A 71,218-nucleotide genomic window follows, 5' to 3' on the forward strand; every position below is an offset into this window, starting at 1 on the left:
AATAAACATTATGGTGGGCCCTACGAATGTTTTAACTACGAGTATTCTCCCACTGTTATTTGTGTTGTGGTCCGTTTAAGATTTTGATACGACTTATTTTTTGGATCATGCTCTAAAATGTTCTCTCCAAATGGATGAACGGTGTGGATATAATATATACATTATTATGGGCCCATATAACTTCATCTCCTTTGAACGGTTAGTGCAGCTTGAGCTCGAGAGGAACGTCAGCGCTAGTCTTCACACGACACGTACACGTACCAGCTATGTCGGTGGTGTGTGGTACACCAGCCAATCCGCTTCCTAGGCAAGTACCCGTGCCCTTCGGATTGGGCACTTATCTCACACGTGAATAATAGTTTGATGTGAGGTTGGAGCCGCTCGCCAGGTAATCCTGATGGTGTAGATTCCTTGCCTTAGGGAATTAGACCTATCTAATAATGAAATGAGCACATCCAATGATGTGCAGACCGTCCATCAATACTACCAGTAATTCATTCCGTGTGTGAGGCAAAGCATCAACAGAACGGAAGCCAACTTTAAGGATATCCCTGATGGCAGGCGCTGGTAGGACTCACTGTGATGTATATGTTTTATATCCATGCCATCCATCACTTTTGCCAGTTCGTTTCAGGTCATAAGCTAAAAAATGAAGCAGATCTAATACTCAAGTAAACCACACCATGGGAAAAAGTAGGAATTAGAGGCTCATAGTACGATTACTCCTTGGGGCCATAGTTTTTGGACCAAGACTATATTTGTGTTTTCCCTACATTCAGGTCCATGTGACCTTATGAACAGGTTGGATGGAAAATAAATATCATGGTGGGCCCTATAAAGTTTTTAATGGCAAGCATTCAACCACCTCTAAATCGTGTGTGGAGTGGTCCAGCTATATTTGATGGGCATGAGAGTGGTTCTGTAGAAAAGTAACAAACAGTCGGGAGAAAAAAAAGAATGGTCTACAACTTAATGTTCGTTCTTTCCCTGATTTAAAGTTACTTATCTCACCGGTCAAGCAAGCAGCAGCCATTAGTTGGTCAAACATGTGTATCTCATGCTGTACCATTTGTTCATGTAAACGGGTTTCATACGCTTTATTTTTTCTTAGCCTATGCTCAACGCTAGCTTTTTTCAAGGGTTTGAGTCTAGGTCAAGCAAGCGGCAGCCATCAATGGGTCAAACATGTGGTATCATTCCAATTTCATGTTGTATCTTTCCACTGTTTAGAGTCATTTATGGCAGCTGGTCAAGCAAGCAGCAGCTATCAGTAGGTACTTGTCAAGCATGTGGTACCAATTCATGCTTTCCACCGTATGTGGTGCCATTCAAATTTCATGCTTTCCATGTTTTTGAGTCATTTATGTCACCAGGCTAAGCAAATGGCTGCCATTAACAGGCACTGAAACAATTTAGTTTTTTTGCGACAAGTCAACTCGTCGCTAAAAACTCTAAACTCGTCGTTAAAAAACTTTTTACGACGAGTGTTGTTTGTCGCCAATCTTATTACAAATAAGGTATTACAAATTTTATTTAGTAATGAAAACAGCAACCCATCGCTAATAACTCAATTATTTACAACGACCTAAGAACTTGTCACAAAATATAACTAATTAGCGATAAGTTGATGCGTTACCATTACATAGCGATGTTTTTCTATTACTTTTTTTTTTTTTTTAACACACGCACACACACCACCACACACTCACGCCAAGGTGGGATTTCACCACCTGTGGGTACTCGAACCCTCGACCAGGTGTTGAAACTCTTAAGAGTCTACCACCGGAGTAAGAGTAAGGACCCAAGTTTCCCTGTTGCTTTTTTCATAATGCAATAACTTATAAGATAGGTGGGTCCTGTCGTCTGGAAGAACTACCAAAATTTTGAGGGTTTTTTTTTTCTCCGTTTTTTCCACAATTTGCGCAGAAAAAACAAAGGTGGAAGGTGGTTTGGAAAGTAGCTAGCCGAGCGGTACACACCCATAGGATAATGAGCGGCTATAATATATGTACCGTACACATGTATCAAGATAATTACAGATCATTGAAAAAGTCAAAAACTGAACTTGTCAGTGTCCAGAGGCGGTTGGATCATAGCATAGTGGCTGTGTGGTGGAAAGTGGAGGAAGGAAACAACTTCCTCCAACTAAACAAATACAAATGGAAAAGAGAAGTCGTTAAATCTAAAAAAAAACAAAAAAAACAAAAAACAAAAAAAACAAAAAAAAAAAAAAAAAAGCCAAATTTTATTTAGCCAAAAATTCTACAAATGCTGGTTTCCCAAAACATGCCTTCAGCTTTCCTATTTCTCAAATTATGTCTCCTATGCTACTAACAAAGAAAAAATCACATAGGTAACTCATTGCTATGTTTTCTTAAAAACGTAATCTAGAAAAAGGTGAATGAGTTAGAGAAAAAATCTATTCAAGTTTTTTGAGCATACAATTATTTTGCAGATTATAGCCCATCTGACAGATGAATCAACCTAATTATTAGGCTAGGGATCACTATAGTGGTGTCAGTTGAATAGATGGATTGGATCTTAGACCTATTGAACCATGCTGGAAATTGTGTGGCATATATATCGGTATCTTTTTTAATGGGCGTATGTTTAATTTAGATATTCTAGTGGCACAATGTGGCCCAAACGCTATGGGTCCAACCGTTCATCCATTGTTGCCAACTTACTTTAGGGTTTGAGGCTAAAATTGATGCAGACTCAAAGCTCAACTGGACCACACCATAGAAAATAGAAAGGACTAAAGATCCACAATTGGAAATTTATTGGGGGCCACAAAAAAAAATCACATTAAGTTTATATTTGTGTTTTCCTTCATCTAGGCCTTTGTGACCTTATGAACAAGTTGGATGGCAATTAAAACATCAAGGTGTGCCTTAGTAAGTTTTCAATGGCGGGTATTCAATCCCCACGATTTTCTGTGAAACACTTAAAAATGATCTTAAAAATGAATAAATGGTGTAAATATAACACATACACCACGTTGGAGCCACATAAGTTTTCCATGTCAGCCGCATAGTCCAGGATGGAAAGAAGAAATACATATATGACCAAACAGGAAATATGTATGCATTTTTAGGGTGCAAATAGTCTGTGTCTTCGACACAGGGAAATACTAGGCCGTCCCTTCGCATTGGTACCTATCATTGCTGAAGACACGAGCTCATAAAACACGCTGATTTCCTGTCTGCCAATTAGATTGAGTACTATTTAAACAACACAACTTTTAACGTGTGAAACCACTCTGGCCCCACCATGATTTATGCGTTAGATCCACACTGTCCATTAAAATTTTCTAATTATTCTAGAGCATGAACCCAAAAATGAGTCACATCCGAAGCTCAATTGGACCACACCACTGAACGAAGTGGGGATTGAACCAACAATTGTTGAAACCTCTCTAGGGCCATAAATGAAGTTTGTTTGCCATCAAACTTGTTCACAAGATCACACAGACTTGGATGAATGGAAAACACACATATATTAGCTTGATCAAAGCCTTATATGTGTGGCCCTAAAAAGTTTTCAATGGAAGGCGTCCAACTCTTAATGTTTCTAATGGTGTGATCCATTTGAGCTATGAATCTACCTTATTTCTTTATTCATATTCTAGAATGATCTAGATTTTTTTTAAAAAAAAAAAAAAGAAAAAAGAAAAAAAGTACCGACAGTATAAGGTTGAGAAATACATGATCATAAGGGTTACATAAATTTCAAACCTTAAGAAATTTCTCTCATTGCACTGTCGTGCAGCACATTCAAGGAAGAGAAGTAGAAAATTGAACGTGTGTGGAACTTTCATGGGGCCCATTATGATGTATGTGTAAAATCTACTCTATTCATCCATTTTTCCATATCATTTTAGGGTATGAGACCAAAAATGAGGTAGATTCAAATAGACCACACTTAAGGAAACAAGGAAACAATGGGAATTAGATGCCTATGGTAGAAAACTTTTTGAAGCTGCAGAAGGATCCAATCAAGTTGATATGTGTGGTTTCCTTTCATCTAGGTTTGTGTGACATTGTGAAGAGGTTGGATGCAAAATAAACCTTTCGGTGTACCATAGGAAGGTTTCAACATTAGTCGCTCAATCCCTATTGTTTTTTGTGATGTGTTCCATTTGAGCATTTCATGTGCCTCACTTTTCAGCTTGTGCTCAATAATGATTTGGAAAAATTGACACACATTGTAGATATAACACATAAATCATAGTGGGGTAGAGAAATTTCTTGCGTTTAAAAGCATGTTGTGTAGTAGGCACTCCAATGGGGAGAGAAAATCTGTGCATTTTCTGAGATGGGAGTTTCAAGATTGATCACCTTGAAATCGTTAGGTGCAACAATGACTTTTGAATTGAACTTATAGAGGAGATCCTCAAGTTCAAGAGTGAGGTTATCATTTCCCTCATCCTTGACCTCTTCTAAACCCATGAGTTCGAAGTCTAGTTATATGTTAAAGTCATAGATGTCGACTTCGGCTTCACGCAAATCTTTAGATGAGTTTGGCACTTTATTGCACGTGGTTTTTAAATTTTTTTCTGATTTTTGGGTTATTTATATATATATATATATATATATATATATATATATATATATATATATATATATAAAATGTTTTTGGTTTTTGTAGGCTTTCTACGATTTAGAGGTTTTATGGATTTTCTATTATTTTTAGCTTATGGGGATTTTCTATTATTTTTTGGTTTTAAAGATTCTTATTTTTTTTAGTTTTGAGAATTTTTATTGTTTTTTGAGTTTAAAAGGTACTTTATTTTTTTTAAAAGATTATTTGAATTTTTTGAGTTTTAAATTTATAGAACGTTGAGCAAACAGGCGTTTCAAACCAGCATTTCTCCTAGTCTTGCCCGGGGTTTGAATGTTTATTCACACGGGACAATTTTATAGACTAACACTATGAAAAGATTGACCAGCCGATTCAAATGTCCCGCGAAGTTTACTCAGTGGGTTTAGCTGGGTTTAACGCAATCCGATTCCAATTGTAATGAACTGACTTGGTGGGATTTTAATGGGCCACCCGCTGTCAGAGGCTAGATCCATGCAATCCACACTTGTAACTGGACCGGACACGCGAGTGATCTTGTGAAGGGGCCCTTAAGTGCACGTGCCAAAATGGCACACTTGTAAAAGATCTAAGCCTTCGGTTAGATAATTAAAAACATAAAGATGTTGACATGGGTTGTACCAAAAAATCAGGAAAATTTACTCCATAGGAAGGCTAGATTGATATAAGAAGCACAAACGGTTAGCAAAAGAACGGTAAACAAACATCACGTGATTGTACCATGCATGTGGCCGACCTGATGACATGGAACAATGAAATGGGGCGACGTCATCATTGTTGACCTCGTTACGTGGACTAATCAGCATACGATGCATGTAAACCTGAAATCCCTGTTCCTGTCAATGAGAGGATCCGGATTGGTTCTTGCGAGCTTCCTTGCAGTTGGCCTTTAAAAGGAGAAGAGAGCGTTCTGAGAAAAACTACTCCTGAGAAAGAGAGAAAGAAAAACAACTCCTGAGAGAGAAAGAGAGAGAGAGAGAAATGGAGATAAGTCTGTGGATAGTAGTTTCCATGGTGGTGGGAGTGATGTTCGTGGTGTCAGAAAAACTACGAAAGCCAAAATCAACAATGAAATTGCCTCCGGGGCCGCCTAAACTCCCGATAATTGGGAACCTGCACCAGAACCTGCTCCAGCTCGGCAGTGGTGGCGAGTTGATCTACGTCACCTTATTCAAATTGTCCCAGAAGTATGGCGGGATTATGACAGTATGGTTAGGCATGAAACCGACGATTGTGATAAGCAATCATGAGGGAGCTTGGGAGGTTCTTGTAAACAAGTCTGCCGACTATGCGTCGCGGATGCTCCCTTACATGTCTAAATATATCACTGCCAACTGGACAACGCTTTTCTCATCCGACCATGGCCCATACTGGCAATCCCTTCGTAAGGGTGTCCAGGGCTTTGCTATGAATCCATCATCCATCTCCAGCCAAACTCTCTCTCAAGAAAAAGAAGCCATTGCCATGACACAAAAAATCCAAGAACAAGCTGCTGTCAATGGCGGAATCGTCCACCCTATCGACAACATTCGACATAACACAATACGGGTAGTAGGCCGCCTTTGTTTCGGCCCTGATTTCAACAACGAAGCATTTGTTGTTGGCATAGACCCTTTTATTGATGATGTCATCAACATATCTGCTCTTGCCCGTTTTGCCGATGCCTTCCCCTTCATTCGCTACATCCCGGGCCTGCGGGGTCCATTCAGAAAAGTAGCTGAAATTCGTGATGGTATTGTGTCGGTGGTAAAACCAGAAATCACTCGCTACCAATCATCGAAATCACCATGCACCACTTGCTACATGCACTTCCTCCTCTCGAATGGCTACCCTATGGAAACTATCATCTTTACCCTATTCGAGATGTTCATGCTCTCCGTTGATAGCACATCCACTGCAACCGCTTGGGCTCTAGCGTTCCTTATACGAAACCCCGAAATCCAACAGAAGCTCTTTAAAGAAGTAAGCGGTGGAGACGAAAAGAGAGAGAGGGTGACCGTAGATCAAGTGAGTAAGATGCCATATCTTCAAGCTGTAATGAGTGAAGTGTTTCGTATGAAGCCGATCGCCCCGCTCGCCATCCCCCACAAGACGGTGAATGATACCACATTGACAGGTTTGAAGATCGACAAAGGTACTGCTGTTATAGTAAATATCTATGCTGTCCTCAACGATCCAAAGGTCTGGAATGAACCGGAGCGGTTCATGCCGGAGAGGTTCTTGAATGAAAATGCACGTAGTGCTGGCATGGCCATGGAACGGTCTTTTCTTCCGTTTGGGGCAGGTAGGCGAATTTGTGCAGGGATGGATCTGGGCAAGCTTCAGGTGGGCCTCACCCTGGCCAATCTGATTAACAGTTTTGAATGGCTTGCAGCTGATGGGGATGGCCCGGACATGACCGACGATTTTACTAGTCTTCTTAGAATGAAAGAGCCCCTCGTTGCACGAATCAAGCCTCGTACTAACCTTGGAGCCAGCCTCTTTTGAAAGCTTTGTGACCATGGATGCTAAGTATTCGCTCTCAACTGCACGTCGAAACTGTTACTTGCCTCAACATGGTAAGGAGGCACGTGTGTGCAAGATTGGAACCGTCCGTCAGTCTCTTCTCATTCTTTATATTTCTAATCAGATAGGCCCCATGCAAAAATTAAATAAATAAACGTTATATGTGATTTGATTTTATATTGTTCATGTCCACAGTGTCCTTGTGGACGCATAAATTACAAAACCTTCTTATATTACGAGATTTTGACTATTGGTCCGTACATGCTCTCTTCATGATTGAGTTCTCTCCGTTTTTGTTAATCGGCAATTACTTTTGCGTACTGTATTAAACCTACATTTTGCATGATATGTTGCTTGTTTGGCCGTTTGGCTATAGCAAAGTTCAATTTAAGTTATTTGTGTAAGGATAACAGAGTCAAGAAAGACCTTCAATCATCCACATGGATGGAAACTCAAAACTTGAGTCGACTCGATGTCCAACCTCACTCAACCAAGTCTTTATATATACATAATTTCTTTATATAAATCATTAAAAATTGATAAAGGTAAGTAAAACCGTGGTGGTTGCTGTTAAGGTGAATGAATTTACAAATTTAAAAAGTTTGGCCGGTTGAATGGGCGAGTGACTCCATTATTGAACACTTGATTAACGGGTTTTCGTTGAGTTACATTCATGCAGTGTTTACATTTCTCATTAGAGTGCGGATCCTCTGCCTCCCGGAGGCACGAACTCCCTGCCTCCAGCGTTTTCATTGGTCAACGTCAGTTTAAGTGCCACGTCATTAGATTTTTAAAATATATTAAAAAAGAGTGCGGATCCTCTGCTCCAGGAGGCAGGAGCTCCCTGCCTCCAGCGGTTTCATTGGTCAACGCCACTATAAGTGCCACGGCATTAGATTTTTTAAATATATTAAAAAAAACGTACATTTAATGAGAAGCATAACGGAGACGTTACCGGAAGCGGTCTGCATGCTGAATAACCCAACGGGTTAAGCGTATTGAGTAAAGTCTGTGGAGCCCACCGTCGTCATTCGTGCATTGTATCAACTCCATCCATCTCTTTTATCATCTAATTTTAGGGTTTTACAACAAAAATTCATTATATTCAAAGATCAAGTGGACCACACCACCTGAAACAGTGTGAATTGAATTCTACCGTTGAAAAGTTGTCGGGGGCCAACAGAAGTTTTATATCAAGATGATATTATTATTTTTTTTTTTCCATTCATCCATGTCTTTGTGATCTTATGAATAGTTTGGATGAAAAATAAACATCATTGGGGGCCTAGAAATATTTCAATGGTCCTTTGGTATGGTCTACTTGAGCTTTTTATATACTTCAGTTTTGGTCTCAACCCCTAAAATGATGGGAAATAAAAAAACATAGAGTTAAACCTAGCACGTCACATGAGCCATGCTCATGCGCCCAGACTCTTTATAAGTGGCATATTGTACTTACCTGAATCTATTCCTTGTACGTTATTGGACATACAACGGATGGGCCATAAAGAAAAATTCATGCAAAGCTGGGTGATCTAATAGCTAATATGTGGGCATCTTTTAGAGGGGCAAAATATAAGTACTGAACGGACAGACTTAAATCTAGGGATTTTTATCCCAAAATTCCTCGCACGTACTGATTTTCCGAAAAAGTACCTCGGTATTTACAAAAACATGCTTCTAAACCATTAGTGTATGTAAAAAGATTTATTTACCTTTATTCTTTAGAGTGGAGACATACATCCAAATTACCCAAAATTAAAAGGATTTGATCAAAGCTATTTTCAGCCCACACGAGTGTGGAACAAAGCTCTGTACATGCTACACATGTGGCGGCATGTTTAGTTTGGCAACGCAAACAACACAGTGGACGCAGATTGCATACTACCCGGGCCGCCCTGTCTATTCTGAGCTCCGGACAGGTTCGGCTGTTGTCGACACCGTTCATCCATTTTGCCATATCTTTTTATGCTATTAGCCTAAAAAAATGAAGCAGATCCAAGGCTCAAGTGGACCACACCATGCAAAGCAGTGGTGCCACTGACGCTCACCATTAAGACCTTCTTAGGGCCCACCGTGATGTTTATTTCCCTTGCTAGCTATGCAAAAGGTCAAACAGACCTGAATGACGGAAAAAGACAAATATCAGCTTGATTCAAAACTTCGGTGGCCCCAATAAGTTTTCAAAGGTAGGAATTTAATCCCCACCATATATGTGGTCCACTTGATCTTTGGATCTGCCTCATTTTTTGGCTCATAACATAAACTGATACCAAAAAATATATGGATAGTGTGGATAAATGCCACACACCCTGGTGATCCCTCAAAGCCCCTAGTTTGCAAAAGGCAGGGTAGAACCTAACCGAATGTGAGGTGCAAATTTGGTGGATCCCTGGATCCAACGAGATGGGTGGATCCCTAATTTTGGGGCCATCTTGATGTATTTGTCTATGCTATCCTTCCGTTTCTCTATATCATTTTAGGGCAAGAGTCTAAAAATGAAGCAATCCAAATCTAACGTGGACCACGATAAAAGAAATATGAAATCCTGGTGATTGCTACTAAAAACTTATCTTGTGGGCAACAAAAGTTTTGGATCAAACTGATATCTGTGTGGTCCCTTTGTTTAGCTCTTTGTGACCTTCTCATAGGTTGGATGGAAAGTAAAGAGTCCGGTGTCCTTCACATAGTTTTTATTGTTGAGAATTTAAACACCACTGTTTCCTGTGGTGTGGTCAACTTGAGATTTGGATCTACTGAATTTTTAGACTCATGCCTTAAAATGATCTGGAAAAATGAATGGACGGCGTGGATTTAGGACACATACATCAAGTTCTACTCACGATCAAAGATCCGCCCACCCTCAACGAAGGATGCACTCACCTCGGCGGATCCGGGGAATCCGCCAAAGCTGCGCTCCTCACTAGCGATGTGGACTGCGTCCTCTCCTATCACGACGCCTGGGCATTGTTGGGCCCACCTTAATATGTGTTCTATCCATGCTGTCCTTCCATTTTATCATAAAACCTTAAAGAATGATCCAAAAAACTAGGTAGATTTGAATAGGGGTGCACACGGTTCGGTTTGGTCCGGTTCTGGGGTGAAACCGGAACCGAATCATTCCTAACGGTTCTAAGAAATTCGGAACCAGAACTGGACCGTTGGCACCCTAGAACCAAATCGGAACCAAACCGTTAAAACCGGTTCGGTTCCACGGTTCTAGGCTTTTTATAATCCAGCCCAATTGCAAGCCCATGTCCATCCATGTTGTGGTCCATTTGATAAATGGTTTAGATATTGTATAAGGTGTGCAAAAATACATTTACGAAAATAATTGTTCTATAAAAAATAATTATAAGGTGTGCAAAAATACATCGGTTCAGTTCGAGGTTCGGTTCTACGGATCGGATCCACGGTTTGGTTCGACGGATCAGTTCACGGTTCGGTTCAGTTCTACATACCCACAAACCGAGAACCGAACCGATGTCACCGGTTCTTACGGATCGGTTCATGGTTCGGTTCAGTTCTACATACTCCCAAACCGAGAACCGAACCGATGTCACTAGTTTTTTGATTTTTGGAATCGGAACCGGAACCGGTGCACTCTAACATCGGACCAAACTGGACCATTTGGTCAGTTCCGGTCCAGTCCCACGGTTCTACTAGTTAAATGTGCACCCCTGGATTCGAAGGCATAAGTTGACCACACAAAGGTGATTGAACGACTACCATTAAAAACTTCTTGGGCACGCCGAAGCTTTGGGTAAACTGATATTTGTGATTTCGCTTCATCCAATATTGAGGTCCAATATTGAGGGAGGACTAACTTGATTATGGATTAGAACGTCCATATATGTGGTGTGTACATGCGTTTCATTGCACAGGCCGCTTAGCAAAACACTTATAATTTCTTTGTTTGATAGTTGTTTCGATTTCGCTGGCCATTATAGAAATAAGGGTAAATTGGTCCTTTTATTCTCATTATTAAGTTCGGAAGCATGCTTTCATAAATAAAAAAGCTAATGGAATCTTTTGATAAAATTAAGAACTGCGAGGAATTTTGGGATAAAAATCCCTTAAATCTAAAACATCCATATAAGAGAATGTTTCGAACTAATTGTAATTATACCCTAATTAAGGTAGGCAACACTGTAAAAACAGTGGTAATGAGAGGAGCACTACAAGAAAAGGGAGCTTTAGCCTCAGTTCAAAACTGTGGCTAAAAAGGTTAAAAACTAAGGCTAAAACCTTTGGCCTCAGTTTTAGCAACCGAAGCTAAAGCGACTTTTATAGTCTCGGTTCTTCAAGTGGAGCTAAAATAACCTTTTTAGCTTTAGTTTTCTCGAAATGAGGCTAAATCAAAATTTTAGCCTCCATTGTGTCCAATTGAAGCTAAATCCAAATTTTAACCTCAATTGCCTCCAATTGAAGATAAATCTATTTTTAACCCCGGTTCTCAACAACCAAGGCTAAGGCTTTTAACCACGGGAGTTGTAGTTTCAGTTTAGGCAACTGAGGCAAAACTGAGACTAAAGATGGATTTAGCCTTTATTGGCATCAACTAAGGCTAAATTCACTTTTAACATCAATTCTCAATAACTAAGGCTAAATCATTTATTTTAACTCATTCATAAACTTGTGCATAGTCAATCAGATCCACAACATTAGCTACAATATTTTAATGGGTTTTTCCGCTCAAATAAAACCCAAGAAAACCCAGAAAGAGTTCAATTCTCAATCAAATAGACTTGGAATCCCAATCCATAAAACATGAAAAAACATAAAGAAAAGAAAAGGAAAGAAGAAAAATAGAGATCGGTTTTTTCTCTCAGTCCAAGATACTTGAAATCTCAATACAAATAGAGAAACCATGGAAATAAGATGGACATCTCAACACAATCATGTTGCCTAAGATCTGATATTTTGGCAATGGATCTGTGCTCCCTACAACACCCTTCTGAATCATATAGCCCCAGAAATTAGAATGCCTGCTTTCTCAGGCAATTCAACATCCTCAACTTTACCTTCGATCACCTATAATGTAAAGAACAAAAACCCTCACAAAAATGAGAACAATGTAGCAACAAGGTGAGTTCGGCAAGGAACTCAAAAAAGTCAGGTATTAAGTTTAAACTGCAAAATAAAATCACACCGTAATCCGTTTTCTCAATGATGGATTCCCAGCAATAAGCCTGCGTGCATATTCTGCCATTTCAAATGCCTCCACCGCATAAACATGTTTAGCACCAGCCTGAGCAAAACAAGAGAGAGAGAGAGAGAGAGAGAGAGAGAGAGAGAGAGAGCAGACTACCAAAAGAAAAGAAAATACAACAAAAGAGAACGAAAAGGAACTAAAAGAAATAGCAGCTGTACAAAAACGGTCCCCTGGATAGTAAGACCCCCAACACGACCAGCTCATGGAGCCCAATTCCTAAACATGACGAGAACTCGAGAGAAAACACCAGCCGCAGTTCCAAACACTTAAACCATCAGGATGTCGACTTAAGAGAAATCAGCATACCATTGCAGAAACAAAGAAGAACTCCAAAAAAAATAAAAAATCATTACTATGGAAAAGAAAGGAGAAATCAGAGTCCAAGCCTTATCAACTCGCAGTCACGATATAGCCATGTGTTATAGAATTTAAAATGATCTATTTTACCTCACCAGCATGTCACCATTATCTGGAGCTGGATAAATTGGAGCCTTCTGTTCCAAGATACAACTGCTGGCCTACCATGCTCAAACCACAGCTAAAAGAACACATGGATGCATGGCCATTATCACTTAAGTAAGACTAGTGCAGAAGTAATGGAGTTCCAGGGTGCCCATAGCGATTCCATTTCCACTCAAAATTCTCTCAAAGAACGAAAAAGTACAGATATTATAACATAATGCAGTGAGGAAAAAACCATGACCTCAGTATTATGACCTTTGCATCTTATAACATAGTGAACTGCAAGGATCACCGGATCATTGTGCAAGGTATCCCATTCTTGAGCCACACACAGGAACGAAATTCATGTCCTGTACCAGGTTAGAAATCTCCCTGTTTAAAAATCCAAGAAACAGCAAGGCTTACCTCAACTGCAAAATTAAAGAAAATCCAATACAGCTTCTTCTCTTTGAGATCCAGTTTATGCATCTAATTTCACAATAAAAGCATTCTACACTTCACAAAAACTCAACACCCATGAAGAAATTGCTTTAAGAAAATAATAACAATAATAATCAAAATACAAACACCATTTCAAAGTAGAAAATAAATAAATGGAGAATGTCATTTGAAAAGCCATGAATACATCAGAATTACGCTCACCTGCATAAAAGTGGAATTGGATCTACTAATTTATCTTTCTTTCAAAATCACATCGTTAATGGATTTGCAGTCCATGCCACTCCTTCTCAAGTGAGTTGATATCTCTAAAAACCTTCAGCCCACATAAAAATGAAAGATGGATCTTCTGTTTGCTTGTTAGAATCTGTCTTGCTGGTCCCTAAATTATAACGTTTCCACTGATTCAGTATGAATTCTGTTTTGCCAATCAAATCCTGCATTGTAACTTGTTAGACTTGCACAGAATTAGCTTCAGGTTTTATTTTCTGACAATTAGCACAGACTTGACATGAATTTTTTGTCACAGTAGCAATCCTCTTATTACAGATTGATGAATGGAAAATGTAGGTGATGGGCAATTCAAAATGAAGTATAAATTGATACCAAAATATTTTTACTTCCAACTTCTACGTTTTTCTTTTTGGTTGTTGTTGAAGGGTTACTTTGAAATAGTAAATGCTAAAAAAGAACAAATTGAAAAAACAGAAGAAAATCGTCTAATTTGCATAAATAGAAAAGATCAATATTACCTTCCCATGATAATTCCTAAGATTAACATCAACGCCACCCTCAACCAATCGAGAAACAATCTAAAGGAAAAGGCCAACACAATCAGTTTAGAAAATCTACAAAGGCTCATGAATTTAATAACCAGTCGGGATCAAATGGGAAACAAAAAGTAAATGAATCACCTCGTAGTGGCCCTGCGCTGCAGAATAATGGAGAGGAGAATTACGAATGCTGAGAGTCGAGTACCTTGCAAGGCGAGGATTATATTCCAAGAGAGCCTTGGCTTCTTGAAGATCCCCGTCTCTCACAGCGGACACCAGGAACTCCCCCGACACAGAGCATCCAAAGGAATTATCCATCATAGTTAAAAATTCCATGATCTTTAAAACAAAGTAAAATTCCTGAGTTGACTTGGGTGAGTTACGCTTGTCAGCAAGTTTCCAAGAGTCTTGGCTCGAAATCTTCTCTAGCCGAGTTGACTTGGGTGAGTTTTGAGTCAAGCCACCAAGTTTTAGAATTATGGTATGCGCAGTGAGGCTTACTTAATGAATGGTTTAGATGTTCAACATACATAAGAAGAGGTGCTACACTATGGTTGGTAACATTTATAAAAGACTGAATTTTCATTTGCCATAATTTTAAAGCTAAGTGGCTCAATTTGAAACTCACACAACTTGATGTGACCAGGTCTACTCAGTCAAAGCTCTTTTGTTGCCTCAGCTATCCCTTGCTTGAAATACATTCCAAATTCCAATGACCTCATGGTGACCTCACTTTTCTTCAGTTGAGAGGGCTAAATTCACAGTCCAAATCCATCCCTGAAAGTTACACAAAAATTCAAAAATGAAAATTAATATACAATTCAAAGAAGAAAAAAAACACTAGCGAGATTGAATGAGCAAATGGCCTGAAAAAAGAAAAAAGGGTTTGGATAACAAATAAAAGAATGAATTCCACTAAACAATATCCAAAACAATATCCAAGTCATCTACCTGTTACTTTTGAGTAGATTGCAAAGTAGTGAAACTAATGTTTCATATGAGACTAATGAGTCTAACGTGTCATATGAGCTTTAGGTTAAGCTTTATTCTGTTCCACTGCTTGATAGAAATGCAGAGTCCAAGAATTTTATCATATGAGCTTTATTCACAATTTTATCACAAGCATTATAAGAAAGTCCAAGAATAATGTCTTTGGGTTTCAAATTGACGCTTCCATTATTCCCATTAAGCCCAATTCCATCGCTGCTATCAGCTTCCAAAGTATTGTCATGTCCGTTGACTCATAATAGTTCCAGAGTTGTCACTGTTAGCAATTGAAATCCTATCATGGTTAGAATTCAATACTGTTAACTGCCATTGGTCTTTTTCAGATGATTGACGGAAGAAAAAGATGCCATCATTAAAAGGCCAGGGTGTGGATCCAAAGAGGGTAAGTTTCGCATCGGCATACCTTTGAGCATGAAGGTTTCCTTTAAGATGATTGAGTAGCGTGGTTTCACCGTAACAGGGGGAGAGACACAACGTGCAAAAAAAGATGAACCGTTTCCCATTTTCCCTTAGCTCGACGTATGGATGCCCCTGATTCCGGATACTATGGAGCGTCACCTTGGCCATCTCTTCTTTCAGACTGCAACTGCCTGCCTTTCTCAACACCAATTCACTTCCTGCCGCCATTAAAACCTTTCCAACATATGTCCTTCAACTATCATTCAAGTAATATAAATCTTGAAACCTACTTTTTGCAAGAAAAGCCTTCTGTGAACCATATAAAACTTTAAAAGGCCTAGTTCCAGAAATCTGCAGCTTACAGAACTGCTTAATTCAATTTCCTAATCACCTCAGGAAATAGGAAAGATTGAAACCCAAACAGAAACCCCTTTTCACTACAACATATCAACCTAAAGCACCAAATTCCGCCAAAGGAACCATTAGATAAACCTAATTCCACAAATTTTTCATGTAAACCGCTCGATGGAGACTATATTGACGGAAATAAGCCCAGAAATCGTTCAAAATTCCAACAAACCCTTCTCATCCACCACACAAAACCCAGAAACCACAATTTTTTGAAAAAAAAAAAGGAAATCTCAGAAAACCCTAATTGTGCCAATCTGCCCTCAATTATGCAAATAACAAGAATACTTGAAACCCTTCAAAACCCATAGAAGCTCACAACGAACCCTAGACACCTCCATATCATTCAAAACAAAAACACCACAAAAAACCTTAATTCTATGAATCTGCCCTAAGAATACACCAATTACAACAGAAAGAACCCCGGAATCTGTTACAAATCGAGAAAAAAAAAACTTGAAAATCACCGAATCTGCTAAAATAACCTTCAGAAAGCCTGCAATTAACAATTCCGTAGCGAACTAGTACGAAAAATCGTCGAAAAGCATGGCATTCGTCTATCTCTGGCTTTAAACACGCCTCAATTGCAGGAAAATGCAAGATCTGAGAAGAAATCTGACATTTCCATGGCCATATCCACTCGGATGTATGGATAGAGAGATATGCTTCTAACCAAAACGAAATTGAAACGTCTCCCAAGGGCCTTATATGGGCGCCCATGCAGAGCGCCGCATTGCTGGACAGAGGTTGGCGAGAAGAACTTGATTGGCCCAGAGTTAGTTCAAGTGACTTTAGAGAAAGTCGACATTATCAGGCACCGACTTTTGACAGCACAGAGCAGACAAAAGTTACGCCCATTCGAGGCGGCGACCGCTAGAGTTCGAGGTTGGAGACCATATGTTCCTCAAAGTTTCCCCTATGAAGGGAGTCCTTTGGTTTGGTAAGAAATGGAAGCTTACGCCTCGATTCATTGGACCATTCCAGATACTTGATCGAGTTGGGGCAGTAGCGTACCGCCTTGCTTTGCCCACACCACTTACAGCGTGTATAACATGTTTCATGTTTCTATGCTGAAGAAATACGTTCCTGATCCTTCTCACATTATCAAATGGGAGCAGGTTCAGTTGAGCGAGGACGCTACATATATACTGCGACCGACGCATATCCTAGACAGGAAGGAGCAGGTATTGCGTAGCAAGGTCATTCCACTTGTGAAAATGCTGTGGACGCATCACACGGAAGAAGAGGCTACTTGGGAGACAGAAGCCGAGGTTCAAAAGAACTACCCTCAGATTCTTGAGGAGTATGAAAATGTACTAATTTTGAGGATGAAATTTTTCTTTAAGGGGGGTAGATTGTAACGTCTCGGAAAAACTCGTACAAAGACCCGAGTACCTCCTTAGGCAGAAATCACCCAGGACCAAAACCTTTTAGAAATTAGGTTAATGCTAGCAAGTGCTAAACTAGAGTGCTTATGAAATTAGCACTAATCACTTTAAATATGATTTGCAAGACCAAAAATGTGTAGAATCATTGACGCTACATTACTCTGAAATTTAGAATCCATCTCAAAACCCAGTTGCTCTTGGGAGCACACCGAAACTCTGTATCGGACCTGGACCGCATGTCAAAAGTCTGATTATCCCGAAACTATATAGTGATGACCGCATTACTAGACTTGACAACCCCCTCAGAAATCAAGTCTTAATTGTGTCTAGAACTGCACAACTTGAGCCCGGAGCGAAGAGTGTGAGAAACGTGAAAATATTTAGAAATAAAAATTCGAATTTAAGTAATCTAAGTCGTGTCGCTTGCGGGTCAAATATAAGGATTTAGACCGTCAGAATCTGACCCAAATACACCATCGGATCAGGAGAAATGTACCACCCATGTCGATGTACTTGTGGCCCTGATCGAGTGACCGTGATCATTGAACTGAAACTGGCCCGCCACGGCTGATTTATAAATCCAATCGGAACGAAAACTCAGCCTGACCTAGATCCATGGCCAGGGAGCTTAAGTCCGATTGCACGTGGAAAAGGGGCCACCAGAAGTGCTTCGTTGGACCGGAACGGTCCGTATTTGGATATAACCTAAGTATACCTTGGCCCTGGGGCCATTCCCATCAAACCTGGGCCTATATAAGGACCTTAAATCCTCTCCCTCTCACCCCATACGAATTTGATAAAACCCTAGGAGAGAGAGAAGAGAAAAGAGAAGGGAAAAGAGAGAAAGTGAGAGTGAGAGTTGGAGATTCTTCCTGGGATTCGATCTCGCTACTCTACGCACTCAACCGCCACTCATGTATCGCTATACAGGCGATTCCGATTTTGTTCTTAGGTAAAAAAACTTAACCCTTATCTATTTTAGGATTTTAGATAGTGTAAGTTATGAAATAGCTAACCTAATTTATGCTATAGGTTGTCAATCTGCCGTAGACAAAGACTTGGCTTTAAAACTGAGTTGTTACGAGTCTACCGGCGAAAAGTGCAAACTATAAACGTATAGGTTATGGTTTTCAAGGCTTTTAATGTCGGTTAATGGTTTATTACTGATGTGGGTGTAATTTCACATGCCAAATGCGATGTTTGTATCGCGTTTCTGATATATATGAACTATATTGAGTTTAGTGTATTCCATGTATATTTAGAAAGTATCGTATATGTATAGAATTTAAACGTGTGTTTGCCATGATTAATTGTCATATGTTTATGCTAGTTGTATGTGTAACAACTCCTTGGCGAAAGGATTTGCCCTAAGATGTGCTATCACTAACATACGTCATGTATGTTGGAATGTGTAGTCTAAGTGTTTGTAAAAATGTCTGAATGAACAAGTTTGTAATAAATTAAATGTTATATGGGTGTTGAGAAGAGATTCTCAACTATCTTCACGATGTGTATGATTTCCTCCATGTAACTGTTACAAATCGAGAAAAAAAAAACTTGAAAATCACCGAATCTGCTAAAATAACCTTCAGAAAGCCTGCAATTAACAATTCCGTAGCGAACTAGTACGAAAAATCGTCGAAAAGCATGGCATTCGTCTATCTCTGGCTTTAAACACGCCTCAATTGCAGGAAAATGCAAGATCTGAGAAGAAATCTGACATTTCCATGGCCATATCCACTCGGATGTATGGATAGAGAGATATGCTTCTAACCAAAACGAAATTGAAACGTCTCCCAAGGGCAGAAGCCCTAATCTTCCTCGGCATACGGCATAAAAGAAGAAGAAGAAGAAAAAAAAACAAACACCCTAAAACGTGGGAAGAGCAGCATAGAGATGAGAAAAGACTCATATCTATTGCAAGAGGAGAAATACCTCTTGATATTGATGAAATCTCTGAGAATGAAAAAACGAAACCCTAGATTTGCACCTCTCTCTCTCTCTCTCTCTCTCTGTGAAAATGGTGATTTGAAATAGCAGCGCCTCTCTCTCCGGAGATATTTCTATATGTATTATTTTTTCGAATGGATGGAAGAAGCGGGAGGAAGTGAGAGCAAACGCGACTTGCTAAACCCTAATTTATTTTTGAAAGGGGGAACTTTCATACTCTACCTGGCTGTGTTGGATGATACGTAGGCCACTTAGAAATTACAAATTTGGCATAAATTTAGTCAAATTAAACAATCGAACTTATGCTAACTAGATTACATGTATCATGAACTAAAAATTATGCTTATTTTATTATCTGATAATTGAATGGGTAGATATTTATTGGACGGTTCAAAATAAAAAATCCAACGGTCCAATTTTTATAAGTGTGCACACACGACATGTGCCAGGATCCATCCAACATTTGCTGGACATGAGCAGACTCCGTGTGGCCCCGACCACACCTAAGACAGCATGTTCCTTACTGTGGGGCCCATCCACACTAGGTCTAGACCGATGAACGATCCAGATATCATACACGTATGATATATGTACTAAGATGGTGTGATGGATTACTATAGTTTAGATGGTAGACTTTTAGCCTCTGTTCTATATAATTGAGGCTAAAAAGTAGACTTTTGGCCTCGGTTTCTCTGCAACTGAGGCTAAAAAGTAGACTTTTAGGCTCAGTTCCTATGCAACTGAGGCTAATAAGTAGACTTTTGGCCTCGGTTCCTATGCAACTGAGGTAAAATAGTAGGCTTTTGGCCACAGTTCCTATGAAACTGAGGCAAAATAGTAGACTTTTGTCCTCGGTTCCTATACAACTGAGGCTAAAAAGTAGACTTTTAGCCTCGGTTCCTATGCAACTGAGGCAAAATAGTAGACTTTTGGCCTCGGTTCCTATGCAACCGAGGCTAAAAGGTAGACTTTCCGCCTAGGTTCCTATGCAACTGAGGCTAAAAAGTAGACTTTTCGCCTCGGTTCCTATGCAACTGAGGCTAAAAAGTAGACTTTTCACCTCGGTTCCCTTGCAACTGAGGCTAAAAAGTAGACTTTTAGCCTCAGTTCCTTAGCAACTGAGGTGAAAATTGAACTTTTAGCCTTAGTTCCTTAACAACCAAGGCTAAAAAAGACATTTAGGTTCCTTTTTTTCAACTTAAGCTAAAAAATTGTGGCTAAAGGCCTATTTTCTTGTAGTGGAGAGACCCTGATGGCCCTAAACTGGACTCAAGGGACCGATCGGGGCTTAAAATATGGGCTTAGTGTGCCATCTAAGCCAAGCTCAAGTGAAAGACATATAGTGTGGCTCAGACCATTGGCCCTGTTCAATGATCAAGTGAGCCATTGGTGTGTAGAAGCATGAATAGTTCACAGACACTTGTTAGTTTAAGGGCATTTGTTACGTTTGTGTCATGTTAACTTTAATTTGAAATTGAAAAGACTATGCAGTGCATTAGAAATTCATACATAGTTGGAATGTCATTATTGTAAGCCTAATGCTATAGTCTTTCATACCTTACACCCTTTAGAGAAGTATCATGATGAAGAAAACAACCTTATCATGTGTAGGCTTGAGGACCCATCCTCCTTTATATAGTTATTGAGGTTGAGGAGTTTGAAATCCATTGAAAATTCGCTCCCTTTGGCTTCATATGGATTTGATAATCCTAATTCAACTAAAACACTGTGCATGTAACACAAATGTGGTGCACTACTACTTGCACGACTTTAAATTAATCAAAAATTGAGTGAGGTCCACTGGTATACCTAATCACATTATCTAACCCTTAAGGAGATATAGGCCGTTGATCAATTGGGCCCACCTTATATAAGTTCTTGTATTCTCCCACTTCGATCACATTGATCAATGTCAATATTGAAATTTGAAAATATTTCAAAAACATGTTTTAATTTTGAAGAAAATATTTGATTGGTTAACCAATGCAATTATTGAATAGTACATGCAACACTTCTACAATTTGGTCCATTAAGATTACTAATATCAGAACGTGGCAGCCATCATAACATTTAATCTTGACTAAGTGAGACTAAGCACAGTCAAAAATACCACCAACCTTAATAACATAAATTAATGATGAAGAAGTATTGTATGAGGATTATACATATGTAGCGTGAACATATATGCTTATCCTTAAAAGGTTTTGGAGCTTTCAAATGTCTCTAATGAGGAGTTATTTTAATTAGTTCCACTTACTTGAAAATAAATTGTACATATGCAAAGAGAAATAGAAATTAACTAGATATTAAAATAAATAAATAAAATTATAAATGAAATATATATATATATGTGTGTGTGTGTGTGTGTGTGTGTGTGTGTGTGTGTGTGTGTGTGTGTGAAAAATGGATCATATTCAACTTCCACTAACCGAATACATCTGTACTGGTATCAATAACTCCCATGAATATAAGATGCTCCTACAATAGCGTGATGTGGAGCCCTTTAGTGAGTAGATCTGCAATTATATGTTTAATACTGATGAACTCCACAAACATTAAATGATTATGAACTATTTCCCTCACAACAAGATATTTGATGTCAATATGGTTCGACTTTAATGAGTGCTTATTGTTGTTAGAGAAGGAAACTGTAACTTAATTATTATAAAAAAAATTCAATGGTTTCGAGATATGCTCTAATAGTGGTAAACTTGAGAAAAAATGTTGTAATTATAGAACTTGATTTGAGGCTTCATTACAATAAATAAACTTAGCCTCCATGGTGGATGAGGTTGGTTTTACGCTTTTTTAAGATAAAGACCCATTAACTATTATAAGGATGTGACCTAAGTCAAACTTCTTTGTATCAACTAATCGGGATTAATATTAGGATGGTCTTGACAGTAAATTTTGGGATGAAGCAATCTAATGAGCGGATCTTATCAAGGTCAATTTCGGTAAATAAAGGTGGCCTTAGGCAGTAGTAATTCGACTGGTGATTTAAATATAATTTCATTGGTAAACTTCTTAGAAAGGTTGTCCAATGTGTCTATTAGATCATCTTATTTGAAAGTTAAGGGAAACAGAGGATAAAGAAGCAGTCATTGCAAGAACGAGAGAGTCAACTAGGGTTTCCAAGATAAAGAAACAAGGAAGAAAGTGCAAGAAGTGAAAATTATATTAAAATGGGGTTTATATTAGTTGGAATCTGGTTCATTAATTAATTAGGGCATAATCATGATCTTGTATCATACGAGGCTTGCATGCATGTCAACATGGGAGTAGTTCTTAGTTTAAAAATAAAAAAGAAAAACATGACAATCATTTAGAATTATCGCAATCAAATATGGTAAATAAAGCATTGGCATACAACTTAAAAGACAACCACATTCATAAGAGATCACACATCACTTTCATCTTCTACGTAAAAGGCGAATCGACATGGGAGCAATGTTCTATCCTATTTCCACCCTTCCTATAGCAGGTATATGTGCAACCCATCTTTGAAGGATAAATCCTATGCCCTCTCATAATTGCTTACCATTTTAAACAATGTGGTGCAAGTGGCTGAACATGTAGCCCATCTTTAAAGGACAAATCCTTCGCCCTCTCATAATTGCTTACCATTTTAAACAATATGGTGCAAGTGGCTGAACGTGCAATTGATCTTTTTTTTTTTTCTTTTTTTTTAACTGTGAATCTTTCATTGATAAACAAGGAGAAATACAAAAGCCCAGATTTCGGGAGTCCCCAGGAGAAAAAGGACCTAGGGAAACCTATCATATCACTATACAACCTAGAAGAAAGGCGAACGAAACCAAACACAGAAGACTAAGAAAGCCGAAGGAGGCCCGAGGAGCTCATTAAACCTATCTAATCGCGCCTAAACCTATCTTATCCAGTAAAACCATACCGCGAATCCGAGCTGGGAGATCTGCCAGACGATCGAAATAGACGAAGGACTGTGAGTCGCTGCCAAGGCGGGCCAACGAGTCTACCGGGGCGTTCCCTTCCCGAAAGATATGGGCAAATTCAAGTTGGCTGCCACTCCTCAAGGAGAAGACCCTTCTTAGCCAATAAATCCACTTCCAACCCACTTTGATTTGACTGTTTAGAAAGTTTACTATCTGCAGCGAGTCGGATTCGACGACGATCTGCTTGTAGCCCCCAGCTAGACCGATTTTAAGGCCATCATACACAACCCAGAGCTCTGCATAAGTATTTGAAGTAATGCCATAACCTGAGGAAAAGGCAAACAAGAAGTGGCCTCTGTCACCGCGACATATTCTCCCTTCCCCCCGCAGCACCCAGATTCAATTTAGAGGAGTCGTCGACATTTAACTTTACCCAATTCCAGCACGGCCTGATCCATTTGATCACCACAGCAGGATAATTGGAGGAATGCCTGGAAAGAGAAATAGAAGACTGACTCACACTTCTAGTAGCCATCCCTTTGCTCTGTTACAAGCCGCTGACAAGAGACCATTTCTTCTGAGAGCTAGTCGAGTTTGGTCGAGAAATCGACATCCACCAGAGCACACGCCCCACCAGTGCTAATAGGGAGGTTGGCTTCCCTTCAAATCTTGCTAAGTTCCTAGCCTTCTAGAGTTTCCAAAGGAGAAAAGCCAGGGCCAGCTTGCGATCCAGAGAGGAGAATCTGTTGACAGATAGGTCGCTCCACCACTGGTGCAATCTAGCAGAACTGAGGTGGTAGGACACACGGAGATCTCAAATTTCTCGCCCAGCTACTGCCAAGCCTGCGTGGCCATGTCACTTTGCAGGAACAAATGGGGGATGGATTCCACTAATGATCCCTCGGGCGAGCTACGCTAGCAACATTCGCATCGTGAAGTTAGACTAATACCTCGGATCTTAATAGCAGCATCCACTGGGAGTGCATTGTTGAGGATTCTCCAAAGGAAGATCGATATTCTTAGAGGAATTCGGGCATGCCACACCCAATCAGCCTAGTCTTTTTTATCAGTTGAATCTCTGCTTGCCAACCATGCCGAGCAGATAGAGAAATTTCCAGACGGAGTGAGTGGCCAAATCGGGATCTCTGGCCCTTCCTCTAAATAAAAACCTTGTTGAAAAATGAAATCAATGACGTCTTGGGGCAAAAAGTTAAACACTATGGACGGCGGAAGGGGACCATTTGTACCCAGGAACTGATGGACCTGAAGGGATAGGAGAGAGGTAGGAATGGGAGCCGTAGACAGTCTCTGGAGAGGACCTAGGCTCATCCAGTTTAGATTCCAGAGATTGCAAATGCCAGATCCAAGGTTACATTGCACAACAGATTGCAAGAATAGGAGCGAATGATGCAATCTTTTCCACAGCGGTGATGAGGATCAATAGCTCCGCGTCATAGGGAACCCTGCCAAGTCTTCTTTGTATTTAGAGGTAATAAAAACTCCCTAAAGGTTGGAGCTGCGATTGAAACAAATTGCCCAGGCCATTTTGATTGGAAATGCCTTCATGGTTTCTGACTGCTTTCGGATATGCAGGCCGCCTTCTTGCTTAGTGCGGGACACAGCTTTCCAGCTATGCCAGTGAAGCTTCTTTTTTCCTTTGGACCATCCCCATAAGAAGTCAGCCATGCGCTGTTCAAAGGACAGCAGAACTTGGGCTGGGAGGTGGGTAGCTGCTAGCGTGTATGGATCGGGATGTTGTTAAGAACGTGATTAATCAAAACCAATCGACCAGCCTGGGAAAGACACCTCTCCTTTGACCAGCGAATACGACCTTCGATTTTGGCTACGACGGGCTGAAGAAAGCTGGGTTTTATTCTGCCTTCCACCACCTGGACATCAAGGTACACAAGATGTGAGTTAGACTTGGAGATGCCCATATAGTTTTCTATAGCTCTAACTCTGGCCGGGTGATAGCTGTAACTTGTCTGAGCTATAGAAAGAACTTTTTCGAAGATTTATAGTTTGACCCGAGACCACTTGATATTTTTTGAGGAAATCTTTCATCTTTTGAACGGAGTTCTTGCTACCATTTAAAAACAGAAGAGTGTCGTCAGCGTAGAGGAGGTGCGATATTTGCTGACAACCCCTAGCCACCTTGTACGGTTGGCAAAGTCCATGCATCACCAGCCTCTTAAGACCCCTGCCAAGTACTTCTGCTGCGATGATGAAAAGGCTAGGTGAAAGAGGGTCTCCTTGCCGAAGTCCTTTTGAGGACTTAAAGAAACCCGCCAGCCCGCCGTTGATAAGCACTGAAAACCAAACATTGGCCTAGCAGTTTTCCACTATCTGAATCCATTTGGGGCTGAACCCAAATCGAGCGAGGACTTGCTTGAGAAACGCTCACTCGACCCTGTCATAGGCATTTTCCATATCTAGCTTGAGGACGATATTACAACTATGGACTTTCCTGTTTAAATCTCAGAAAAAGTTCCTGTGCCAACACAATGCTCTCAGAAATCGATCGCCCTTGAATAAAGGCCCCTTGTTCGGGAGAAATGATGGAAGGCAGCAACTGGCTTAATCTAGTCGCAATGACACTTGCCAATATCTTATAGAATCTTGACAAGGAAGAAGATTTCGGGATAAGGCATATGAGGGACGTTGATACAGCTCTAGGGAGTTTTCCACCTTGGAACAAGAAAAGGGCTGCCTTGTGTAAATCTTGGCTGACAATATTCCAGCAGGCCGAGAAGAAAGTGCCTGAGAAACCATCTGGGCTTGGTGCCCCGTCGGCAGAAATGGACAAAACTGCGGTTTGAATCTCGACCAAAGTCAGCGGAGCAAGCAACATGTCATTTTGTTCTTGAGAAATGAGGGGTGGAATGACGTCAAAAATGTCTGACGAGGTGGCATTCGTCATGGAGGACAAGAGCTGCAAGAAATGAAGAACTGCAGCATCTCTAATCTGCACCTGGTCTGCCAGAACCTCGCTCGAGTCCAGCATTATGCTGATAATTGTCGATTTTCTGTGTTTCACATTAGCCGACACTTGAAAAAATTTAGTATTTCTGTCACCTTCTTTCAACCAAGAAATTCTAGATTTCTGTTTCCAGAAAATTTCCTGACACAGTTCCTTCTGACGCAGATCTTCGGAAGCCTCGATAAGCCTATTTTGGAGGTCTTCTCCTGGGCAGCAGTATCTGGAACTGAGTGTTGCATATCCAGCTCCACTGCCTCAAGTGTCTCCTTCGCTTTCTTGACCTGTGTGAAGATGTTTCCAAAACAATCTTTGTTCCATGTTTTCAAGGCCTGTTTCATAGCTTTTAGTTTAACAAAAACATTAAAAATGGGATGGTTAGAGTCGACCTGGGCCCACGCTGAGTTGATCAGCGGCATAAATGAGTCATAACGGATCCACATCCTTTAGAACTTGAATGGCTTCGGGCCGGCAAACAACTGTTACGGGCATTGCAGGAGAAGAGGGGCATGATCAGAGGATGATCGTGGCAGGTGGTGGACTTGGAAGAGGGGAAAGCATGTCTGCCAACTTGGATTTATCAGATTTATCAGAACTCTGTCCAAACGAGCCCAAACGCGACTAGCACCAGCCTGATTATTACTCTACGTGAAACACTTACTATTTATAGACGGTTGTGATGTCTACTAGTGCGCAAGGTTTTCGGCCAAAAATAGTAAGTGTCCTATTTGGCTTCACCAAACCGTTCCCCTAATTATTCTAAGCTCTTTTCACGTTGGGCGCAACTTCTAAAGCCCGACAGATGAAAAGTTATAATCAAACTAAAACTTACTATTTATAGTAAAAACGAAATTAAAACAGGGAAACGACCATCGATCAAGGGGTTTTTCGCAATTCCAGGCTGCGTAACCCGGCATAGCTGGGTTGGTTGGCTAAAGTAGCTCGTTCTACCCCAAAATCATATATTTTACATCAGATAACTCATTCCGGATTGCGAGATACGCCCGATCTAAGGTCCGATGGTCCGGATCACTTCTATCGTCGACCGGGCCTTTTTTGATCCATCTTAGCCATGAAACTGTCTGCGACCCGCTCTACATCATTTCAGTTTAACAAAAACATTAAAAATCGGATGGTTAGAGTGGACCTGGGCCCATGCCGAGCTGATCAACGGCATAAATGAGTCATAACGGATCCACATCCTTTGGAACTTGAATGGCTTCGGGCCGACAAACAACTGTTACGGGCATTGCAGGAGAAGAGGGGCATGATCAGAGGATGATCGTGGCAGGTGGAGGACTTGGAAGAGGGGAAAGCATGTCTGCCAACCTGGATTTATTAGATTTATTAGAACTCTGTCCAAACGAGCCCAAACACGACTAGCACCAGCCTGATTATTACTCCACATGAAATGGCTTCCCTTGAAACCAGTGTCCAACATGTGCTAGTTGTGTTAATAGCTGACAAAAAATCAGAAGCACTAACTCTGTCAAGATCTCTGCGACTTCTCTTTTCGGAGGCATTGACCACTGCATTAAAATCGCCACAAATTGCCCACGGACGCTGCAAAGAGTAGGAAGTAGTAGCCAAATCATTCCACAGATCCCTTCTAATAGCTCTGTTGCAACTTGCATATACAAAGGTGAAGTGAAAGAGTGACTGGTTTGCTTGGGCTGTGATCGAAACTGTTATTAACTGATTTGAAACTTTCATCATCGAAAGGGCGATATGGTTGCAAAAGAACACCCAGATCTTGCCGCCTGCATCACTATTTGAGCACGAGTTGTGGTAGGCCAGAGATAGGCCCATCCCAATGCGTCTCTCATCCTTGACCATCGGTTCCAGGATTACCACTATCCATGGGTTGTGTTATTTGATTAACCTCTTACAAGTCCTAATAGATTGACGGTTTCCAATACCACGGACATTTTACACCAGAGTTTTATCCATCCGTTACACATCCCATATTTACAGTCCTTCTCCTGGGTCAACATAGTCTAAATTCCCAATCACCTCTAGAGTAAAGAATTCTGGGTCTCCGAAGTTCCTGCATCTTAGCTCTCTTTAGGTGGAGTCTCGCAGGGAGTTCCTTATCATTTGCTTCATGTTGGTTTTGTTGGTCCGTACTGCTAACACTGGCTTCCTGTCTTGTCATTAAACTCAAATTGACATTTCGAAGATTTGGACTGGTGTTATTATCTATCTGCTGCACCTCCGGGCAAGCGAGCGTGGCTGTGGGATCGTCATCTGAATTTTTGAGTCCAGTTTCTGAGCAGTAGATGGACGCAAAGAACGGGAATAAGTCTACTTCCAGTATTAATCTTGGAATATGTCAGAATTCGATCTTAGTCACGTGCTATCAATTCTGACATATTCGCATATCTTAGCCCTTAGGGTATTTGTTGATAGGTTTGAATTTAACTGTACATTCAGTTCTAGCACGCCTACATTAACCTCATATATACCCGTGGTACCTCTAACTAACTGGGCACCTGGAATATCAGTGTATCTGTTGTACTTGAGGTCCATGGCCATGTCAAATCCATGATGGACCTACATTGCTGCAAGGTATGATGATCCGACCATCCATCATATGGGCCTCGAGAGATGGGCTAATGTTAGAAGATCATAGGATTAATTTTTGTTTCTAACAGTCTGAATGAAGATCTCCGGTTGGATCGGATACCATACAATTGATGGATATCTATACTGGTGGACTGTCAAGGATCATCCATATAAGCAGGCATGCATCCCCATCATAGATGGGCCAAGCATTAAACAACAACTGAACGCGGATTGCGTCCTTCTCCCACCGGTTTCCAGCTGGGATCGGGCAGGAGGTTTGAGTGGCCACCGTGATGTATGGGTCCTATCCATACTGTCCATCCTTTTTTTAAAATTTTTTTTATTATCATTTTAGGATATAAGCCCGAAATTTAATTAGATCTAAGATAGACGTGGACTACACAATAGGGATTAAACTCTCACCGTTGAAAACTTCTTGGGGGCCACAGAAGTTTTGGATGGAGCTGATATTTATGTTTTCTCTTCACCATATCTACGTAACTTTATGAATAGGTTGGATGGCAAATAAACATCAAGGTGGGCCCTAAAAAAGTTTCAACTAAATCTCGAGAATCATTATCACCACTGCTTCCCGTGGTGTGGTCCACTAAATCCTTGGATATTCCTCATTTTTTGGCTGATGCCTTAAACTGATACGAAAAAAATGGATGGACGGTGATCCATACATCACGGTGGCCACTCAAAACTCCTGCCCGTTCCCAGATGGAGACAGGCGGGGGTAGGACGCAATCCTCGTCCACAACAGCTAGCCATGTTCTCAAATCTCAACCGTTCAGAGTCCTTTTCTTGCATGCAAACATATTGTATTCCTATCGTAACTAAAGAAAGTGTTCTTGCCTTCTCTCTACTGGGGAGTAAAAGACAAAATTGCCCCTGTTTATGATTGTTTCAGAGATTGCAGGCCCCACCGTTACCATCAAAGGACACACAACGATTAAATGGACAGTCAAAAATGAAATCGTCTGTCAACGGATGAGGTCGAAACTTCTAGATGATCTAGACTGTTCTTTAGGCTTTAATCGCGCCATGTTCGCAGATCTGGGTCGTTGTAGCCAATGAACAGTATTGATAGATGTGGCCTTGTGTACTACTAAGGCATAAAAAAATTGGCTTGGCACATAAGATCTATGTTCAGGGTCTAAAACAGTTGATCCAAACCGTTGAAATGATCCAAACAATTAAATTTGTCTGGTGGTTCTTGGGCACCGACAGTGGAAACATTGGCTTTAACCTAGTTCAACGATCGAAACCATTGATTGTGAGAAATAGTGACCTTGACACCAATCCCAATGTCCAAATGTTAACTCGGGCCGCATATGAATGATAAAAACCATTCCTTGCACCAAATAGTCCAATGGGCATTGCTCCAACCGGTTTGAATGTTGACCTAGCCCCTTCTCAATGTGTGACACACGCATTTTCCTGCTTGCCTCCCCCAAAGCGAACCACAGGACGGCTGTTTTTCAAAGACCATGAGAATCCGCGTGCCTCCTCTGACTGTTTTATTGCTGGGACAGAGTGGGGAATGTCCAAAATATCAGGCCATTCCATCCATTCAGTGGGTCACACCATAGAAAACACTCCAACAACATAGGAAAATCCCCCCAGCGGACCAAATGATTGAATTAGCCTGTTTTTTAGTAGGGCTGTCCATACCCAGGCTGGCCCGCCACATGATGTGCTTGGGCTATAATAACAGGCCCGTGGACTGACCTTAGGCTTGAAATGTAGGCCCATTACTCAATCGGTCTGGTTTTAAATAGTGTACAACAGTCTCCTAATCCAGCCTGAGTCTGGCCCAGCCTGGACCATTAGGGTTTGCAAGGCAACTCTCTCTCTCTCTCTCTCTCTCTCTCTCTCTCTCTCTCTCTAAGTCTTAGGCCCAGCATAAACATTTCTAGCTGGGGTCAGACTTGATTGTTTTGACTCGTTATGAGCCTGGGCTTTGCTCGGGCTTACGTTGAACAATGCAGGGTGGGAGCCTATCCCGGCCCTAACCCATCCAATTGATAACCCAACTTATTCGGCACCTGTTTTCATGGTGGGGCATTCCTGCTTAAGAGGATGGATACCATACACATGATGGTGGCATGGGCCACATACCCAACTTGTTGCACAATTTTCTCATGTACAACTAACTGTGAGAATTCTCTCTCCAAGTAGGACTGCCCCAAGAGAGGTACACATCTGTCTCATGCACTCGTATTAACGAATCGAAGTAGTGGATTGGCATCATTCGCTTCCAATCTGATTATGGTATTAAACCGCATTCCAAGAAACCCAACCTCACTAGAGTCGGACAGGTATCAACTCCCAATTGAATTCGGATCCGATACCACGTACAGGAGTTATATAATACTCAGGTAGCATATAACGCTTGACAGAGGCATTTAGAAATTGTACGCATGCTCTAAACTAACTAAAATTAAACTGACTAAAGTGTAGAACCTACTTTTATTTAGTCACAGTCACAAAATCATACTGGTTGATTATGGAAATAGGACCATTAGATGGTTTTCATTATTCACCATCTAACAAATGTCCACTATCCCAACAAGCGTAATTTTTGTACTATGATACATAATTTGGACACATCAATTTAACTTACTTCCATGCCATGAACATGTTTTTAAAGTAATTTCTTAAGTGCCTGTGTATCGATGGACACATCAATTTAACTTGCTTCCATGCCATGACCATGTTTTTAAAGTAATTTGTTAAGTGCCTGTGTATCATCGATCACTACTCTGTCAGAGCAAGAAATGTTTTCTCTACTACCTATGTTTTAAATCGACCAGACCCGGATAAGGTTCCCTTAGTCGGGTAAGGATATGCCGTACCCAAAGCGAGCCTGATCGGTTGACAACTCTGACAATGGAATCTGAGTGGACTCAACTACGTCTGGTAATAGATATCTGTCTATCCGATTGGTAAAAAAATCTGACCTGAAAATTTTCAACTCAGATTTCCTAAATCAATATAAGAAATAGGGGTTCGATGGATCGGCCATCTTGGTTGATTAATTGAGTAAGCCTCAAATTATACAGATTGGTCTTTGGAAATTTTTGGACAATCTCAATTGACTTCGATTGATCGATGATATTTGGAATTACTTACAAACTTTCTGGACAATTTTAAGCATATTTGATCACTCGAACATGGTAGCTCAATTGATCGAGGGTTTGCTCTGTCAATCTATGCTTAGATCGACAATGAAAATAATTTTGCATAATTATGTGTATTATTTTCTATTCCAGGTGTGAGACACTATATATGGGTGTAATTGTAGGATTATGGTATGGTACTCAGGGTTAATTTTTTTTAGAGTTTGGGGAAGAGAAAATGAAGGTTTTCAACACTGTGAGTGATTCCATTTCTTTTACTTTTGCTTTCATAGTGATTCACTGTTACTTTGTGCCATGATTTTTTCCCGTAAGGGTTTTCCACGTAAAATTCATGTGTACTCGGGCATACTTTGATTGCTTTTACTTTATCTTTACGTGATCCAAATTTAGGGCTTGCTTATGTGGATTCCCAACAACTGGCATCAGAGCTAATGTTGGAATTCGAGTTTGGATTTGAGTCATGGTGATTAAGGGATCATACGTGAAGTATGAAATGAAAAAGTTTACTGGTAAAACAATTTCGAACTATGGAAGGTGAAGACGAAAAGATTCTATTTGAGTAAGGGTTACAACCTGCACTCTTTGGTATTGAGAAGCGTCTAGCATCTATGAGTAATAAAGAGTGGGAAGAGTTGGATGAGAGATCGAAAAGCTTAATCCAACTATGTTTGGTAGATGATGTCTTTTATAATGTCCTTAATTAAAAGATTACTTTAGTAGTTTTGAAGAAGTTAGATAGCATGGAAGTGATGAAATTATTGTCGAATGATTTATATTTGAAGAAGCAGTTCTATAATCTAAAGATGGTGGAAAAGTTGGATTTTAATGAACACATCGACATGTTTAATTAGATCTCTTATAAATTGACAAGTGCGAAAGTGAACATGGGCAAAGAAGATCAAGTCATAATTTTGTTGAATTCTCTCCTAGACTCTTACGATAGTTTCATAGACATAATGTGCCACGGTAAAGAGACCATTAATGTTGATGTTGTCATCTTAACCTTTCAGTCGAGGCTGTTAAGAAGGAAGGAAATCGACACAAGTTCCTCTACAGATGCATTGTTAGCTATGGGAATGAATTCATAATAGAAGAAGAAAAATTCATCACGTTCACGGTCCAAGTTTAAAGGGAAAGATGAAGTGCTAAAATTGCGGTAGACGGGCCTGTGAAAAATGGTTGCTGGAATACTAAAGCCCAAAAATGGAGATAAAGTAGATGAAGCGATGAATGAGGCCAACATAGTAGAATCGAGTGAGGAGGTGGACATTAGGGATGATCTAACCACATTTGAATCTAACTATTTTAGTAATGAGTGGATTTTAGATGTAGGGGTGTTATACCACATAACCTCGCATTGGTATTGGTTTAACACATACAATGTGCAAGATGGTAGCTAGTAGATGTTTTTGGGCAATGACCTTGACTATAAGGTCGTTGGAGTCGGATCGATGCGCATCAGGATGTCTTATACGATGGAGTGCATTCTGACAAATGTGAGACATGTTCTTGATATATGGAAGAATCTAATATTTCTAGGAACCCTCGAGGCAATTAGGTGTAAATTCACTAGTTTTGATTGTGTTCCTTAGGTTTCAAAGTGGGCACTCGTATTGATAAATGTATAGCAGAACGGTAACCTTTAAAAGTTGATCAACAATATAATATCGAGTGGAGTTGCAACATCTGTAGCAGGGTCCACGTCAGAACGTTTGTAGCATACTCGTCTAGGCCACATGAGTGAGCGCAGCATAAAGGTACTTTCTGATCGTTCCTTGATTTTTGCATTTTAAAGCATTAATTTTTATATATGTAAGCATTATATATATGGTAAAAAGCCAAGGTTATCTTTTTAAATCTATAAATTATGTTAGTAAGGGTGTTCTAAATTATGTGCACTCTAATGTATGGGGGTCGTCGCCCATATTTTCTAAAGGGGGTCAACATTCTTTGTATCATTCATAGATATATAGATATTATTCTAGAAAAGTTTAGGTGTACTTTATGAAATACAAATCCGATATGTTCATCACTTAAAAAGTGTGAAAAACGATGGTGGAAAAACAGTCAGGGTAGAAGTTGAAAGTTGAGGATAGATAATGCATGTGAATTCACTTCAAAGAAATTTAATCAGTTTTGTAAAGATGAGGGGATCATATGACATAACACATTTAGGCATAAACCAAAGAAGAATAATATAGCAGAATGGATGAGTTAGACTCTCTTGGAGAGAACCTGAAGCATGTTAAGAAATGCTGGGTTAGGCAAGTAGGTATGGACTGATGCCATTAATATGGCTTGTTACATAGTGAATCGATCTCCTTCTATGTTGATTGGTTATAAAATTTCAGAAAATATGTGGAGTGATCATGAAGTTGATTACCCAGGTCTGTAAGTAATTGATTATGATGCTTACTATCATGTACCGTCCATTGAGAGAGATAATGTAACACCCTGTGCTTTTTAGTACTCGGGTGTTACCTTGTAACCTAACTTTATATAAATACCAACTTAACTTAGTTGAACATTCACGTTCATTACAATTTAAATCCAACCATTGAAAACAGTCCTCATCCATATATCAAGCTATCTATCTGTTCTTCTTTAAGATGGACTATCAAGTCATTAGAAAAACCCATTCTTAGGATTCTAATTTAATTGATAAACAAATCTAACCGACCATTGTAGATTTAAAGCTATGGATCATGAGATCCATCGTTCATCACGTTCACAAACACCCTATTGATCAATTCATCATTTGATCATGCGGTTTGACCACCTAATTATGAAGACTACCCTTAAGAATCTGTCTAAACTAGACTAGAAACCTTGGTAATTGTTGAAGGTCAGATTTGGGTGCAATTTGGTCATCGGATCGACAATAATTCATAGCTAAACACCCAGATCTAAAAGAATGACCCACAACCCTCAATCTACAAGTTCCTCACCTAAAGATCACCATTGAGTACTCCTTTGAATTTTTGAGCTATTGATCAAAATGTTAAAGTACTTTTGACTAGGTTCTTCAGGTTTAGAGAAACCCAAGTTAGCTTGCTGCAAGTATTGACTGACTCAGTTTGAATTGACTTGATCAAGTGATTTTGTTCATTACAAGTGAATCAAACTTACACCCTTTTTATCTGCAGGAATATCACCCTGTACAAATTTGATACCCAGTCTGTTTTTCATCACCAAATCCCCTGGTTGCTGGTGAGTCTTATTAGTAAACACCTTCTTAACAAGTGCTGGGATTCAGTCTCTAGGCCAAAATGGGTATGACGGACGAGTTCGAAGCTTCTTTGCAGGTATACTATGGGGATTTGATACTGACATTTCTTTTGAAGTGAATGAAATCAAGGTGTGGATTTGAACTGCCTTCAGTTCTTTTATTTTTTTATTTTTCTTTTTTGCCTTCTTTTTTTTAGGTCCATCAAGTCATTCTTCTATTTTTGCACTGTACTTTTAGAGCTGTGATGAAAAATATGTGTATCAAATGAAAAACTTGTGGATGACGTGTAATTCATATGTTGGCAACCTTAAAGCTATGATCATTTTTGAATTTGCTTCATGTAGAGATCTGTAGCTTCCACAAGCAGGAGAACAGCCATCTGATTTTCTGATCTCAAGCAAATAATATATTGATTTCCTCTAATAGTATTGTAGCTTGCCCATTTTTTATTTTATTTTATTTTTATTTATTTATTTTTTATTTTTTTTATATATATTTATAATTTTTTTCTTTTATACACACTGTTATTTTCACATAAGTGAGTAAATGTGAGAACTTAATTTTCATAGTATCCTGCAGGTAAGAATTGGGTTACTAGTATTGCAGCAGCTAAGTGGAGTCAATGACAATCTATTTTATGCAAGCAATATTTTCAAAGCTGCTGGTAGGTCTAGTTATCAATATTTTCACCACTATTGTGCCTTTTTTTTTTTTTTTTTTCCAGTTGAATGTGGACAGTTGCTGTTTTTACCTTCTTAGCCATCTTTTTGTAGGCTACTAAATTCCATCTGGTCCATCCCAAGCCTGGGTAGAGGGTTGATGTCAGGTTTGTTGATGGGCATTGAACCTTTGCCAAGCAATCATAAAAAAGATCCCAAATAACTGGGACAAGGCTATAATGATAATGATGACAATATGCCATCTAATTGAGTCCAGATTTGAAATAACAGGATTCTCCTATCAAGGAGATTTTCTTGACATGGCCCATTATGATGATAATGGTGACAATATACCATCTAGAGTACTATAGCATTTTACTCACAACATATTGAAACCACTTGTTTTGAAACATCTTATCCATTACTCAGTTTTCAACATGCATGACATGGGCAATCTGTAACTGTTTCCAATCTGATACGTTCAGTTAGTCTACAATTCAATATTGTCAGAATTTGCTGGCCATTGATTGCTGAGGAGACAGTTCCAACTGAACTGATAGTTCTACATTTTGACACTTCACAGAGGGAGGGAGAGAGTTAAGGATTTCTTCAAACATGTTTGTCTTACTACTTTTCACCATGCCATTTGATTCATCAGCTGGTTAAGGATCTCTTCAAACAAGTTCAAGTCGCCACCGCTTGTCTTACTACTTTTCACCATGCCATTTGATTCATTAGCTTGTTTTGAAAGGTTTTTGGAGGTCCATCTGGTATGGATCTGTTCATAAGCTTTGTTTTGTCTTACTTAATGGCTTGTTACTACTTTTCACCATGCCATTTGGTTCATCACAGTTTTTAGTGTTTTCAGAATGCCCTGGGAAAGGAATTATGGTATTTGGCATGATCATCCACGTGTATAATCAAATGCTTATAAAAAAACAACAGTACTAACACAGAGGAGTCTTTTTTGCTGCTCTTCTATGGTGATTTGATGGATTCATGGATTTAAATTTGCTTGCATTTGATTCGAAGTTTTAAGGATGCAGGGGCCTATAGTGGTGCTTTTGGTAGTCTTGAATTTTGAAGTTTATCACCTTTCAAAAAAAAAAGAAAAAGAAAAGAACAAGAACGAAAGAAAAGAAAAAAAAGAAAATAAAAAGAGAAGTTTATAATGTTATTTTGTGGGGTTTATGTGAGGTTTTGTGGGCCTGATCTATGACATCCCTAATGAAATGTTAAATAGAAGTGATTGACGGGGGAGAGAGAAGTTAACAAAAACAAATGCAGCAACTGAACATTGGGTGATAAACAAATGAAAAAGAAGAAGATTTGAATGCAAACATTACTGCAATAGCTACACCATTTCAGATTATGTTTTGTATTTTAAAGTTACCACTAACAAATAGCACAAACAGACTCTTCCATGTCCATCCTGCAAATCACTTTGGATTATTGCAAAGGTTGGGTTCAATTGTAAACTTTGTGAAGCATAAACCAGGATGTTCTTGTAGTTTCAACAATCTTGATGCTTTCTTTTATATTTGAATTTTGCTGTCTCATTCCATACGTAGATTATTGTTAGTCAACCTTATGCATATGATCTTAACAAAATCCAAGAACTACCCACACTGAATTTTTTTTGCTTCTTCCATCCAATAGAGTATGCTATCCATTCACATTGATGATTCTATTTATATTATTTTGAGAAATCTGGCATTTTCATTTAAAGGTCGTTTGTGTATCAACCGTCACTATCTGCCAAACCAAGTTTTTCTTAAAGATGAGGTATGCAGATAAGGTGCCCCACCTTAAAGATGACCATACGCAAGAATTTGGCTGGTCCATCTCACTGCAAAGTTGCCATGAGAAAGAGGAGATCGAGCGAAGAGCTGGGTTTGGGGTTATCTGATGCAATCTGTATATCAGGTTACTTGGTTGAAACTGTTTGATAATATTTCCAAAGTGCCGTAGACTCAACATGGCATTCGCAGTGACAGAAATAGATTGGTCTCATTAGTGCTTTATTTTAGTTCCTGATAGTTTATACCATGTACGAGTTTTCATTTATTCGATTTCTTATGGAGTGCATTGCTGCAAAGTGCACAATTAGGAATTCTTCCTTGCCACTAGTGATATAGTCTTGTTTATCATTTGGGTGTTGTTAGGTGAGATTTCTGGTGAATTTGTCTTGAACTTGCTTACTAAAGTCGATCTATTCATTTGAAAGACTTGCACAGGTGCTGTCATCCTAACGACATCGTTTTCTGGGGTCTTATAGTTCCATTTCTCTCAATCGAACATTTCAACTTGAATATGGTGAGCTTTCTAATCTATTCATTCCTTTGGTTTTTCTAAAAGGTTAAATACTTCATCATAAATTGGTTTGATGTGTACTACATTGAGTTGACATGGTTGATTGTGTACTCATTTCTGCAAGCACTCATCACTTTGAAATTTTGAATTAGTCATTCAACGATTCTCCTAAGCTCCAAACATTCAGTGCTAAAATCAAGGTGAATTCTATTCTAAGCATCCCACCCCTGGTTTGGAAGACAGAAAACTATGTTGAGTCATCGTAGGCTTTTTCTTGATTAGAAATCATGGAAGATTTTCATTTACAAGTTGCAAGTATCTTTATTTGGGAACATGTGACTCTACTTTGGATGATTGGAAATCACATTGATTAAATACTCCTAACCATTCTATCGGATGATTCTTATAGAAGGGAAAATGAATTAAATAAGATCCATCAAAGTTCCTCTGTCTGTCCTTTTCCCCCCTAAAAGATCTCCAATCCAAGGGTTACCATTGATCCTGGAGTTCCAATAAGCCCACACCACCCAAAAAAGAAAAAATTGCATACCCTTCCAACAAAGCCACCTTTAACAGCCTTCATCTGAGTTGGTGGACCTGCCAGCCTGTACCAACAAAAAACAGGCATTATGATAAACCACAATGTTGAAGACAAATGAAGACTTGCCAAACATCAGCAAAAACAAGATGTCGAAGACAAATACATAGCTGAATGAAGCCAAAACAAATTTACCATTGCACAAATACATAGCTGAATGATTTTTTTATTTTTATTTTTTGTTTCTTTCATCATAGCTCTCTTTCTTTTTAGAAGTTCATATAAATTCAAAACCATCATGGAATTCAGTTTCTTTTATAAGCTCTTCTTGCTATACTTAAACTTTCTTTTTATCTTTTTTTGGAAGTTCAGATTGAATCAAAACCATATGAGTCTCAATCTACCTCATTTACTTTTTGTGGGCAACCTATGATTATGACAGAGAATGTAGTATCAGAAACAACAATTTCTACTATACTGAAAAATCGGTCAAAGTCTTCACCATCTTGTGGAGTTTCTGATAAACCAGACGGCCGTCCTTTAAATTAATCCATAAAAGAAAACATTATTCTTGATTAACTAGTTTTTTATCCAAGGATATGGCTAGTTCTATTGTATGAGATTGGGAGCCTACAACTGAATGAATGGCACCATTCCAGTCTATGCGCCTGCTTCACCAGAATGGTGGCATCTTAGTAAAGGCACTGGTAAGTGTTAAATATAAACTTGGTTAAGGGAAAATATGAGAAATTGTGATCAAAGGCTCTACCTTGCAAAAAAAAAAAAAAAAAAAGGTTGCATTTGCAGTGTTTTTTTTTTTTTTCCAAGGCAAAAGTAAATTAAAGAGTAATTAAGTATAGCACTATGGGCTGGTTGGCAACTTTGCAAGATTTGTTTGATTGCCATGTTTACTTAGATTGGAAACGTTCAATTTTAAATATTTAGCTGTCTTTTGGGAACACAATTGGTGCTGAATGGGTCTGTTACTAATCATGTGTGTTTTGGTTTCAGGTTTCTGAGGAGTATAAGCTTGTTCCAGATACACTTTACCTCATGATATATTTCATCGACCAGTTTCTCTCTCAAAACTACATTGAAAGACAAAAGCTCCAGCTGCTTGGTGTTACCTGCATGCTAATTGCCTCGTAAGTTCTCTTTTCATCCCAGATTTTGAAGAGATCTTTAAGTTTGAATAAGCATCAAAATTGTAGAATTGAACATTTTCATGGGACGCTCTCTTCCTCTGTGTTGCATTGCTGAACTTGATTAAGTCGTGATTTTCAGGTCGAGTGTTTTCAGGCCGAGTGTTTTTCTTGTTCATTTTGGTTTTGATTAAGTTGTGATATTTCTTCACAAGTTCCACACTCTCTTCCTCTGTGTTGCATTGTAGAACTTGTTCGGGGGAAAGGTCATCAAGTACTCGTGTAGGAAGCTCTCTGAACCAGGCCTTAATTAGACCTGCTAGGCAATGAACATCAATGTCATCAGGTACAATGCCCTTGTTCTTGGGATTAATCACATAACAATGCTTTGTATACGGATTGGCAAGTTATTGCATTGTGTCCTTGTTTCTGGTTGAGATAGTTTATGTTATTTTTTGTGCATGTTGATATCATTGAGTTGGTAATAATACCATAGTGTATCCTGCAAGACCTTCATGAATTGTCTTGCAAATGTTATTCATATGTTATTCTAATGTTAATGTGCATGCAGAGTCACAGACAGCGTATCTCCATTTATTCAAGGTGAAGCTTTTCAAATATCCCAATTGTCATGTTTTGTTGGCAGGCATAGGAAAGATCACCAAGAGATATAGTACCCTGCCATTTTGTTTTTTTTTTTTTTTTCAATAATTCATTTGCAGGTTCATGTACTGGACTAATGAGTCATAACTTACCTCATATTCCATGATGACACAGAACATTGATCATCCTGTGTTCATTGAAGTTATATTCTGACGAAACTGTGCAAGTTCACTAATTTGCTTCATATAACATCTTGTAGCCCCTTTTAACCAAGTTAGATGACTGTCAGAGAACTGTGATTTCAACCTAAATTGTCCTGGTAAATTTTCTTGAGACTTTCTTCTCTTGTTCATTTGAGGCAGGCAGTGCATCTCTATCCGTAAAGATCTTATATCTGAATTCGTCCTCTTTCCTTAATTGATAAAACTTCAAAAAAAAAAATTAAATTTTTTTTTTTCTTAGGGCACTGACTTTGAATAGTTCACACATGCATTGGATTACTTCCATATCTTGGTCTAGTCCTGCATTAATATAAAAGGTAAGTGATACGTTTGTTGAATATCTGTATTTGATTATAATTAATATTTTTCTTTTTGGAAATGCTCCAATTGGCTATGTACATGGGAACCTTCCTATACACATAATTGCAGTTTGGACACATCAGTAGTTCATATCATTGATCTAAACTGCCCATGTGGTCTAGCTTACTCTTCATTGGCCATCTTGAAAAATCCATTCATCTTAATGGTTCTTACCATCCGATCCATAGCATGAAAAATGGATGGCCATGTTCATTTATAATAATAAAAAAAATAGGTTAAATTATCAATTTCAATCATCAATTGGTGGTGTCATCCTCTGTTTGAGTTTTGCTTGTGGTTTTGAAACAATTGCTTTGGTTGGGTGATAGTAACCATCTCATCCATGGGTTGGAAAGTGGACAGTTATATTAAAAGGGTTGATGTTATCCAGTTTATTTGATTTTTTGAAAGGGGCCTAAGAAAGGAGCATTGGATAAAACAAAAGGTCCAAATTAATGTTATCAATACCTCATCTCTGACGGCAGCTATCTACAAGGACGTTCCCATACGTACAGCCCACCCGAGCATTTCTCCATTTGTTTTTTTTTTTGGTAGCCTTCTGTAGTTTAGTGTATGGGTTTCCAAAGATGTATGTTCCAAGACCATGAATACATTCAGCTTCTATATATTTGCCAAGAAGTGATATTATGTACTTTGCCATGTCCAGAAACTTTGTTCCTATGCATATTTGAATTGGTTGAAATGTATGGAAAATTCAACTCCGAAAAATTTGCCACAAAGGACTTGTATTGGACTTGCAGTCTATGAACTCTTCATGAAGGTCAGGAAAAAAATAATATAACCTACCTTTTCCTTGTTCTTTATACCTGGTTCTCTCTATATGTTATCAATGTGCTTTTATGAAGCTGGTTGTATTCTTTGCATTAATATATAATTCTATAAAAAACTGATCATCTACAACCACATGTATGCAACGACCCTTTCTTCTTCTTCCTCTTGCCCTTTCAGTCCTGTATTATAATATGGGAAAGTATCTAGTGCTTGATGCTTACATTAAAGTTGGTTGTCAAGAACTCTTATCTTGATACACAGCATACGTGGACGCCAAGGCAGTCATCTATCCCTAGTGCAGGTGGGCCATTCTCCAACACTCGTAATGGTTTGGATAATCCTATCCCTAGTGCTTGTGGGCCATTCCCCAACCTCATATCCAACACAGGCCTGGATAGAAGGTGTGCAATATCCAAGCTTTCCATCAGGTGGTTCCCCACTACTTGATGCCACGATCCAAAAATCAGGCAAGTCCACTCCATGTAAGGATCACCAAAAGCAAGGGCCCCACACCCGTGGCTTATTATTATTATTATTATTATTATTATTATTATTATTATTCTTAGCAATCTTCATTGCTTCAATATAACGAAGGGTTTCCATAATGCTTGACTTGTATCATGTATTTATCTTTGGTTGTAAGATGCTTATTCAAAGTGGAAGTAACTATATAGATTGTAGGCTTAGGGGTCCACAATGCTTACATGAATGCATGATCAAAGCTGCTCATTAGGTACAAGCCACTATATGGCTTTCCTTGTGCTAAATTCAGGTCCATCCATATTGAGTTGCATGCTAGTTAATGCTTATGTAAAAAGGCTCATATTGAGTTGCATGCTATGATGCTTATGATGCAGTTTTATCCTTGAAGAAAAAGGGAAGAAAAACCTGTCCACATATTAAAAAAATAAAATTCCATAGCTATTCTCCTCCATCTGCTAGTTACAGGTATTTATTGGTTCCTTCTATTTTATATCAAATTTGTTTTTTGGTTATTTAATTTTGTTTTGTAAACTTTTGTCTTTGCATTGGTAACTGAAGGTGGAGCATTTGGGGTGGAGCATTGGTAACAGAGGGGGGCTTTGCTGCTTCATATGGGGATGGATATGGCCTTCATTCGGTATGGTTGTTTTTGTAGGAAATATTTATGACTGAAAATCTAATTTTAGATAGTGTAACTCAGATTATGAGTGTACATACTGTTTTATTACCTGACCTCTATGCATGGCAGGGTGGTGCTGACAAAGGTCCTCTGTATGGCATGAGTTCTGGTTCTTGGGGTGCATTTAAGAAGTTTGGCCTTGGGCGTCTCTGAAGTCTATTGATTTTTTTTTTTCCTTCTGCTTTTCCTTGTGTCTCAATCTGTAAATTTTTTGTCCATTATGTAACCTTTCATTCTCAGGCCCCCTGTAAATGAGGCTGGTTGTAAATGATTTATAGGTTGTGTTTGAATACTAATTTAAGCCTGCAAAGGTCTTTTGATTTAGAAGATTCAGCCTAGCAGAATTTTTAATTGTTTCTATTATTTTTTCTTTTATACTGTAAATGATTTACCAGCGTTTTTTAATCTCTCATTAGCATTGTTACAGATTTTTACCGGCGTTTGTTATTACTTTTACTGGCGTTTCATACAATTTTTCCAACATTTCATATCATTTTTACTGGCGCTTTTATAGTTTTTAGCGGCGCTTTTACAGTTTTTACAGGCAGTTAGCAGAGTCGCTGGTAAATGATAATAAGCGCTGGTAAAGGTTAACTTTTAGCGGCGGCCGCAAAAATGCCAGTAACAGTGGGCGAACGCGGTAAACAATACAGCAACGCTCCCTTTTTGTGGCAGCCGCCCAACTGCCGGTAATTATTATACCGGTAGTTTTTTAGACTTTTAGGGGTGGTTTTGGCCGCCGGTAATGCCTATTTTTCTTGTAGTGTGTGTATGTAGTGTTTTTAATTGTCTTACAAATTCCTTGCTTTATCTTCAAACAGGTGACATTGGCACACTTCCTCTTCTTTGCCATTATTATATTATGTCAAGGTAAATTCAAGATGGATCTGTGTTTTACATGTCACAGCTACTCAGAACACAATGAATAGTGATTTGGAGTGTGAGTTAATTTTAACTGCTAACTGGCGTTGATGCCTTTTATTGCTACACAGCTCACCAAAGATCGACAGAAGAAACCAGTCCCTTGGAAACAATGGCAATCATTGGCAACAAGGAGATCATTGACATTAACCAAGGTATGTTAGCTGTTTAGACTGGTGTTGAAAAAAAAAAAACAAAACAAAACTAGGATACATGTGGGTCACCTTTTCTTTTCTTTTCTTTTTTTTTTTTTTTTGATAAGAAAGATTTCCTCTATGATTGTCGGTGGCCATGACCTCTATAGCTACGGATTTAATCCGTAGCAAAGTTTTAAAGAGCTACGGTACCAATGACTGCAGTCGTACTGTGGGCTACTGATCTTTAGCTACGGATATCATCCGTAGCTTTTTGAAAATGTAGCAGCGGCCATTACAACCGTCATAAAAGGTCTTGACCGCCGGTAAATCCTTTACCGACCGAGGCTTTACCGGCTGTTAGCTGACCGCGGGTAAAGGATTTGCCGGCGGTTTTGACCGCCGGTAAAGGCCTTGTAGTGGGTCCACCTGATGCATGGCTTAGATGTCCACCACACATGCCGGGACAACATACATGTCGTGTATAAATGCATCTACGGCTCCAGCATATCTAAAAATTACAAGATCATATTAGCAACTCTATGCTTCAAAAGGTAAGGCTATTTATATTTCAGGATACAAATTCCACAAAGATCTGCTATGATATTTCTGAAAGTCTGCTTGCACCAGTCCTTCACGACCACTTCATCTAAGAAAAGAAATAACAGGATCGCTTGACACAACACTTTCATCCATACAAACATCTGTTACATCTTTTGGTTTTGTCAAGGGAGCATGATATGTATTGAAATACATGAAAAAGCAAGGAAAGTTGCACCAAAGAAAAGCATGTAAAATAGGGTCAGCATTTTCTTTTATAAAAGCAAATGAGATTCCGTGAAAACGATTGATGATTTTCTTCGAGGCACACTTGCTGAAGTGCGGAAGATCCGAGCCATCATCAGGAGAGAATGGGACCCACCATGAACATGGCCAGGCTGAGAAAACAGGCTCCTCGATTCAATGTGTGGGATGGGAGAAGGATGGGAAAAAGAAAAAACACAACCACCAGTCCATATCTGTTGTACATGTGTGGCCTATTTGATAGGTAAACCAGTTTGAGCTTTGTTCCAGGGTGTACACCCAGTAGTTGGCATGTTGCCATATATTCTATAAAGGAAACCCTCAATCCTCTTTGTCATAAGCTCCTTGTGCCCTGTTTGGTAGATGGCTAAAAATGAGTTCATCTCATTTTAGTTAATTACATTATGTATTAGAGATCATGATTGTCGGTTATCAACACAATTTTTTTATTTTTATTTTTATTTTTTAATCTCTACCAAGAAGAAATATGAGATGTACTCATTTTTAGGCTACCAAACAGGCCTTATCATTTATCATTATTTTAGGAGAAAGATGATACAAAATCTACCGAGAGGATACAATGGCAAACCAAGGAAACCATGTTGTTTTCTATGGGAACATCAAACAGAGAATAAGCAAGCTGTCTGCAAGTACAGAGATTCTTTGGGAAACTAAGAGCATTGTCCTTTGACCAATGTATGGCTCACTTCCCAGCTGACGTATTAAGTGCTGAACATATAATTGAACATTGGAACCAAAACTTGTTGAACCTGAAATACAGAATGATAAAATACAATAAAGAAAGAAATTAAAGAACAGATCTAAGATGCTTTGAACTGAGAAGACTAGAAAACCATGGCAATAATGGGAAATAGTTAAATATCACAGCTCCAAAAGGATCTTGCACAGAGTGTCAGTGGAAAGTTACAGATCTGGAGGATCGGAACTCATCGGGCAAAGATTTTAAATAATTTGAGCATCCAAGCTGCCAAGAAGCAACTAATTAGAAACAGAAATTAAATGAATTGGGTATTGGTTAGAATGTTAAATGACATAACCATGCATTTCATATCAGTAAATGCAAAATATCTATGGTAATTTTGAAGTAATACTAACCGCATAATCTACTTACCTCCCTCAATCCATTTTCAGCATGTAGCTGGACATGTTGCTCTTCACTGTGGCCTGGCTCATGACTATGATTCTCTGCCTTTTCTCATTCATGTACTCAGTTTTTCACCATCTTCTGTTGCAGAACATTTGCATGAAAGAGTCACTCCATGTTTGTCAAGCACCTACATTAAATAACAAAAAAATAAAATAAAATTTGAGCATTACAACTTCATCTATTCAATGGAAACTGAATTAAGCTGAGAAGAAATGAGAGTATCCATGTCTATTTCCTGACTGAGTTAAGCTGATTTAGGCTGCTTTTGAATGCACAAGTGAATTGAATTCTGAACAAAGATTTTCTAACTAATTGAAAAATGAGAGTATCCATGATGCGCAAGTATCATGATCAAGCAAGAATAAGAAAGAAAATAAATAACTAAAGACTATCTCACTCACAAAGGAAGAAGGGCTTTGCCTCGATCCGAAATCTGCATCATCATTCAACTCAACAAAACTTTCAATTCCATCATCTTCCATAGCTGTAAATTTCTCAGCATTGGATCTCTTCATCAGTCTGCTTGCCTCTGAAAATTACAAACTAATGGATCCTCTTAACCTTCGGTTGCATCTCACCTCTCTTCCTGTAAGAATGCTTAGATCTTCCAAGCTTGCTCTCCTATTTTCTCCAAAACCTGCATTACATCTATCATGTCCAGTCAAGTAAGCTATACAAGATACACTTGGGATGCAGTCCACAAATACAATCAAAACATACACACAGTCCAAAAAGGTGAATTGTCCAATGTCTATTTATTGGTCAAATATTAGAATATGAACTAATCGCTACTAAGAAATCTTTCATTAAAAAAAAAAAAAGATTATTTATTGGATGATGTTGTTCAACACAAACAAATAACAAAACAAAAGAAATAGCAATGATGCTGAAATCAAAAGAAAATTTTCAACAGCAGTGATCTGATTGCCCCAGTGCTTGTGATTAGTCGGCGTTTGTAAAAAGGACTAGCTCAAGAGTTTGTCACCAGATTTTGCACTATGCACGAATCCCATATATAGAGAAGGCATACTAACAAGGCTTTCTTATAACCCGGCCTTGCAGGGCCATGGGGTCCACCGTGATGATCCACTCCATCCATCTATTTTTTAATATCATGCTAGTGTATGTTTCCAAAAATGAGGTAGATCCAAGAGTTAAGTGGGCCACATCATGGGAAACCATTGGATTCAATGCTCACGAATTGAAACTTAGTGGGGAATTGTTTTACTTACGGATGTTTATCAAGGTACACTTTTTCACGTAAACAATTCTAAAGAAACAATCCCAGAGAATTGTTTCTTGAGAATCAATTCTGTTGGCCCTTATAGTGGCTAGCCAAACACACTTAGGGCTGGAAAAATAATTTTCAGAATCAAAATTATAGAAAACAAATACTTCCTTTAGCAAAGCCAAACATGCCCTCACTTCAAAGTGTATGATCAGTGAGCTTTTGGGTTTGATTCATTCACAACTTATTTATGACACTACATAAGACATGAACGGTTCAAAATGAGTAACACATGCCTACACAAAACAAAATCCTCTCAGGATAGTGAATTCTTTTGTGATAGGTGTGGCTTGCATGATGAGTAGTGGAACAGCCTAAAGTTTGTTTTGTAACAGGTCTTCAGCTCAATGAATGAAGATCAGCTTATTTACAACTCAACACGAGTTGTCGTCATGAGTACCATGTAGAGGTGCACTTGATTGGAGACAACAATATATGTACTCACTATGTTTGATATGTAGTGTACAGAATCAAACATTATATTGATCTCGGTTTTGTAATTCATCTTCGGAATTCGTCTAACCAAGAGAAAAACAAAGAATAAAATAAAAGGAAAATCTTTGGAATTTATGTATGAGCCACTATGTTGGACCTACTGTTGTAGCCAAAGGTACACCCAAAGAGAAGGGACCGCAAGCACACAATCACCGATTTGTTAAAATAGCAACTTGCTATTTTACAAAATAGCAACCTGCTAAAAAAAGCAAAATAATAACTAATTCTAATCTTAGTTGTACAAAGATTTGAAAATCAAGCTTACTTCTAATAGCCTCTCTTAAACTTAGCCTTTATCTGGGTTCCAGTCCTTGCCTGAGTGGTAGACTCCGGGGAGTTTCAACATGAGGTCTTGGATTCGAAACCCATAGCCCATAGGTGGTGAAATCCCACTACGGTGTGTGTGGGTGTGCGGCAGGTGCGTGTTAAAAAAAAAAAAAAAAAAAAAAAAAAACTAAGCCTTTATCTCATTTCCATCATACTCTTCAACTAAAGAAATTCTTCTACCTCTAATGCTGTTGTAAAAATATTGGTCATCTAATATTCAAATTTATAAAACTTGAGCATCATTTAAAAAAAAAAAAAAAATCTTTTTATGAAATCACAAACATAGTGATACTTGATGATGATTTGTTTGTTTTTACTATGAAATATAAGATTGTTTGTCTCTATGGGACCTTCAACTATTAACAATCTTGTAAATTTGTCCGCTTTTGCATCTTTTGACTTATAAAACATGAGCTCCACCCAAATCATAGCAATTGTAAGGGTATCAAGGTCGCCATCAATAAGAAATTTAAGACCAGGAACTCTGTTGAGAAGATTGTAAATGGTGGCAGGTTGCAGGTGCCTCGATGAGGGTGCCCTAAGGAGAAGAGGGAAAGGCTCTGTTCCTGCGATGAGGGGGAGATCTCCATCTCGTGTTCTTAATCCTTCTTTGTCGGACAGTGTTGGCCGTATGAATGACTCTGCTAGAGGACATCCCAACCCAGAGGGCATAACTGCTCGCCCGTCTTCGTCGGATTTCACCTTGTTTGTCGGCAACATAACCTACGATACCACAAATAAAGACCTTTGGGGAATATTTGGCAAATATGGTAGGATCCTCGATGTTTACATACCCTCGCGTCCAGGGTCCCTGAAACCCTGGGGATATGCGTTTGTTCGGTTCTCAACGAGCAGGACGCTAAAGCTGCGATTCAGGTGCTGAATGAAAGGCGAATCGATGGCAGAATCGTCTCCGTTAGTTGGGCAAAACGGAAGAAGAAGGTCTTCGATGCGGCTATCCAAAGCTCCCGCGTTGCAGGGACTCCATCCGCGCAACATCAACAACAACAAACATGTCCTGCAGGCAATCCAGGCAGATCGTATGCAGCAACATTACAAACTCACAAGCCCGGTAGAAGAAGTGAAGGTAGCGTAAATTCAGAGATCTCCACAGTGGTGGATCTTAGAGCGGTGAAGTAAAAACTTCGACACCTCCAATTGGGATTGGTGGTCAAGGTGGCCAACCCTGCCACCTCGATTCTGAAACTCATTGATGAGATTAGGGGATCCAAATATACTGTTGTAACTATTTCAAGGTTAGCTAATTGTAGCTTCCTTCTAATCTTCAAGTCCAAGGAGTAGTACATTGACTTCCAGGCAGACATAGTCCAGCACTCCAAAATGGGCTTAGAGTCGATTTCTCCATGGTCCATCAATAAGGTTACAGGGGAAGAGGGCAATTGGATTAGACTCTTTGGGATTCCATCCCATGCCTGGTTGGAAGTTGTCATCTTTGACTTGTGAAATTATTTTGGTCATGTTCTCTAGGTGGACGCCAATGCTAGACTCGGTTTATTCCAAGTATTTGCTCGCGTCAAGGTGAGGTTGCGCCTAGGGGTGGATCTGAAGAGGATACTCAACCTGAAAGTGCTTGATAGAGAATTCCCGATCTTTGCGGTATTGGAAACCTTAAAATTTATAGGGGGCCAACCAAATCATCCTGTAGCTCACCCAGCCCCTATCAACACTAAAGAGTGGGTGGAATCGACTTTTCAGGGTCCTCAAGGTCAGTAGGCAGAACTGAATCGGGAAGGATAGAATGTGGAGCTCATGGTAATTCCTTCGTCGGACAGACAGTCCAGTTCACTTCAGAGAGGACAGAGCCTGGGGATGGCCACATGTGTGAATAAGGTGTTTGCGAAAATGCCCAAATCAATGCTAATCCTATAAGGCTAAGTAGCGATGACCAGCACTGCCAAATTGCGATGGTAGATCACAAAACGAGGGGCACTCCAGTTCAATCAGGGTTACAAGTGCAGAGGTATTCCCCCAACCATCTCCTTATCTCGATGGATAATCAGACCGTCTCTCTGCCGAAAGGGAGAATTGACAGAATAACCCTGCAAATCCAAATGCCGTTGCTAGTTCCAGGAGCCCTCCTACAATATGTGAGAAGGAAGTCCAGTAATTGCAGTTCGAAATCTGTGGATAATTCCCCGAGCAGACTGACCATGACAGCCCAGATAAGTATGGGTATGCCAGTGACAGCTCTCTAGAAGCTGAGGTGATGGTGCCCTCCCCGTCAAGTCCCAAATCACAGGAAGTCAGTGTGGTAAACCCGGGGAAGGATATGCCTAAGATGGGTGTATTGCGGCAGTCCCCTGTCTTAGGAGGTCAGGAAGCTGAAATCTCTATCGACCTGTCCCCGTTCTTTGCTGCTGAGGCTATGGAAGATAGCCAAGTAGCTGATCCAGTGGCAACATTGTCCCCTGTAACTATCCAGACAGCTCAGCTAAACTCCTCTAGCAACCTAGTGTTATTAGGGGCTATGATTTCTTCTTCAGGCCCGCAGAACATCTCCGAAGCTAAAACAGATCCTTCCATGCGTAGGATAGTGGCTGCTAGCATCCCTCCCATTGACTCGCCGGTGGACTCTACGAAAAAAAAGCAGCTGTGAAGGCCTAGGGTACTATACACAAAAGGAGATTGGTAATCGAGACTCTGAAAATTAAAAAGAAGGACGGTTAATGCAGGTTGTGCAAATGATGGATAAAGTCTTGGTATGGAATGCCCGTGGAATTGGTAACAGGCGCTCTATCTTGTCCGCGAAAAGGCCTCTCAAGAAGTTTGATCCATGTATTCTGGCTTTTCTTGAGCCTATGATTCCAGATAACAAGAGAATGGGGATCGGGCTATCCTTGGGGTTCCACCAATCCTTCTCCAACTCAGATATTGAGGGGAAGATCTAGGTTTTTGTTAGGAGCCAGATCTCACCCTCGCTTGCCAACAGGTCTAACCAATCCTTGTCCATAACTTTTATTTTGTAGGCTGTGTCTTCACCTATCACGGTCACATTCATCTATGCAAGCTGCGATAGGATGCAAAGAAGGTCCCTCTGGGGAGACTTGGCTGCCTTCTCCTCAGCAATTAACTCTCCCTGGGGGGTGTGCGGTGACTTTAATGCAACTATTGCTGCTGATGAAAGAAGGAGCCATAAGCAAGCGGATAGTGTCAGCTCAAGGGAATTTACTGAGGTGGTCGACTTAATGGGGCTCCAAGATGTGGGCTTCTCAGGAAACCGTTTCACTTAGAGTAATAATCAGGGCGGTGCAGCGAGAGTGTGGGCTAGGTTGGACAGGGCCCTGATGAATATAGCCTGGGCAGTTGTGTTTCTGACTTTCCAGGTATCTCATCTACCCCAAATCAATTCAGATCATGCTCCATTATTGTTGAGTTTTTCGCAGGTTTCGACCCCCTCTGCGAAGCCCTTCAGATTCCAGAGCATGTGGATCCATGATGCCTCCTTCTATCAGTTAGTGAAGGATGCATGACACTCGGAAGAATCGGCCCATCCGTTTTACAACACCCTGATCAAGCTAAAGAGAGTCAAACAGGCTTTAAAGGTGTAGAACAAAGATGTCTTTGGCAACATATTCGAGCAGTTAGCCTAGGCCGAGTTAGAAGTGGAAAGCTGCGAGAGGCAGGTAGCAGATGCAGGGCCTGTTTGGAGTCAGTCCAACGAGTAGCTAGATAGGCTCAATCAAGCAGCTGCAAATCTATCTCGTCTGCAACTGTTGGAAGAGAATTACTGGAAACAGAAGGCGCGGGTCAGTTGGTTGGAAGTGGGCGACAAGAACACCCAATATTTTCACGTGTCAGTAACGGAAAAAACAGAGAAGATCATTTATCAACCAGATTCAGTTAAAGTCAGGTCAGGTATTGGATCAGATGGTTGATATTAAGCAGGCGGCAGTAGAACACTTTGAGAAGAAATTCAAGGCGTCTCCTTGTCAGATTAATCATGGGCTACTAGAGGTCATCCCACTCATGGTCTCGTTGGAGCAGAACTCCATACTCACGGCCCCGCCCATGCTAGCCGAGGTCCAGCAGGCGGTGGTTTTAATCCCGGCTGAGGGTGCTGCAGGCCCAGATGGGTTCTCTGGCTCGTTCTTCTCTACATGTTGGGGCATTATTGGGCCTGACTTGCTGAAGATGGTGTCATTTTTATTCCAGGGTGGCCCTTTTCCGAGAGCAGCTGATGCGTCTTTGATCTGGCTAGTCCCGAAGTCGGCAGCCCCAAAATCCTTCACAGATTTTAGGCCCATAAGCATTTGTAACTGCCTCTACAAGATTTTATCAAAAATAGTGGCAGCTAAACTAAATTATGTGCTGCCTATCCTCATCTTGGCGGAATAAGGGGCATTCATCAAGGGTAGATCTATGGGGGAGAACATTGCCCTCTCTCGGGAGCTGTTTCGGGACTTGAACAGAAAAGTCTAGTGAGGAAATATTGTCCTAAATTTAGATGTGGAAAAGGCCTATGATAGGCTCAATTGGGGGTTCCTAAAGCTAGTCTTGCAGAAATTCGGTTTCTCCTGCCAGTGGATTGAGATAATTGAGAAATGTTGGGCGAACAACTGATTTTCGGTTCTTATCAATGGCGAAAGTACGGGTTTCTTGAAATCCTCTAGAGGTCTATGGCAGGGGGACCCCATTTCTCCTAGCCTCTTTATTCTAGAGGCGGAAGTGTTGAGTAGAGGGCTAAAATCGTTGATGGATCATGGTCATTATAAGCCGTACAAAGGTAGAGCTGGTTGCCTGCTAATTTCCCATTTGCCATGCACGGACGACACTCTTCTGTTTCTTAACGGGGGTTTGGCGCTGCTTAGGGCTTTGAAGGAATTCCTAGTGTCTTATCGGTCGGCATCGGGGCATAAAGTTAACTTGTAAAAAAGCTCCTTCTTCCACTCTCACAAGATCTCGGAGTCGAGAGTGAGGGCGATTGAGTTGGTTATAGGGATTATGAGGGTGCCGGTGGGTTTCTCATACCTGGGTGTCCCTATGGCTACGAGTAGGCTGAAAGCGTCCAATTTTCAGCCTATGATAGACAAAGTGGAAGCTCGGATTTGGGGTTGGAAGGTGAGATGCCTCTCTCAAGTAGGCAGAACAGTCTTGTTGCGTCATGTGCTTAATAGTATTCCCATTCACTCCTTGGCTGCGGCCCATATCCCATCTCAAGTGTTGTCCAAGCTAGAAAAGAGGTTTGCGAATTTTTTCTGGGGATGGAATGTGGGCAAGAGTAAATGCCATTAGAAAAGCTGGAAGGCGATAGCGATCCTTAAGGAGGAAGGGGGGCTTAATATTAGGAGATTGAAAGATACTATGAAGGCTTTTAGGCTGAAAATGGCTTGGGCCATTAAAATTACGCCGGTCAAAAATCTCTGGAGATCCTTCATGGCAGCTAAATACGCCCATGACTTAGCTGCTACAGGTCCCTCTAGCTCGGCTCGGTATGCCTCCCCTCTTTGGAAGAGGGTCCATGAGCTGCTTCCCTTGGCCAAAAGTTGTGTGCAATGGAACCTGGGGGATGGTGATTGCAATTTTTAGACCACCAATTGGTCGGGTCTTGGCCCGTTACACAACCTGACATCTGACCCTCTGCCTTCTGCTTTGCTCCAGATGAAAGTAGTAGAAGTGTAGGGCGAGGCTGGGCCTCTCCTGCCCTCAGCGGCCTTCCTTTATCTCCCTCAATGGGTTATTGACCTCTTCTTCCAACAAGGTTTTTGCCTGTTGTAAGGGTCAGACACTCCTTTTTGGTCGCTATCAGCCTCAGGCGAGTTTACCATTGCGTCTGCATGGGAGAAATATAGGTCTTCTTAGCCACGTAGGAGTTGGGCTAGAGGTATTTGGCATGACAAACTTCCTCCAAGGATCTCCTTGTTTACTTGGAGAGTTTTAATGAGGGTGACGGTAGTCGATGTTGCAGTTCAAGGTTGTGGCATTTCTCTAGCGTCCAAGTGCGTTTGTTGCAAGGCAGAAGTGGCGCATGGCCATTCCTCTGAATCGATATACCACTTGTTTCTTAACAGCCAGATTGCTGGGGCTGATTGGAGTTATTTTGGAAATATCTTCGGCATCCATGTGCTCAAACAACATCGATTGAATCCCATCTGGCCCAATGGTGGGGGGCAGTGGCTACCAGCGCATCACGCTCGATTTTGCATAAAGTGGCTCCTTACATCATTTTGTGGAGTATTTGGAAATGCAGGATTGCCACTGTTGTTTACAATAAGAGTGCATCGGCTGTGGATGTGATTGCGAGGAGTAATTGGTGGTTCTCAGTAATTAAGAATGGTCTGTTACATAGTAATGTGGCTGTCAACCAGGGCATGACATTCTATGATTCGTTCGGCTATCCTAACCGACTCAGGGGACTGACTAATAGTGATCTGGTGGGTAGACGGCGGTATCCCTCTCCCAACTACCCAATGGTGGTTAATGGGTTAAACCTCATTCGGGTTGGGTGAAACTTAATGTTGATGGGTCAGCAATGGGCAACCCGGGCAACTCAGGTGGAGGGAGTATTTGTAGGGACGACAGGGGTGGCTTCCTGTTTGCTTTTGCTTCGGCCTATGGAGTAGGGTCTAACGTCAATGCAGAATTGAAGGCTATCTATGATGGGATGGAGAAATGTCTGGCTAGTGGCTTGTTGAGGGTGGTGGTGGAATCCGATTCGCAACTCGTAGTGAACTTCCTGAGTGGGTCCCTCAGCCCTGGATGGAAATGGGGGTATTGGATTGCTAGGATCAACCGGCTCAAGTGTAGGGGGCAGTTCCTTTTTCGGCATATCTTTAGGGAAGGCAAAGGGGCAGTGGATGCAATGGCCCGGTTAGGAAGTAGGGATCAAACGACCATGATGATGAGTAGTCGGGCGGACCTTCCGGCCCGAGTTAGAGGTCTCCTTTTTCTTGACATGGTGGGCCTAAGTTCTCTTAAAGAAAGTGCTAGGGTGGTGAGGGGTTGAATCTGTTTCCCTCGTTTTCTCTTCTTTTTCCTTTTTTGAGCTCTTTGCATAGTTAGCTTGAATTATGATAGGCCACCCCTTGGGTTTTTTATTCCTAGGGTTCTCCCAAATGTAATTGGATCCTTTTACGATATATGAGAAGCCCTCAAGGCAAGTTTTCTAACAAAAATAAAAGTCATAACAATTGTTACATTTGCCATGGTCATCCCAATTGATGTGTGAACTATATTTGTCAATTATATCATTTATGGTAAACCCATAGCATGCCATAATTTAGATTCGTATGTTTTATCTTAACTTTAGGCCTACTCTAACAGGGCCTATAATGGTCTACTCTAAAAGGGTCTATCATCTACCAATGAACAAGGGGATAAGTGCAACCTAGCTTTTGATGGGCTCTACATAACGAAGTTGCTATGTTAAGCTAGCCGATGTCCTTTAGGATAAGAGCCTCAACAAAATGTCACATGCTCCTAGCTACATGTGTACCCTATGAAGCATTAGCCTACTGATCTACAATGGTGATCTAGATACGTTGCTGTTTAACACAAGATGAAACTATCTTCACAATGGCCTTCTAGACATCCAAGGATAAATGTAATACCACTACCAGAAAACTGGGCAAAGGCTACGGATAAAAGTCGTAGCTAAAGGCCTATGGTTACGATTATAATCCGTAGCACGACCGTAGTCATAGGTCTTAAAGCTATGGCTATGGATTTAATCCGTAGCCATAGAAACAATAGGTACGGATTAAATCCGTAGTAATATTGTCTGTAGCTCTAAAGTATATATAGCTACGGATTATATCTATAGCTAAAAGTAGAGAAAGAACCGTAACAATAGGCTGAAATTAGTAATAGCTACAGTTTCGAGATAAAGGGCTACGGTTAATAGCCGTAGCTACGACCTATTTTTTTTTTTTAATTAAATAATTGAATAAAATATATTAGTGGCATATCTTACCATTGTAGTACATGCCCTGATAGATCAACTCATATAAGCTAATATAGATAAATACTTCATGGCTAAATCATTCATTCATTCAATCAAACATAATTATTCATTCATTCAATCAAAAATACAATCATTCATTTTAATCCATTTACAAAAGTACAATGCCAACATAATAGTTATATGTCTATTTAAAGTTCTCATTGACAGCAAGATCCAATGCCTTCTCGCAGCCAAATAGCTTCTCAACAATCGTAAGCGAGAACTCCATGGATGTGCCTCTACTGGTTATCAATTCGCCATCAACTAACACCCCATTCTTAACTTCGCTTTGATCCGAAAGCTTATTGCACATGGCTGAAAGTCAATTTCATTATACAAACAATGTAGTCATATGAAAAAGTTATGCCCCAAAACTGAATAACTAAATTATAGAGAAAAATGACGACAAGATGACATAAAAAAGAAAAACAATACTCGGGAGCATACACTGATCTTCTCATTTCTGAACAAGCAAAATTTTCAACAGTCAAAGACAAAATAAATATTAAGCTATTCAAAATACCAACTAATATAGGTATAGCAATACTAACTAAATTTGCAAAAACAGAATAGATCAACCATTTCAGCTAAACTCAGTCAATGACTTAGGTAGAGTCATTCACATGGTCAAGGTGTCCATTAGTAAAAGTTAGGGTGCTTCAAAACTCCCACCTCTAGTGGGGAGAGTAATGCCTTCAACCAGGATACTACAAATGTTACCCCAAACATTTTCCAATTATCTAACTTAAATATTAAATCATGAAGTGAAGCTGAGCTTACATGCTTTTGAATTATGCTTGACAGTAATGTAATTCCAATTCCACCTTGCATGTGGGGTCCACAAGTTTTTGTATATTTCAGAGGATCACCAACGAGACGAATGGGCAACCCAAACATCAGGCCATTCCAAAGCTAAGGTGGGCCACACCATGTGATTTTTTATGTTTTAAGCATGATTTTACATGGTATGGTCCACTTGACTTTTGGATTAGCCTATTTTTAAGAGCCAAGGAGAACATGAAGGGGCACACATGATGCACTGATGGATGTCATGCACACATCACAAAGGGGATCCACACATTGCATAGTAGGTTAAGTTTAACCTACATTGCTTTATAGTGGATCAGCCTCATGACAAAATCATACAGACTGGTCTGAACTTAAAAATCCATGTGAGAATGTGACTTGTTCAATTCAAGGCACACAAATCAAAACTTAATAGTAGATACTTCCATTATTATAACAAAGTATTCTCAATATGAAATAATTTTGTATATGCAAGTGAAAGATCAGGAACATACACAATAAGTTCTCTAGTCACCACTCTTGTAAGGTCCAGCCCTTCATGTGTCTTGGGATCATTTTCTACATAATTTTGGACATAGATGAAGAACTTACGAGCACGACGCTTTTCAAATAAGCCCATCAATGGAGATTTGAGGGCCTCCATGTCTGTTGTTGGAACCTTGTGAACCTGTTCAACGATCAGCAAGTGTAGGCGTAAGAACTGCTGAAAGCCGAAGTGATGGAAAAATAGATCATCAACACATTGAAGTTTAACGAACAAAAATGAGGTTACCTTTCATTTATTAAATACATAGCCCGCGTCCACAGCTTTGAAGCTTAGGTACTTTGTAACATTCGTATGAATAAGAACCTGAACTAGAGTACCATTCGCCATCATGAACTGGACCAATAAATATTACTCAAACAATCTTCATTATGCAGAAAATCAATATTCAAGCACTTTCAACCCTAGGTGACCAACTGGAATCCTCTATGCTTGACCCAACCTGAATTCCAACCCAAGGTGCCCAACCAGAATCCTCTATGCTTGACACAACCCAATCGAACACAACCCTACCCAACCCAAAGAAATGTGATCATTCCCAACCCTACCTAGCCCGATGCAAATTTGCTCAACCTGAACCCAACCAAAATTCAAATCAGGTTGGCATTTTCTAGCCCGAGGAACTTGATAACCTGAGCCAAACTCAGGTTGGGTCTTTGGGTTTGGGTGAAGAAAGAGCCTTCGTAGCATTGTAACAGTTGGATTTAATTTAAACAATGGCTTCTTAGAAAACACATGAAAAATTAAATATGTTCAATGATTAGAGTTGTTAAAGTTGATTTAGTAATTAAATTCAAACCTCAGTAACTATACTATGGATTCTGAATCCAGGGTGCCTAACACAATATGAGGATTTCAAATCTAGGGTCCCTAACACAATAGGAGGATTTGCACATCTGAAGAGCTGAATTTTCTCAATTTATTGAAAAATATGTAAATTTGTCATAGCTAGTACCATCACAAAACAAAATGTCAAAGACAATCCATATGTCAACAATACCTTCAGGTTGCTCAGCATTTTCATAGTAGTAGGATTAAAATACAGCTGCATAGAAGGAATTTTAGTTAATTAGATAGCAGGCAGAAAAAGGAAAAGAAAAAGAAAAATAAAAAGAAAAGAAAAGAAAAGACATGCTTGTAGCAGGAAATGCTCAGTGCTGGCGAATGCTAAGCGCGAGTGAGTTTTTGATCAACCACAAGTAGGGGGAATTTTAATATCGGTTTTTTTCATATCATTTATGGTAGAGACACTGAGTTAGTATGGTAGAACTTGCCTATAGCTCTGACAGATCCAACGAGCAAGTGTAAGAGCTTCAAGAGACCCTGGAGGTAGCTTTGGCCCCATATGTGATCCAAGTCAAGAGGGAGATATGGCTGTGGCAACCCGCTGTACAACTGAAATGACACTCCACAAGTACTGTCGAGCCATGGTCACAATGCTGTCCCAAAGGTGGATTTCATAAGGGAATTGGAAGGTGATTGTTAGCACAGAGCGCAGGCTAGAAGTGTTTGTAGAACCATCTCCACTTGTGCGGTTCACGACAGAGCCTGCTTCAAGACTAGATGCCAAATCCAAGGTCCGATGTGTGGTTAAGCCATCCTGCACTTCGCCCTATACAAATAGCAATTAGAGTAGGAAAAATAATATAGAAAATAGATGGAGAAAAATAATATCATCCAGTTTAATAAGAGATTCAAGAAACAGCCATTCAGTAGATTTATACAAATAGCAATTAGAGTAGGAAAAAACAATACAAAAATACATTTATAAGTTTCTGACCATTGAGTTCTACATATTCATTATTTTCTAATGGAGTGCCTCAATTGATTTCTCATCATGCGATATGTCACGCCCCAAACCCAGAAATTGGATTCACAGGAATCCCGATCGCCGAACCCGTTGCCGACAGCCTCCGTAGTACCTCATTCTTGGCTTCCAGTGTCCCTACGCCCGGTTCCGATCCTGGGATTCTACAAGGAGGATTTTCCAACGTACATTTGTCTCACAAGAAGCATACCACAAGTATACCCAAAACATAAAGGCAACATCATCATCACATATCCACTCACCTCAATCCATCACTCTTACAACCATCCGCTCTCTCTCTCATTTCACAAACATAATTCCAAGCAACAAAAAAATATACACATCCAAGCATTCCATGTGAGAAAGTGTGTTTTGTGTGGCCCACTTACCTATCCCAAATCCTTCATCCTACCCATTCATCCCTCATCACCTTCCATCAAAGTGAAGCACAAGGAGATCGACTTTCCAACTAAGAAGATCGAATGGTGGGTGCTTCTATAGGCTAGATTTTCATATTTTTATGATGGACCAAGTGAGGCCTACCGATCAATGGTATGGATCTCACTTTGGACCCTAAGATGTGGCTGATGGCCCACCTTGATTATCATGATCATTCTATGATGGGGCCATTCTCCATGGACCCCATCATGATGTTTACTTTCTAAGTTTGAAAGAGGTCATCTAGACCTATTTTGGTGGAGAAGGAATCTCCACCGTTGATCTTTGATTTGATGGGCCCACGTGTTATGGGACCCACTTGATGTATGATTGAATGCAAGAGAGGGCTCATAGTGGCGGAGCCCTCCATCACACGTGTCCCTCTCTCTTTCTATCTCTCTTTCCCTCTCTTTTTCATATTTTTTTGTGTTATGATGTGGCCGTGTGGCCCACTTAGATGGACCCCACCATGAGGTATGTATTTTATCCAAGTCATCTATAGGTGGGGCCCACTTTATAAGTGTTGCATCCACCCCATCCATCATTTGGTGGCCCACGTGGGCAGCCCACTTGAAAGGCACAACCGTCCAGCGTCCCTGGACGCTGGACGTTGAATGGAAAACACAAATATTAGCCTTGGCTTAAGGCTATTTGAGTGAGCCACTTTTATAGGCCCCACATAGATGTATGGATTCAATCCACACCGTCTATCCTATTTACCAACTCATTTTAGGCGTTGAGCCAAAAAATAAAGCTGATCCAACTTTCTGGTGGGCCATACCTTAGCAAACAGTGATTTTCATCATTTAAATTCACTTAATTTTTTCTACACGTCGAAACATGCCCAATATTGGGCTTGATGGATTTGTTATGGACTGTAGAAACTAGTGGGTGGGGTGGATTCTTCCGATGCGGGCCCCACACATGAAAAACCTCAGCAAAACCCAATTTTTCAAAAAATAAAAATAGGCAGCACCTGTTGCCGTTGACGTCAGCAGCTGGCGCTGCTGCGCTATGGACCGACGGGCCAAGGACCACGGTCCCAGTCGTGGCCCCCACCGTGATGTGTTTTTAATATCCACACCGTCCATTTTGTAGGCCCTTAGGGTAGTGGGCTGCCCTCAAAATTTCAGCTGTATACATGGCTCAGGTGGCCCACATCATAGGAAACAATGGTGATTGAATGGCTACCATTGAAACCCATTTGGGTCTTCATGGAAGTTTTGGGTCAATATGAAATTTGTTTTTCCTTCCATCTAGGTCAACATGACCTTATCAACAGGTTGGACGTCATATAACATTATGGTGGGCCCCACGTGGGACCCCAAGATGTAGGTATTCTATCTACACCGTCGATAGCAGTGGACGGTGGAACCCACTATGATGTATGTGTTTTAGTCACACCGTCCATAGCAGTGGACGGTGGCAACCACCATGATTTATGTGGTTTATCCACATGGTCCACACCTGGACGGCGGGACCCTCCATGATGCATGTGTTACATCCAAACCGTCCAACCATTTAGCTAGCTTGCCTTACAGGCTTGAGACTAAAAATTAGACAGATCTAAGATCAAGTGGACCACATAGCAAAAAGTAGTGGGGAGTGAGTGTCTGCCATTGAAACCTTTTGTTTCACATAAGTTTTGGATCATTAGGAAATTTGTTTCCTCTTAATCCAGGTCTGTGTGACCTTATGGCCAGATTGGATAGAAAATATATGTTATGATGGGCCTTGAGAATTTAATGGTGGAAATCATTCTTGCCACTATTATTTGGGGTGCAGTCCAGTTGATCTTTTAATATGATTCATTTGTATATATTATATATACATTTTGATTATTTGTGGCCATCCATTGAGGCTCACCTTAGTATATACATGAGGCCCATGTGATTAGGCCCATTTTGATGTATTTTAAGGGCCCATGGGTTGAGACCCATTGTGATGTATTAGGGCCCATGGGTTGAGGCCCATTGTGCTGTATTTGGAGCCCATGGGTTAAGGCCCATTGTGATGTATTAGGGCTCATGGGTTGAGGCCTATTGTGATGTATAAGGGCCCGTGGGTTGAGGCCCATTGTGTTGTATTTGGAGCCCATGGGTTAAGGCCCATTGTGATGTATTAGGGCCCATGAGTTGAGGCTCATTGTGATGTATAAGGGCCCGTGGGTTGAGCTCATTGTGCTGTATTTGGAGCCCATAGGTTAAGGCCCATTGTGATGTATTATGGCCCATGGGTTGAGGCCCATTGGATATATTTAAGGCCTATGGGTCGAGGCCCAATGGGTTGTATACAAAGTCTATTATATTGTGTGATTCCACCATGGTTTATGTAATGACATTTATGGCGGGCCATGCCTTGGGAGCAATGTTGGTTTGACGTCCACATTATAAGAATAATGTTAGTTAAATGTCCGCATTATAACTCTCTCTAAGGCCCATTGATAGGCCCATACTTGTTGTGTGTAGGCCATCAAGGCCCATCTTCATTGTGAGGATAGTTCATCACCATATAAAATGCTTAGTATAACTCCATGATTCATGCCCATACGTATCATATGTATGCCTAATATGAGAAATGTTTGATCATAGCATGCGCCATTGGGTAAACTATTTACGGGACTCCTTATGAGACGGAGTGCCCACATTATCGCGCCATACGCGCAGGATTGTTGCATGATTGGATAGTGTGACTCATGCATCTCACACACATGTAACTTGATCATTGTACGCCCTAACGACATCAGGGTCGTGGCCTCCATAGGCACATCGTGGATGGCTAAATGGGATACTGAAAATACTTGGTTCTAGCACTGTGGGCATTTAGGATATCCTTGGGTGAAAGTCCTAGAATCCTCCGAGGTCAGGAGATGTTCCAACGTCTAGACCGAGTGAAATATGAGCGTCGGTGCCTATACCATGAGGCTGTGTCTCCCATTGTGTCGTGGTCGGTTGGAAGGGGGTGTGGCCTTATCCGTCCAAGTGAAGGGACTGTAAGCTAGGCGGAGTATGACCAGCTCATAAATGGGTCCGCTATCGACTAACTGAGTAGGTATTGGCAGACTGTTGGCTAGGCAGATAGTGAGGTCTCTTCCACTCACTGGGTTGTGCAGCTCGGGAGGAGGCAGTCGGTGTGCAGTGTAATAGAACTTGGTGATTTTTCCAAAGAGCAACCGTACTGATATGTGGACTTATTGAGCAGGAATTACATATCCATTCATTCATTCACCATCCACTCGGCCTGGTGGTACGTAACTATTTGTTACGCGTACCTTCGCATGGTCAGGATTTCGGTTGGGCGCGCGACTAACTTGAGATCAGGAGTTTACCACATTCAGTCGGACTATCCAAATTTAAGTATGGGACTGGTTTAGATAGAAGTCTCTTGTGGTGGACCCCGTAGCCTGCGATACTACGTACTATCATCCCGACTTCACATTCCAGCATGGTCATTTCATTTGCACCGCATATTACATTGCATTTGCAGTACTTAGCATTTTGTGTTACCATGTTTTTTTGCACTTATATGGCCTAGATGAGGTTGTTGGTATTCGTGGCTCGTCAGGATTTGCATATTGCATTGCATCCTTAGCATTTGTTATTATCTTATTATGTTTTGATCGCATAGCCTTTGTACGGCTGATAACTGAAAAGGCCTAGCTATATGTCCTAGAGGGGGGGTGAATAGGACAATGCCAAATAAAACTTATAACAGTGGAATTAAAAAGAATATGATAGCCAAAATAAATCACAATGCAAGAAAGTAAAATAACCTCAAAATTCAGATCTTGAGAGGTTGATACAAATGTTGTTCTAAGGACAACCTTACACCAAAAACCAGAGTTTATGGTAGGACAACCTTATTTCTAGAAAGATCTTTGTATCAAATCTCAAACCGAAGAGGATACAGAAATAAATACAAATTGAATTGAAATAAATTGTAATTACAAATGTATTGTTCTAGGGACAGCCATACACCATAAAAATGGCAGGGCAACCTTGCTGGAACAACTTTTAAAGGAAATTGAATATCAAGCTGATAAAGGAATAGCAGAAAATAAATTCTAAACTATTACAAAATTCTCACAATGCTTGAATTAAATGATTACAACATTCACCACTATACATACATCCCACAAAAGAATAATTAAAGATCAGAAGTATAAATCATTCAACCACAACACAAGAGATTATAGTGGTTCACTTGTGTGTACACCAATTGTTTCACAACAGCCACACAGAATGCTACTCCACTCCTAATATCCTCACACAGGGGATATTAGCGTTCACTAACAAAATAGGTTTTCCCAGGTTCACCAAAAACCTTTACAATTGTGTCTTTGTCTGTGGGCTTACACAATTAAAAAACCCCACTTCTGAGTTTTCCTGGCTCTCCTCAGATAACCAATACAACAAGATTTTTTTGGCAAATCTTGAAAGAAACCAAAACAAAAAGGAATTTACAATTAAATATAAAATACCTGATTATCTCCTTCGTTGTAGCAGCCTGGTAGAACCAAATCAGAGTAGATGATTGAATGTCCAAGTTCAATGTCCAGTACTCAATTACAATGGTTCTAATTCTAATAGATTTTAAATTAAACCAAATAGGGCTTGCCTTAATTGATTTTGATTCCAAAGAAAGGGAATAACAATTCCTCTTATCAAATTAGATTGGAATAGCAGAAACAAAATCAATTAAATAAAGCTAAGGAAAGAGAATATTAAATAAGCACACTTAGCTTAGATGGAGCACAGAATTATCTCTCAGAAGTTCGACGAAGATTGGCTTGAATGGATTAATTAATTCGATGATTTCTTCTGAGATTCGTGCACTATTTATAGGTGAGCAGATCGCATCTTCGACTAGTCGAAGCAATGACAGATATTTGAAAAATCAAGCGCGATAAGCTTTGACCGTTCTACGACTGGTCGAAGGTCTCCTTCGACTGGTCGTAGGTCACCTTCGACTGGTCGAAGGTTTCCTTCGACTGGTCGAAGAACCTGAAAAACAACGCTGGATTTTGAGTCGAAGTTTTTCGACTGGTCGAAGATGCAGTCGACACTGTTCCTTCGACTGGTCGAACAGATTCCTGGACTAGTCGAAGCCTAATAGATTTTATTTGAAATTTGTAACAAACTCACGACTGATCGAGGAATTTCTTAGACTGGTCGAAGCAACTCTAGGACTAGTCGAAGAGGGCCTAGGACTAGTCGAAGAACAGACCAAACTTATGTAAAATAAACATTCGATTTATCTATCCAAAATGACCTACTTCTAAGGTCAACCTATGGTCAGTCAAACCTCAACCATGAAGTAAGGACATTGAAACATTAGGAACTAGTGACCTTGAAGTATAAGCCTTGTAGTCTTGATGTAGTTAAAATCTTGATGTAGCTCAATCTTGAAAGTTTTTTGAATTCTTTACAAACTGCCTTGTACTCTTCTTGAAGTCTTGCAGCTTGAGTCTTGTCTTGTGAGCAGTTCTTGCATTCAAGATTGATCCTTGTACTTGTGAGCTGTGCTTGTGAGCTGTGCTTGTTGTGAGCTTAGCTTGTTTATGAATGTTGATCCTTGAGAGAGCTTCACTTATGCAAGTTATATATAACAGTGATTTTGGCACCACAAATTTGACAACAGACAGGGATATAAACTATAGCACTTACAATAACACTCATAGACTTACTAGTATATTTCCACTTACTCTGATATCATATGATTCATGATCTTGCCTGTATTTCCGCTTATTCCGATGATGTATGATTTATGGGCTTTATGGTCTACTTAGCACTTATCTTGTGCACACACTTTCACCACCTTCTAAGCTTTAGTAAGCTTATGCACGATAGATGCGTGCAGGTGGCGTTAGGTTGTAGCAGCATTGATCTTGGAGTGTGCAGCTATCCTCTGGTGCTTTGATTTCGATATATGTATTTCCCTTTCAGCATTGTACTCAAATGATTATATTAGTGGATATGTGGTGATGATGTTGTTCTTGTGACTTGGTTATGCTCCATTATATAAAAAAATTCATACTAAAAATCCTCCTTGTAGGATCCCAGGATCGAAATCGGGCATGTGAGTGTCGGGATCCGAGAATGGGGCACTACGGAGGCTGTCGGCGCCAGATTCGGCGATCGAGAATTTTGTGAGCCCATTTTCCGAGTTTGGGGCGTGACATGATAAGAATTGAAAACAACATTATCGGTTAACCGTGTGATGGAATTAATGATGAAGCACTATCATCTGAAAAAGGTGGGCAGAGAAAAATGTTGTAATAAGCTTAGAGCTTACCTGGAGTAACATGGAGGCCTTTGCACAGAGAATGCCTTCAGGCAATGGGAGAGCATTTGCATTAGTGACATGGGTGCCCATATTCTTGGTTGAATTAATTGCAGTTATTACATCTTCGACTCCATCTGAATCCAACACTGACCGGCCATCATCATGGAATCCATTGATGACATCATTGAAACCCCTACGAAAATTAAAAAAAGAAAAAAGAAACTCAAGGTGTGCACACATAATAGAAAATAGAAATATATTGATAATAAGAAAAAACTGAAACATCTTTGTTTCTAGTACAATACAAAAGAACCCCATTTCGTAATTTTTTGAAATTCTACAAAGAACAAATTTTTTAGGACCACAAATTATCTTTCTCCATTTTCAATATAGCCATGAGCCAAATGCACCCTTAACTTCTTCTTCCTTTTTTCCCTTTTCCTTATTTATTATTATTATTGTTATTATTATTTTGTTAAAAGCCTCAAAAGATGTATAATTAAGTAGGTAACATAGATACTCTGTTGTAGATTAGAATTTCTTTGGTGATTATTGATTTCTTTTTCTTCCTTCTTGCTACTCCCACATCATTCATCCGTGAAACATGAATCTTTAGCCATAAAAATAAGAAAAGAATTGATGAAATTACATTGTACTTTCTAATGCGAATTTGTAGTAAAATACAACAACAGTTGCTTATCAAATAAAATTAAAAGGAGTAATTGAAATTTCTAAGGCAATTGGACAATTGGCTTATGTTGCAACATGATAAGTAACACCAAAACAAACAATTAGACAAGGCTTCAAAAAGCTTATATCCGTACAATGCTGAAAGTATGGAGAACAAATCCCAAATCAAAGAAAGTACCTTACCAATCCCAATGCAACTCTATATGTCCTTTCAAAAGATAGAGTCCAAGCAAATTTGAATCAGATAGACTAACCAGACAAAGAAAGCAGTCAAAGAAGGCAAAACATGGAAGCAAAGCACCTCAACTAATTCAGTATTATGCACAATTCCACTTCCATGAGGAGGTAATACATCTTATAGGCTTATAGCAATACAGACTTATTATGCATATGAAAACATTTTTCTTGTTCAGTTTTTTCCTACTGTTGATTCTTTACCCGAATAGGGCCCCTGTTATGGTGGGCAATTATCCACATTATTTCCTCTTGAAAAAAATCAGCGAATTTGTCGCTGGGATTCCTAAAGTTCCCTAAAGCCCCACTATGGCATGAGAATATGAAAGGGTTGTTAAACACTTCTAGAGAAGATTTTCTTGCCTTAGTTAGAAAAGGAAAAAAAAAAAAAGATAAGAAAATCATATCGATAGGAAAAATTAAGGATTAAAGTGTAAAAGAGGATAGATGAGTGTGACTGAGGGTCGATTGTGACCATATCCAAGCCTCAGAAAGTCCAAAAGTATTTATGAAGAAATCACTAGAGTTTTTCAAGTGCTTGGAAGCTTTTCATCAGATATCACCAGGTTTTTCAAAAGCTGAGTCTTACCAAGTTGAGTTGAATTCTACTTGCAGAGTAATTGAATAAGTTTAGACTTGTAATCAACATTCATTGGAAACTTCACTGTAGAAGTTCTAACAGTTTGGAGAAGAAACTTCAAAGAGTAAGAGAGCTCAATAATAATTCATAGACAGAGATTTGTGAAGAAATCAAGTACAGTCCTAAACATCACCGTGTTTCTTCAAAAGCTGATTTCTTAGCATTTTCGTTTCTTTGACTGAATTGTGTAACTTTAACGATCGAAATCGAATTAAGCGTGAACATTATTTGCCGAATGGTCTCTTGCTATCCATGTCTCAAAAATAATAAGAAAACCTTTAAATTAATTAGAAACACATTTAAATTATTTGGGGAATTTTATAAAAAAAACTAAGAAAATATGATAATGTATTAATTTAAAGTTTCACTATCATTTTAGATGTTTTACTTGAGTTTCACAGTTGTTTCGCTCATGTTTTAGTTACTCTTGAGAAACGTTTCACAAGAGGTTTGCTTATGTTGCCAATAAAGGAAAAAAAAAGAAACAAAAAGAAAAAGAAGTCTGAAATGAGTTTCTCTTATGTTTCACAAATGCATCACAAGTGTTTCAAAGAAATTTTGAAGTGCAAAATTATTACTTTTTCAAAATTGCCTTTCACAAAGGTTCCCCAAGGGAATGCATTTCAATTTTGACAGAACATTTGCAATGCAAATCTGCCTTTTCTAAAATGCATTTCAGATGGCCCTAGGGTGTTTCCAGCTACCATAGTCAAGATGAACTATTTCACATATGTAGGTTACAACTACCATCAAGAAACATGTTTTCCTGAATGGTGTGGATCTATTACCAAAGAAATCAATCAGATACCTATCCACATTTCACATAGCCAATTGATATTTAGTGCATTTCAAGGTCACACATTAACTAGATTTTATCATAAAACTACCCCAAGTGCCATTTTTTTAATTCTATATATTTCTTTATTTTTCCTTCTATTTTGAGAAACATGGTCTGAGCCCAACCTCTCACCTATGGAGCCATGAACACAGAGCCCCAGCTAAAGCCAACAGGTACAGATCTCTCATTCTCCACAAGCACATCTTTAGATTTCAACAATACAATGTACAGATCTATGGCATGCATATAAGTTCCAATAGAATCAAGCTAGGAAACCTAACTGTACAAACAGATGAATAGATCCAGAAACATATATACAACCCAGTTCCAATTCTACAGATAGAGAAAGGATCTAATTGAGTCCAAAAGCATGAAAGCTAAATCAGACATCAATCAATCACCAAAAACATGCAAAATTACACAATCTGGGTTAAAAAAGGAGAACAAAAACCATCCAACATCCAAGATTGAGAGAGACAGGGGTGAGATCTGATACCAATAGTGGGGTTAGTGGTGACGATCTCTCCAAGCTTAAGCTTGTAAAGGATGGTTGTTTTACCAGCGGCATGAAGACCGACCATCAAAATCCTCATCTCCTTCTTTGCGAACAGATAGTTGAATAACTTCATAAACGTGAGCCCCATTTTCAACTACAATCCAAAGTTGAAAAAAGCAAAATATAGAGATGATCGGATCAAATAAAAGGAAAGAAAGAGATGGAAGACAGAATATCAGATCTAATTAGATCACTATAAATGAGAAGCAAATGAGAGAGAGAGAGAGGGATGTGAGAGGGAAGCGGGAGAGAGAGAGAGAGAGAGAGAGAGAGAGAGAGAGAGAGAGAGAGAGAGAGAGAGAGAGAGAGAGAGAGAGGGAACAAGGTTTTTTTCCAAGGAGTGGAGGGAAATGAAATGTTTTGTGAAAGGGGGAAATGAAAAAGGCAGCGCGGATTTCGCATTTTTACCTACTACGGTCATGCTACGGTTTTAGACCATTGCTAAAAGCCCTCTGGACCATAGCCATTATACCATCCTTCATATCCCCTCCGCGTTCACACCACGTCCGACGGTGCTGGACAGACGGTCTTGTCGAGGGTTTTGTGGGGTCCATCGTGATGCATTTGATATATCCACTCCGTCCATTAATTTTGTAAATTTTTTTATAGGGAATGACCCCAACATCTAGGTAAATTGAAGGTTCAATTGAACCACACCATCAATTAATGGTAGGTATTAATCTCCACTGTTTCCTACTGTGTGGTCCACTTGAGCATTCGATCTACTTCATTTTTTAGACTCTTGCCCTAACATTCTCTTTCAAAATGGATGACGTATTAGATGGAGCACACACATTTTAATAGGCCTCGTAGAGTCCCTTATGAGGCTATCCCAGGCTAATTGAATGTTTAGTAGTGTTACCTTTTAGCTACGGTTTGGGAATCTTTTAGTTACGGTTTTTAGCCGTAGCAAACTGGCTATGGTCTATGTCCATAGCTAAAAACTAGTATAGTCTGTAGCCTTTGATCATTTTTTGGTAGTGTACACTCCAAGGAAGATGAATATATTATAAACTATGAAGATATGCAGTGTAGAATATTGTATTAGAATAACAAATTAAAGTTTTTGTCATCATGTAAATAAGCAAATAAAGCAAGCATAAAAAAAAAAACAAAAAAAAGCACCATTTAATTCATAGAAAAAGGTGTCTTACACTTTCTTCTGGAAACAAAAAACACAATGAATTGTTATACCCACAAGGGGTAAGGAAATGTCTCAAGAGGTTAAAGAACATCTCATACAGGGAATATCAAAATGGGGAACACAAGTTGACAAGAAATGCATGAGCAGCTTCATGATTATCATGATTCATGCATTAGGAACTGTTTAACAAAGGGAAAGGATCTACTACAGTTCATTGAATCATCAGCTCGCCATGCAACTAGTTGCATTGAACACACATGATTTTTATTTTTATTTTGAAGATGATAATATTATCCAAAAGGAAAACAACAAAGAAAGGAGCAACAAGAAGAAGGAGAATAAAATCAAAGAACAGAACAGGAATAGAAAACCAAAAGAACTGGAAAAAAAAAAGAACACATAGGCTAAAAGGCCAACTAATGGCACCACACATCACACATGAAGCTGAAGCCCATGCTCCAAGCATGTTCATGTTTTTGCTTTACCATCTCGAGGAAAGGGCATAAATCCCATATGAATTGGTGAATATGATAGTCATATATGAAAAATTGGAATGATACAACAAGGATAAATTCTGTGCATGTTGATATTGAAAATTTTGTAAAGGCTAGACATAAAACTAAGAAACAACTCCATCGAATCAAAATATTTAAGAAACTCCCAAATCCTGTATAAAATTTTCAGTTGTTTAACTGAAACAAGAATCAGGATAAAACAGAAAACAACTCAATTAAGTTATCAATATTCAAATAGCCCTTAAAAGCCATTTGAAATATTCTTATCTTCAATTCATCACAGACAAAATGGAAGTTTCTGGAATAGAGAAATGGACAAGCAGAATCACAAATATTCAAAAAAATATTTTCATATGGCATCTTCAGTTCTTTAGTTCAATTTAGATAGAAGGGATAAGTTTTGTATTGTCTCTACAGAAAGTGTAGTCACGGAATGAAGAGACAAGTTGATTGAACAACAATTATTTCAACTAACTCTACAAATCCATAATATATCTATGTAATACATGGCATACATGTAGGCCAATCCAAATTGCCTAAATTATGGGCCTTCGTGCATGAAGCATAGGTAAAATCATTTCAAAATGAAAGATCCTTTGATGAAAGGGCCCAACAAGTAAAGAATCAAAGACATACAAATGGAAAGTACAATAGAGAAAAACCTAGCCAAACATCAAAACAAAAGGCATACAGAAAACTAGCCTAGATAAGAAACCTAAAACAAAATGTCATGCCCTCGTTACCATTATGGAATACCTTGGAGAAGACATATCCATTGTGCTTTTTGCACCACACATTGGTGATTAAGCTGTTATCATTTTGAAGCTGACACCCCATGTGTGGGGACTATCGTT

At 39.6% G+C, this 71,218-nt stretch overlaps 5 protein-coding genes and 1 long non-coding RNA gene across 14 annotated transcripts; 3 read left to right on the forward strand and 3 right to left on the reverse strand.

The window, feature by feature from the left end:
* The first annotated feature begins 5,511 nt into the window (after positions 1 to 5,511).
* Positions 5,512 to 7,367, forward strand: LOC131255539 (cheilanthifoline synthase-like). Its single transcript, XM_058256268.1, has 2 exons — positions 5,512 to 7,151; positions 7,192 to 7,367. The coding sequence occupies exon 1, from the start codon at positions 5,584 to 5,586 to the stop codon at positions 7,087 to 7,089; it is 1,506 nt and encodes a 501-aa protein (XP_058112251.1). The 5' UTR covers positions 5,512 to 5,583; the 3' UTR covers positions 7,090 to 7,151; positions 7,192 to 7,367.
* A 4,638-nt stretch (positions 7,368 to 12,005) lies between these two features.
* LOC131255540 (E3 ubiquitin-protein ligase XBAT32-like) lies at positions 12,006 to 19,442 on the reverse strand. 7 transcript variants are annotated; one of them, XM_058256271.1, is made up of 4 exons: positions 19,134 to 19,437; positions 14,137 to 14,772; positions 13,975 to 14,034; positions 12,876 to 13,604 (listed from the first exon to the last, which is right to left on the reverse strand). In XM_058256271.1, the coding sequence occupies exons 2-4, from the start codon at positions 14,329 to 14,331 to the stop codon at positions 13,482 to 13,484; spliced, it is 378 nt and encodes a 125-aa protein (XP_058112254.1). In that variant the 5' UTR covers positions 14,332 to 14,772; positions 19,134 to 19,437; the 3' UTR covers positions 12,876 to 13,481. The 7 variants fall into 7 exon arrangements, 3 of the variants coding, with proteins under 3 accessions (XP_058112254.1, XP_058112252.1, XP_058112255.1); XM_058256269.1 differs by lacking the exon at positions 19,134 to 19,437 and adding an exon at positions 15,407 to 16,507; XR_009176146.1 differs by lacking the exon at positions 19,134 to 19,437 and adding an exon at positions 12,006 to 12,141 and having other exon boundaries at positions 12,260 to 13,604; positions 13,975 to 15,822.
* A 5,390-nt stretch (positions 19,443 to 24,832) lies between these two features.
* Positions 24,833 to 26,066, reverse strand: LOC131255032 (uncharacterized). Its single transcript, XM_058255730.1, has 3 exons — positions 25,526 to 26,066; positions 25,150 to 25,371; positions 24,833 to 24,951 (listed from the first exon to the last, which is right to left on the reverse strand). Exons 1-3 carry the CDS (start codon positions 26,064 to 26,066, stop codon positions 24,833 to 24,835), a joined length of 882 nt encoding a protein of 293 aa, XP_058111713.1.
* An 8,710-nt stretch (positions 26,067 to 34,776) lies between these two features.
* LOC131255541 (G2/mitotic-specific cyclin-2-like) lies at positions 34,777 to 39,691 on the forward strand. Of its 3 annotated transcripts, none has more exons than XR_009176150.1 (6): positions 34,777 to 35,108; positions 35,324 to 35,404; positions 35,559 to 35,643; positions 37,368 to 37,564; positions 37,866 to 37,954; positions 39,501 to 39,691. XR_009176150.1 is itself a non-coding variant. In XM_058256273.1 (6 exons), the coding sequence occupies exons 3-6, from the start codon at positions 35,602 to 35,604 to the stop codon at positions 39,636 to 39,638; spliced, it is 402 nt and encodes a 133-aa protein (XP_058112256.1). In that variant the 5' UTR covers positions 34,777 to 35,108; positions 35,324 to 35,404; positions 35,559 to 35,601; the 3' UTR covers positions 39,639 to 39,691. The 3 variants fall into 3 exon arrangements, 1 of the variants encoding a protein (XP_058112256.1); XR_009176151.1 differs by lacking the exon at positions 39,501 to 39,691 and adding an exon at positions 38,932 to 39,394; XM_058256273.1 differs by having other exon boundaries at positions 37,432 to 37,564.
* Positions 39,692 to 44,277: 4,586 nt separating this feature from the next.
* On the reverse strand, positions 44,278 to 46,432 carry LOC131256369 (uncharacterized). The gene is made up of 3 exons (XR_009176776.1): positions 46,198 to 46,432; positions 45,208 to 45,923; positions 44,278 to 44,537 (listed from the first exon to the last, which is right to left on the reverse strand). It is a non-coding gene; the product is annotated as an uncharacterized LOC131256369 (long non-coding RNA).
* A 7,964-nt stretch (positions 46,433 to 54,396) lies between these two features.
* Positions 54,397 to 54,870, forward strand: LOC131255033 (uncharacterized). The gene has a single exon (XM_058255731.1). The coding sequence runs from the start codon at positions 54,397 to 54,399 to the stop codon at positions 54,868 to 54,870; it is 474 nt and encodes a 157-aa protein (XP_058111714.1).
* Positions 54,871 to 71,218: the final 16,348 nt, after the last annotated feature.

Source organism: Magnolia sinica, chromosome 9 (assembly GCF_029962835.1).
Source record: "Magnolia sinica isolate HGM2019 chromosome 9, MsV1, whole genome shotgun sequence".
Classification (NCBI taxonomy): domain Eukaryota; kingdom Viridiplantae; phylum Streptophyta; class Magnoliopsida; order Magnoliales; family Magnoliaceae; genus Magnolia; species Magnolia sinica.

What these genes read in the sequence shown, in the direction of transcription:
- LOC131255539 (XM_058256268.1), top strand. Translation starts at nt 5,584, where the DNA reads ATGGAGATAAGTCTGTGGATAGTAGTTTCCATGGTGGTGGGAGTGATG.
- LOC131255540 (XM_058256271.1), bottom strand. Translation starts at nt 14,331, where the DNA reads ATGGAATTTTTAACTATGATGGATAATTCCTTTGGATGCTCTGTGTCG. An exon ending in CAGCGCAGGGCCACTACGAG is followed by an intron (nt 14,035 to 14,136) that starts GTGATTCATTTA and finishes CTTTTCCTTTAG; the next exon opens with ATTGTTTCTCGATTGGTTGA. An exon ending in TTAGGAATTATCATGGGAAG is followed by an intron (nt 13,605 to 13,974) that starts GTAATATTGATC and finishes GTTATAATTTAG; the next exon opens with GGACCAGCAAGACAGATTCT.
- LOC131255032 (XM_058255730.1), bottom strand. Translation starts at nt 26,066, where the DNA reads ATGCTGGACTCGAGCGAGGTTCTGGCAGACCAGGTGCAGATTAGAGAT. An exon ending in TCTGAGATTTAAACAGGAAA is followed by an intron (nt 25,372 to 25,525) that starts GTCCATAGTTGT and finishes TTTGGTTTTCAG; the next exon opens with TGCTTATCAACGGCGGGCTG. An exon ending in CACTCTTCTGTTTTTAAATG is followed by an intron (nt 24,952 to 25,149) that starts GTAGCAAGAACT and finishes CTTGATGTCCAG; the next exon opens with GTGGTGGAAGGCAGAATAAA.
- LOC131255541 (XM_058256273.1), top strand. Translation starts at nt 35,602, where the DNA reads ATGACAATCTATTTTATGCAAGCAATATTTTCAAAGCTGCTG. An exon ending in TGATGCAATCTGTATATCAG is followed by an intron (nt 37,565 to 37,865) that starts GTTACTTGGTTG and finishes TTCATTTGAAAG; the next exon opens with ACTTGCACAGGTGCTGTCAT. An exon ending in AACATTTCAACTTGAATATG is followed by an intron (nt 37,955 to 39,500) that starts GTGAGCTTTCTA and finishes TTTTGGTTTCAG; the next exon opens with GTTTCTGAGGAGTATAAGCT.
- LOC131255033 (XM_058255731.1), top strand. Translation starts at nt 54,397, where the DNA reads ATGGGCAACCCGGGCAACTCAGGTGGAGGGAGTATTTGTAGGGACGAC.